The following is a 72,089-nucleotide window of genomic DNA, read 5'->3' as shown; positions in this document are numbered from 1 at the left end:
TCCACACAGTGGGCCTAACCACCTCTAATCCACACTGGGGGCCTTTCCACCTCCAAGCCACACTGGGGGCCTTTCCACCTCCAAACCACACTGGGGGCCTACACACCTCCAATCCACACTGGGGACTATCCACATCACATCCGCACTGAGGGCCTATCCAGCACCAATCCGCACTGGGGCCTATCCACCTCCAAACTGCACTGGGGCCCATCCACCAATCCACACTGGGGGCCTACCCACATCCAATCCACACTGGGGCCTATCAACCTCCAATCCGCACTGGGGGCCTACACACCTCCAATCCACACAGGGGGCCTATCCACCAATCCACACTGGGGCCTACATACCTACAATCCGCACTGGGGGCCTATTCACCATTCCACACTGGGGGCCTATCCACCTACAATCCACACTGGGGCATAACCACCTCCAATCCACACTGGGGGCCTAACCACCTCCAATCCACACTGGGGGCCAACCACCTCCAATCTACACAGTGGGCCTAATCACCTCCATTCCGCACTGGGGGACTTATCACCTCCAATCCGCACTGGGGGCCTACACACATCCAATCCGCACTGGGGCCTACACACATCCAAGCCGCACTGGGGGCCTAGCCACCTCCAATCCGCACTGGGGGACTTTACCACCTCCAATCCGCACTGGGGGCCTATCTACCTCCAATCCACACTGGGGCCTATCCACCAATCCACACTGGGGGCCTACACACCTCCAATCCACACTGGGGCCTATCCACATCCAATCAGCACTGGGGGACAATCCACCAATCCACACAGGGGGCCTAGTCACCTCCAATCCGCACTGGGGGCCTATCAACCTCCAATCCGTACTGGGGGCCTAACCACCTCTAATCCACACTGGGGCCCATCCACCTCTAATTCACTCTGGGGCCTATCCACCAATCCACACTGGAGGCCTATTCACCTCCAATCAACACTGGAGGCCTATCACCTCCAATCCACACTGGGGGCCACAACCACCAATCCACACTGGGGGCCTATCCACCTCCAATCCGCACTGTGCTGTAGTGGCGTTGTTACAAAACCTACCATCGGTGGTTCTGTGCTTGCGTTTCCGGAAGCTTTGGTGGGCGGGATTAAATTGCAGGTGAGGTTTACACCTCGCATCCACCTCACATCCGCACTAGGGCCTACACACCTGGTCGCCGCACCTGACCGACCCACCTCGCCACAGCACTGGGGCCTAACCACATCGCATCCGCACTGGGGCCTATCCACCTCTAATCCACACCGGGGCCTATCCACCAATCCAAACTGGGGCCTATCCACCAATCCACACTGGGGCCTACAAACCTCCAATCCGCACTGGGGACCTATCCACCTTTCCACACTGGGGACCTCTCCACCTCCAATCCACACTGGGGCCTACCCACGTCCAATCCACACTGGGGGCCTATCCCCCTCCATTCCACACAGTTGGCCACAACCACCACCAATCCACACTGGGGGCCTTACCACCTCCAATCCACACTGGGGACTAACCACCTCCAATCCACACTGGGGGCCTACACACCTCCAATCCGCACTGGGGCCTGACCACATCCAATCCGCATGGGGGCCTATCTACCAATCCACACTGGGTGCCTAAACACCTCCAATCCACACTGGGGGCCTACACACCTCCAATCCACACTGGGGCCTATCCACCAATCCGCACTGGGGCCTACACACCTCCAATCCACTCTGGGGCCAACCACCAATCCGCACTGGGGCCTACACACCTCCAATCCGCACTGGGGCCTAACCACTTCCAATCCGCACTGGGGGCCTACACACCTCCAATCCACACATAGGGCCTATCCACCAATCCACACTGGGGCCTCTACACCTCTAATCCACACTGGGGCCTACCCACCTCCAATCCACACTGGGGGCCTATCCACCTCCAATCAGCACAGTGGGCCTATCCACCTCCAATCCACACAGTGGGCCTATCCACTTCCAATATGCACTGGGGGCCTTACCACCTCCAATCCGCACTGGGGGCATAACCACCTCCAATCCACACTGGGAGCCTAACCACCTCCAATCCGCACTGGGGCCTATCCACCAATCCACACTGGGGGCCTAGACACCTCCAATCTACACTGGGGTCTATCAACCTCCAATCCGCACTGGGGGCCTACACACCTCCAATCCACAATGGGGGCCTATCCACCAATCCACACTGGGGCTTACACACCTCCAATCCGCACAGCGGCCTGACCACCTCCTATCCACACAGGGGGCCTAACCACCTCCAATCCGCACTGGGGGCCTATCCACCATTCCACACTGGGGGCCTAACCACCTGCAATCCACACTGGGGCCTAACCACCTCCAATCCACACTGGGGGCCTACCCACCTCCAAACCACACTGGGGGCCTAACCACCTCCAATCCACACCGTGGGCCTAACCACCTCCAATCCGCACTGGGGGACTTGTCACCTCCAGCCGCACTGGGGGCCTAACCACCTCCAATCCGCACTGGGGCCTAACCACCTCCAATCCGCACTGGGGCCTATCCACCAATCCACACTGGGGGCCTACACACCTCCAATCCACACAGGGGGCCTATCCACCAATCCACACTGGGGCCTACACACCTCCAATCCGCACTGCGGCCACCACCTCCAATCCACACAGGGGGCCTCCACCTCCAATCCGCACTGGGGGCCTATCTACCATTCCACACTGGGGGCCTATCCACCTGCAATCCACTCTGGGGCCTAATCACTTCCAATCCACACTGGGGGCCTACACACCTCCAATCTACACAGTGGGCCTAACCACCTCCAATCCACATAGTGGGCCTATCCACCTCCAATATGCACTGTGGGCCTTTCCCACCTCCAATCCGCACTGGGGGCATATCCACCTCCAATCCACACTGGGGGCCTATCCACCTCAGTCCACACAGTGGGCCTAGTCACCTCCAATCCGCGCTGGGGGCCTTACCACATCCAATCCACACTGGGGGCCTTACCACTTCCAATCCACACTGGGGGCCTACACACCTCCAATCCACACTGGGGACTATCCACCTCACATCCGCACTGAGGGCCTATCCACCACCAAACCGCACTGGGGCCTAGCCACCTCCAATCCGCACGGGGGCCTATCCACCAATCCACACTGGGGGCCTACACACCTCCAATCTACACTGGGGTCTAACAACCTCCAATCCGCACTGGGGGCCTACACACCTCCAATCCACACAGGGGGCCTATCCTTCAATCCACACTGGGGCCTACACACCTCCAATCCGCACTGCGGCCTATCCACCTCCAATCCACACAGGGGGCCTAACCACCTCCAATCCGCACTGGAGCCTAACCACCTCCAATCCACACTGGGGGCCTACCCACCTCCAATCCACACTGGGGGCCTATCCTCCTCCAATCCACACAGTGGGCCTATCCACCTCCAATCCGCACTGGGGGACTTTTCAACTCCAATCCGCACTGGGGGCCTGCATACCTCCAATCCGCACTGGGGGCCTAACCACCTCCAATCCGCACTGGGGGACTACCACCTCCATTCCGCACTGGGGGCCTATCCACCTCCAAACCACACTGGGGCCTATCCACCAATCCACACTGGGGGCCTACACACCTCCAATCCACACTGGGGGCCTACACACCTCCAATCCACACTGGGGCCTAACCACATCCAATCAGCACTGGGGGCCTATCCACCAATCCGCACTGGGGCCTATCCACCTCCAATCCGTTCTGGGGCCTACACACCTCCAATCCTCACAGGGGGCCTATCCACCAATCCACACAGGGGGCCTATCCACCTCCAATCCGCACGGGGGGCCTATCAACCTCCAATCCGTACTGGGGGCCTATCCACCTCTAAACTACACTGGGGCCCATCCACCTCTAATTCACTATGGGGCCCATCCACCAATCCACACTGCAGGCCTATTCACCTCCAATCCACACTGGAGACCTATCCACCTCCAATCCACACTGGGGGCCTATCCACCAATCCACACTGGGGGCCTATCCTCCTCCAATCCGCACTGTGAGATAGTGGCGTTGTTACAAAACCTACCATCGGTGGATCTGTGCTTGCGTTTCCGGAAGCTTTGGTGGGCGGGATTATATTGCAGGTGAGGTTTATACCTCGCATCCACCTCACATCCGCACTGGGGCCTACACACCTGGTCGCCACACCTGACCGACCCACCTCGCATCAGCACTGGGGCCTATCCACCTCGTATCCGCACTGGGGCCTAACCACCTCGCATCCGCACTGGGGCCTATCCACCTCGCATCCAGTCTGGGGTCCTATCCACCTCACATCTGCACTGGGGCCTATCCACCTCACATCCACTTAGGCGCCTATCCACCTGGTCGCCACACTGGGGCCTATCCACCTCACATCCAGTCTGGGGGCCTATCCACCTCCAGTCCACACTGGGGCCTAACCGCCTCCAATCCGCACTGGGGCCTACACACCTCCAATCCGCACCGGGGCCTATCCACCTCCAATCCGCACTGGGGCCTATCCACCTCCAATCCACACTAGGGCCTATCCACCTCCAATCCGCACTGGGGCCTAACCACCTCCAATCCACACTAGGGCCTATCCACCTCCAACCCACACTGGGGCCTATCCACCTCCAATCTGCTCTGGGGCCTAACCACCTGGCCGCCTCACATGGCCGACCCACCTGGCACCGGGCCCATCCAATATCACCGCCGGATCGGACCTACCGAACATCGCCATTGGATCGGTGCTCTCCGAACATGGCCGCCGCACCGCGCCCTACACACCTCATCGCCTCACTTGGCTGGCCGATCCGCGCCGCCCCACCGACCATCCACCCACCTGGACCTCCCACGCATCACCCGCCGACCCCGACTCTACTGCCCGCAGACTCCTACCATCGGGTCCGCCGACCCTCGCCACTCCACTGCCCTCCAGCAGCCCGCAGCCATCGCCTTTCCTGGAGACTGGGCCTGAAGCCTTCACGCTGCTAACTCCCACTCCCCTGGGTTTGACTGCACTGCGCCCTAGTGCCAGTCTCCCCAACACTGGTAACCTCAGTGGCTGGTCCATGGGTCCTCCCATCCCCCTCAATCTATGTGACCCCTGCTTTTCCCCACCCACACAACAGTCCTCATAGCTCCCTACCCCTCTGACCACCCCCCCCCCCCCCCCCCCTCAGATATCGCCTCGGCCTCAGTTCACTCACCTGCCTTCCTCCGGCCCCAACCCCCAGCCCTGCCGTGTGTTCACCATCCCCCCTGACCTCCCCCTCTCTGACACCGAACGGTCGGTCCTCAGCAGAGGCATTAACTTTGTCCCCCTCCATCCCCGCCTCAATGAGTTCCGTGCCCACCACGACTTGGAGTTCTTCTACCGTCGCCTCCGCCTCACAGCATTCTTCCATGGGAAAGAGTCCTCGCCCCCTATTGATGATCCCTTTTCCCGTCTCCAACGAACCCACTTCTCGTGGACCCCCCCCCCCCTCATGGCCATCTTCCGGCTTTAGACCTTTTTATCCAAAACTGCCGGCGGGGCATCAACCACCTCAATTCTCCACACCCCTATCTCACTTCAATCTCTCCCCCCCCCCCCCCCACTGAACGTACAGGTATCAACTCACTCCGCAATATCCCAGACTGGGTGATCAAACCCACCGACAAGAGAGGTGCCATGGAAGTCTGGCGCGTCGATCTCTTCAAAGCTGAGGCCACGCGCCAACTCTCGAACACCTCCTCCTACTTACCCCTGGACCATGGGATGGGGGGGGGGGCTCAGAAGTGAAATAGCTTAGGGCCTCTCTTCATCTAAATCCGGACCTGATTATGGGCAATTTTACGAAGGCCAATAAACCATCAAAGCAGCAACTCTTTGGGATATGGGAAGAGAGCAGAGTGCCCGGAGGAAACCTAAGTGGAAATGGGAGAACATGAAAACTCCACACAGACAGTATCTGAGGTCAAGATTGAACTCTGGTCTTTGACACCATGAGACAACTGCACTAATGTGCTGACCACGTTGGCATATTGGGACAGTTCCATTTGGCCCATCCTAAACCCTTCATATTCATATTAGATAAAACTAAACATATTTTTGTTTTGTTTTTCTGAAAGTGCAGGTGATGAATTTATAAGACATGACATTAGGTGACCTTTCCTGGATTTATTTACCTATGTATGTTGCATTTGAAATGTAGTTCCCATATGGTAGTTCGGATTACACAGCGTTTAGTTTATGATTGTCACATGTTCTGAGGTCCAGTTAAATGCAAATGAAATCAGATAATATACATGAATACAATCAAACCAGACACGAGTACAAAAGGTAGAACAAATATTGTCGGTTCTCTTTGAAAGCAAGTCTATCCATTTGCAAATGAAAGATACATATCCTAGAAACATAGAAACATAGAAAATAGGTGCAGGAGGAGGCCATTCGGCCCTTCGAGCCAGTACCGCCATTCATTGTGATCATGGCTGATCATCCCCAATCATTAACCCGTGCCTGCCTTCTCCCCATATCCCGTGACACCACTAGCCCCCAGAGCTCTATCTAACTCTCTCTTAAATCCATCCAGTGCCGTCTGTGGCAGGGAATTCCATAAATTCACAATTCTCTGGGTGAAAACGTTTTTACTCAACTCAGTCTTAAATGACCTTCCCTTTGGGAGTAATATGTGGCCCTTGTGGCTCAAGGGATCAGAGGGTATGGAGAGAAGGCAGGTACGGGATACTGAGTTGGATGATCAGCCATGATCATATTGAATGGTGGTGCAGGCTCGAAGGGCCGAATGGCCTACTCCTGCACCTAATTTCTATGTTTCTATGTTTCTATGTTTATTCCAGCTTGATCAATGAGGTAAATTATGTTAAAGGCGGAGAGACAAGGAATCTATGGTTGGGATTACAGAGATCTGAGTTTAAGTAGTTCAACTGGTCATCAGTGGCGTGGTGGGGGTCACTTGACGTTGAGTTTAGTTTAATTTAGAGATACAGTGCAGAGACAGTCTCTTTGGTCTACCTTGTCCGCACCGACCAGAGCTCCCCGCACACACCAGGGATCATTTTCAAATTGTTTTACCACAGCCAACCTGTACATCTTTGGAATGTGGGAGGAAACCCATGCAGGTCACGGGGAGAAAGTACAAACTCAGTACAGGCTGTGCCGGTACTCTCGGTATCCTCGGATGTGTTGGAGGTTTGCCGGGTCAGCGTAAGAGGCACGTCCATTGGGAGCTACGGAAATAAGTTAGGTCTTTATTCTCTGGAGCGCAGAAGGTTAAGGGGGGACTTGATAGGGGTATTTAAAATGATGAGAGGGGTAGACAGATTTGACGTGTATAAGCTTTTCCCATTGAGAGTAGGGAAGATTCAAACACGAGCACATTACTTCAGAATTAAGGGACAGAAGTTTGGGGGTAACATGAGGGGAACTTCTTTACTCAGAGTGTGGTGGCTGTGTGGAATGAGCTTCCAGTGGAAGTGGTGGAGGCAGGCTTGATTTTATCATTTAAAAATAAATTGGATACGTATATGGATGAGAAAGGAATGGAGGGTTATGGTCTGAGTGCAGGTAGATGGGACTAGGGGAGAATAATTGTTCGGCACGGACTTGTAGGGCCGAGATGGCCTGTTTCCGTGTTGTAATTGTTATATGGTTATATGGTTATAAGGTGAAGAACTCCTAAAACGTAGACATTATTGGTCCAGGGGTCAAAGTTAGTCAGCTGTGTATGAACAGGACTTGGTACACAAAGTGCTGGAATAACTCAACAGGTCAGGCAGCATCAATAGAGGACATAGATAGATGATGTTTCTGGTTAGAACCCACCTTCAGACATGTCCTCCAGAGATGTAGCCAGACCTGTTGTGTTACTCCAGAACTTCATGTTCTACAGAAGATTCTAGCATCGGCAGTTCCTTGTGGTCAACAGGCACCATTGGTTTGGATGAAATCCCTATTTCTTTAGAAGGCTTAGGAAGTTCTGCATGTCCCCTACAACTCACACCAACTTCAACAGATGCACCATAGAAAGCATTTTATCAGGATGCATCACAGCTTGGTTTGGGAACAACTCCATCCAAGAGTGCAAGAAATTGTAGCAAATTGTGGACGCAGCCCAGACCATCACACAAACCAACCTCCCTTCCATCGACTCCATTTATGCCTCGCGCAAGGCCAGCAGCATAATCAAGGATGAGTCACACACTGGCCACTCCCTCTTCTCCCCTCTTCAATCAAACAAATGGTATAGAAGTGGGAAAACGCACACCTCCAGATTCGGGGACAGTTTCTTCCCAGCTGTTATCGGGCAACTGAATCATCCTGCCACAACCAGAGGGCACTGCTGAACTACTATATACCTCTTTGGTGACCCTCAGATTATCCTTGGTTGGAGTTGCTAGCTTTATCTTGCACTAAATGTTATTCTATTTTTTTGTATCTCTACACTGTAAATGGATCGATTGTAATCATGTATTATCTACCTTTCATTCATTACCTTTCCATGTCACTCGGTTCCCTCTCCCCTGGTTCTCAGTCTGAAGAAGGATCTCGACCCAAAATGTCACCGATTCCTTTTCTCCAGAGACGCTGCCTGACCCGCTGAGTTACTCCAACATTTTGTGTCTTATCTTCAAGTTCAAGTTCAAGTTCAAGTGAGTTTATTTCATGTGTCCCTGTATAGGACAATGAAATTCTTGCTTTGCTTAAGCACACAGAAAATAGTAGGCATTTACTACAAAACAGATAAATGTGTCCATATACCCTGATCTAAATATATACACACACGAATAAATAAACTCATAAAGTGCAAATAACAGTAAGTGGTTATTAATAATCAGAGTTTTGTCCGAGCCAGGTTTAATAGCCTAATGGCTGTGGGGAAGTAACTATTCCTGAACCTGGTTGTTGCAGTCTTCAGGCTCCTGTACCTTCTACCTGAAGGTAGCAGGGAGATGAGTGTGTGGCCAGGATGGTGTGGGTCTTTCATGATACTACCAGCCTTTTTGAGGCAGCGACTGCGATAAATCCCCTCGATGGAAGGAAGATCAGAGCCGATGATGGACTGGGCAGTGTTTACTACCATCTTTGGTGTAAACCAGCTTCTGCAGATCCTTCCTGTAGAAATGTAGGATTGTTTTTCCATGGCAAGAATATAGATTTTCGCTGCTCCTAAAGTAGTTGTATCTGAACAACACTTATATTCTACCACTGGTAAGAGGGGTGTTGGGGGTTATGCGGAGAAGGCAGGAGAATGGGGTTGGGAGGGAGATATAAATCAGCCATGATTGAATGGCAGAGTAGACTTGATGGGCCAAATGGTCCTATCACATGACCTTATGAAGTCTTTAATCACAAATGTAAGACTTTTCAATTGCTCTAATAAAATAAATATATATTGTTGCATCCAAATATATAGAAACATATATATATATTGTCACATTAGACTGTCATTGCAATAACTCATTCAAAGTTAGTTCAGACATTTATATGAGGGACTGTTGTATCGCTAATAGACTGAAATTGAAAGAACAATTATTTTGGATCGGTCACTAGAGAGATTCTCTAGAGGAAAATGCAGTGTATTTTAGAAAATTCATTTTTGTATAATTTTAAAATTAATTCTGGGCATTGCTGGCATGGACTATTCCATGTTGCTTGTCCTTGGGCAAGGTGCTGGCAGGGTCAAGGTCTTCAACTGTTGCCATTGTTGCTGTGCAACTGGGTGGCTTCATAGGTCAGTTCAGTTAAGGACAATTCGCATTGATACAAAAAGGAGCGGTATTTGGGTTATTCCATGTACGGATGAAGACCTTCCTTTCAAAATTAACTAGATTTGGTCGCTTTCACCGATTATCAAACCTAAAATGATGAAGTCACAAAGTGCTGGACTAACTCAAAGAGTCAGCAGCATCTCTGGAGGACATGGATTGGTGACATTTTCGATTGGATCCCTTCTGCTGTAGTAACTCTGGAGGACATGTATTGACAAAGTTATGGTCTGAAGAAGTCCTGACCCAAAATGTTACCCATCCATGTTCTCCAGAGATACTACAGAAGAAGGGACCCAACCTGATCTGCTCAGCACATGGTGTCTTATTTTGGGAAACCAGCAACTGCAGTAACTTGTGTCTTAAAATGAAGAAGTGTTTGATTGGTTGGCAACTCAAACAATGCTGGAAAGAAGTTGTCAAAATGGAGGGAGACGTTGAATTATGCGTTGAGTTATAGTTTTAAAACACTTTCAACACCATTCAATGGGGAAAGCTGCTGTAAGGGAACGAGATACTTAGCTGTGGGAAAAGTATGATGTGTAACACTATCTAACGTGTGAGGTGGCACAGTGGGTAGAGCCACTGCCTCACATCGCCAGAGACCCGGGTTCGATCCTGACCTCGGGCACTGTCTGTGTGGAGTTTGCAGGTTTTCCTGGTGTCTGTGTGCGTTTCTTCCAGGTGCTCTGATTCCCTCTCATGTACCAAAGTCTTGTGGGTTTGTAGGTTAATGCATCTCTGTAAAATGTCCACATAAGAGAGAGGAGCAGAATGAGACCATTCAGCCCATCGAGTCTATTCTGTTATTCAAACATGGCTGATCTATTTTAACCTAATCTGAGGAAAGACATTCTTGCCATAGAGGGAGTGCAGAGAAGGTTCACCAGACTGATTCCTGGGATGGCAGGACTTTCATATGAAGAAAGATTGGATAGACTCGGCTTGTACTCGCTAGATTTTAGAAGATTGAGGGGGGATCTTATAGAAACTTACAAAATTCTTAGGGGGTTGGAGAGGCTGGATGCAGGAAGATTGTTCCCGATGTTGGAGAAGTCCAGAACAAGGAGACACACACAGTTTAAGGATAAGAGGGAAGTCTTTTAGGACCGAGATGAGAAAACCATTTTTTACGCAGAGAGTGGTGAATCGGTGGAATTCCCTCCCACAGAAGGTAGTTGAGGCCACAGTTCATTGGCTATATTTAAGAGGGAGTTAGATGTGGCCCTTGTGGCTAAAGGGATCAGGGGGTATGGAGAGAAGGCAGGTACAGGATACATGAGTTGGATGATCAGCCATGTTCATATTGAATGGCGGTGCAGGCTCGAAGGGCCGAATGGCCTACTCCTACACTTATTTTCTATGTTTCTATCTATGTTTCTATCTCTTCCAAAGTGATGATGTAAGTGTGAGTTCTGAACCTTTCAACCACACTCTCCATTAGCATCCAGATCTCAGCATCTGATTCTTGGATTACAAAGACATTTTTGTTATCTCACCTAATTTGTTTTAATTTTGTTAGAGCACATTGCTGTGAAAAAATAAACATTTAAATGAGAGAGATGTTTGCTGCTTGATTTTTGATAAGTTAGCTCAGTGACACAGTGGTAGAGTTGCTGCCGTCCAGCATCAGAGACTCGGGTTCGATCCTGACTGCGTGTACTGGCTGTACAAAGTTTGTACAGTCTCTCTGTAATCACATGGATATTCTCTGGATGCTCTGGTTTCCTTTCACACTGCAAAGAGTGCAGGTTTGGAGGGTAATTGGCTTTGGTAAAATAGTGATTTGTCCCTAGTGTGCAGGATAGTGCTAGTGCACAGGGCGATCGCTGGTCAGTGTCGACTTGGTGGGTCAAAGGGCCTGTCTCTGTGCTCTACCTCAAAATCTAAAGTCTAGTATGAGTCTTCTTAGGCCCCCTTCGGTTCAAGCTGATCATGGCTGTCTACAGGGTTGGAGGATGCCAGTGTGTGACTTTGTGTAACGTGGGGAGACTGGTGCTCCACACACAGCCACCACACGTTCCTTGACCGATCTGGGTCAGGATCCAGTGGCATGGTGTTCAAGACGACTGGAGACCCTTTTCAGCCGCAGCCTTCATCCGCCTTCCCAGCTGTTGTGATGCTGCACTAAGTTCAGCCATCATCCTCCGCCTGTTCCACCGTTGAGGTCTTGGTTGGATTCTCTTTGTCAGAGTCCCCCCCCCCCTCCCCTCGACCTTATCGCCATGGGTGGCCCTACCAGGAGCAAAGCTCCAGACGTCATCGCTCTCAGAATCTCAGGACCACACAAGCTTCTCCACGGCTACAAGGTGACAATCCATGGAGAAGATGAGCAGCATCAAACTAAAGCGTTAAAGGTTTTGAATATCTACTAGCTCAAACAGGAAGTCATGCTTTAAGATCTTGGTTATGCCGCAATTGGAGTATTCTGTTCACCAGAATGCTGCCTGGATTAGAGGGTTTCAGCTGCAAGGAAAGGTTGAATTAACTTGGATTGTTTTCTCTGGAATGTCAGAGGTTGAAGGAAGTATATAAAATTATGAGAGGCATAGATAGGGTAGACAGTCAAAATCTGGTAATTTCCAACACTAGAGGCCATAGGTAAAAGGTGAGAGGAGGAATGTTTAATGGAGAGATGCCGGGCAAGTTATTTTACAGAGAAGTGGGAGCCTGGGGGTGGTGGAGGCTGATGTGATAGTGGAGTTTAAGAGGCTTTTAGATAGGAACATGGAAGTGCAAAGTTTAGAAGGATATAGATCATGTACAGGCAGATGAGGTCAGTTTAACTTGGCTTCACGGACCCATGCTTGTGCTGAATCATTCCATGTGATAAAGTCTAAACCATGACTCTTGGGGGGGGGGCTGCACTGGCAGCGCCTGTCGGCAGCGTGTCCGTCTTTTTTCAACTTTTTTTATTTTTTTAGTATGTTTAAAAGTCTGTTTTTAATGTTTCTTTGTGTGTTATGTGTGGGGGGTGGTAAGGGGGAAACCGTTTCGGCCGCCTCTTCCATGGAGAGGCGACTTTTTCAGGCCGCCTCCCCCGTGGCCTAACAGCATGGATCGGCGCGGACTTTCCCGGAGACGCGCCCGGAGCTTCAGCGGCGGGCACAGCGTGGACTCTCGGCGCGGAGCGGGTGAGACCTCGTTGGAGGGGAGCGCTCCGTTACGCTGGCCCGCGGCAGCCGGCAGCCTGAAGCAGCGGTCTGCAGAACTCCAGCTGGTGCGGCGTCTACAGCTCGGGATCTCACGTTGGGACCCGGGGGGAAGAAGAAGCTTCCACCGCCGGCCCGCGGCCATCTTCTACCGCGGGCGCGGTATGGACTTAACATCTCCCCTGGAGGGGAGCTTCGACCGCCGGCCCTGCAGACTGCGGTGCTTCCGGCTGCGGCACGGCAGGTACTTTAAAACTTTGACCGCCGGCCTGCGGCCTACACCAGCCTGAAGCCGCGGTCTCTGGTTGGGAAGAGCCGATCCTGGACTCACCTTGACTTTGACTTTGTCCCTTACCATCTGGACGCCCGCAGCAACGGCTGTGGAGGGTTGAGGTCCCGACCACGGGGGGAAAATGGAGGAGGACTGGCCAAGCTCTGTGCCTTCCACCACAGTGATGAATGCTGTGGTGGATGTTTGTGTAAAATTTTTATTGTGGTTGTGTTCTTTATTATTGTACCGCTGCTGGCAACCCAAATACCACCGACCTTGGTTGTGTGGCAATTCAATTATTTCAATTTCAATTGAACACCTTTCAACGTATTTTGAATTTCTTTTGCAGCAAGTAAACATGCAACGACTAACGGGAAGAAAGTAAAGTGTGGTTGATTCCTGTTCTGCCTGCCAACCAATCAATTTCTAACAAATTACAGGTTCTACTTAAAACCGCGGGGCTGTACACCGCCCGGTGCGGCTTCATGGCCGTGGGACATTCCAGCGCCCACCGGGGGTTCCAACTTTGTACTTTTGGACCGGGAGCGGGGCCGTAAATCGCCCGGCGCAGCCTAAAATGGCCGTCGGACTTATCATCACCCGCCTGGGGCTTGGACATCGGGAGAGATATGGAGAACAGGGGAGAAAAAAGACTTTGCCTTCCATCACAGTGGGTTCATTGTGATGGATGTTTGTGTGATGTAATTTGTGTGTATGTCTGTAGGACATTGTCTTTGTTTGTATGGCTGTGAAAACAGAATTTCGTTTGAGTCTCACTGAGGCTCAAATGACAATAAATATTGTATTGTATTGTATTGTAAACCTTCCTGTTGTTGACAATCCAGGAAATAACATCTTACAAAACTGTCTGACCCCTGACAAGGGAAGATCTATCACTCAGGGGGACAACTTGAGTGGTTTGTGTGAAGGCAGGTGTGAACACTACTGAGTATGACACTTAGCTAATGTGGGGAATGACAAGACATTTAGTTGATTGACAGGTAATGCCTTACTGGCATGTTTACCTCTACAGCAATGGTGACATCATGTCAGGGTTTTATTTTAATGACACATTTGAAATGTTCATAACCATATAACCATATAACAATTACAGCACGGAAACAGGCCATCTCGACCATTCTAGTCCGTGCCGAACACGTATTATCCCCTAGTCCCATATACCTTCGCTCAGTCTATAACCCTCCATTCTTTTCCCGTCCATATAACTATCCAATTTATTTTTAAATTATAAAATTGAACCTGCCTCCACCACCTTCACTGGAAGCTCACTCCACACAGCTACCCCTCTCTGAGTAAAGAAGTTCCCCCTCATGTTACCCCTAAACTTCTGTCCCTTAATTCTCAAGTCATGTCCCCTTGTTTGAATCTTCCCTACTCTCAGTGGGAAAAGCTTATCCACATCAACTCTGTCTATCCCTCTCATCATTTTAAAGACCTCTATCAAGTCCCCCCTTAACCTTCTGCGCCCCAGAGAATAAAGACCTAACTTGTTCAACCTTTCTCTGTAACTTAGTTGCTGAAACCCAGGCAACATTCTAGTAAATCCCCTCTGTATTCTCTCTATTTTGTTGACATCCTTCCTATAATTGGGCGAACAAAATTGTACCCCATACTCCAGAATTGGCCTCACCAATGCCTTGTACAATTTTAACATTACATCCCAACTTGTATACTCAATGCTCTGATTTATAAAGGCCAGCACAACAAAAGCTTTCTTTACCACCCTATCTACATGAGATTCCACTTTCAGGGAACTGTGCACAGTTATTCCCAGATCCCTCTGTTCACCTTCATTCTTCAATTCCCTACCATTTACCATGTACGTCCTATTTTGATTTGTCCTGCCAAGATGTAGCACCTCACACTTATCAGCATTAAACTCCATCTGCCATCTTTCAGCCCACTCTTCCAACTGGCATAAATCTCTCTGTATACTTTGAAAATCTACTTCATTATCCACAACCTCGCCTATCTTAGTATCATCTGCATACTTACAAATCCAATTTACCACACCATCATCCAGATCATTGATGTACATGACAAACAACAGTGGACCCAACACAGATCCCTGTGGCACCCCACTTGTCACCGGCCTCCAACCTGACAAACAACCATCCACCATTACTCTCTGGCATCTCCCATTCAGCCACTGTTGAATCCATCTGGCTACTCCACCATTAATACCCAACAATTGAACCTTCTTAACCAACCTTCCGTGAGGAACCTTGTCAAAGGCCTTACTGAAGTCCATATATACAACATCCACTGATTTACCCTCATCAATTTCCCGAGTAACATCTTCAAACAATTCAAGAAGATTAGTCAAACATGACCTTCCAGGCACAAATCCATGTTGACTGTTCCTAATCAGAGCCTGTTTATCCAGATGCTTATATATATCATCTCTAAGTATCTTTTCCATTAATTTGCCCACTACTGACGTCAAACTAACAGGTCTATAATTGCTAGGTTTACTCTTAGACCCCTGTTTAAACAATGGAACAACATGCGCAGTACGCCAATCCTCCGGCACTATTTCCGTTTCTAATGACATTTGAAATATTTCTGTCATAGCCCCGGCTATTTCTACACTAACTTCCCTCAATAAGAACATTGCTCTCTTGGAGGTTTCTAAAATCATGGGAGGAATAGATCTTAGATGTACAGAGGCTCTTGCTCAGACTAGTGGAATCAAGAGCCACGGGGCATAGGTTTAAGGGGAAAAGATTTAATGGAAACCTGAGGGGTAACTTTTTCACACAAAACATGGTGGGTGTATGGAACGAGCTGTTAGAGGAAGTAGTTGAGGCTGGAACTATCGCAACGCTCAAGAAACATTTAGACAGGCACATGGATAGGACAGGTTTAGAGAAATATGGGACAAATGCAGGCCAGTGGGACTAGTGTAGATGGGACATCTTGCCTGGTGTGGGCAAGTTAGGCCAAAAGGCATATTTCCATGCCGTATAACTCCATGACTGTTCGGCACAGACTTGTAGGGCCGAGATGGCCTGGTTCCATGCTGTAATTGTTATATGGTTATATGTCTATGACTCTAGGCTTTTCAAAACAGATTCTTTGAACTTGGAATCAAATATAGGTCAGAGCAAATAATGATAAAAAATGTTCTCCTTTTAAGTCAAACATAGAAACCACTTTTCACCTAATAGTACCCTTCAAACATCACAATGACATCAGAGTGATGCTGTTGCTGACTTAAACGAAAGGTTCTTTCAAATACCTTACTTTGTCTTTGATTAGATGTTCTCCATTATACCTGAATATTATCTGCAAACTCTGCTCTACTACAAAGAAAATGCTTGTGGAAAGCATGCATTCCAACAGCACCTGAAGTTTAGTCTGCCAACAGATAGACTTGCAGATTCATTAAAAGCAAATTTAGAATTATGCTTTTTTGAATTCAGACATTGATGTTCAAACAATCTAGGAATTCATCGCATGAAACCAAAAACATTTCATTCAAATGATTGACAATTCCTTTTCAGCAATACCTGTTTAGTATCATTTACTGGAATAGCAATTGTTCAAAGTACTTGAGTTGACAATATTCAATGTACCGATCCTGACATTTGAAGTTAGTCATCCAATTCGACTTGTACACGCTGGAATTCAGAAGATTGAGGGTGGATCTTATAGAAACTTACAAAATTCTTAAGGGGTTGGACAGGCTAGATACAGGAAGATTATTCCCAATGTTGGGGAAGTCCAGAACTAGGGGTCACAGTTTGAGGATAAGAGGGAAGTATTTTAGAACCAAGATGAGAAAATCATTTTTATACACAGAGAGTGGTGAATCTGTGGAATTCTCTGCCACAGAAGGTAGTTGAGGCCACAATTCATTGGCTATATTTAAGAGGGAGTTAGATGTGACCCTTGTGGCTAAAGGGATCAGGGGGTATGGAGAGAAGACAGGTACAGGATACTGAGTTGGATGATCAGCCATGATCATATTGAATGGTGGTGTAGGCTCGAAGGGCCGAATGGCCTACTCCTGCACCTATTATCTACATTTCTATGTTTCTAATTCCAATAAATGCTGCTGAGGGGAATCACCTACAGGTAGATGACATACAGACATAAAGACATACTTAATCCTGCTTCACAGGTCATCCAAGAACCATACAAAGTAATCAAAACTTTTTTCCTTAAAATGGAAGAAGTTTCAATTGAAAATAAACTTATTGTATGGAATCAGTCATACAGCAAAAGTTGGAAGGGCTCTTCCATGGATTGGTTACGCTCCATCCAAGACCACAAGTAATTGCTGAGAATTGTGGTCGCAGCCCAGGCCATCACACAAACCAACCTCTCCTTCCATTGATCATTTACAACTCATGCTGCCTCAGCACAGCCACCTGCATTATAAAGGATGAGTCGCACCCTGGCCCACTCCCTGTTCTTCCCTATCACATCGGGCAAATGATACAGAAGTAAGAAAGCGCACACCTGTAGATTCAAGGACAATTTCCTCCCAGCTGTAATCGTGCTGAGAGAATGAAGCAGCTGGGCTTGAACACTCTGGAGTTTAGAAGGATGAGAGGACACAGCTACCAGCCTTGGAGGGCATCTACCACACACGGTGCCTCGGGAAGGCCGTCAGCATCCATAAATACTCCTCACACCCTTGTAACGGACTGTTCGAACTACTTCCCTCCGGCAGACGTTACAAGGCCTTCTACGCCCGAACCTCCAGACTCAGAAATAACTTTATTCCCAGAGCTGTAGCGGCTCTGAACCGGCCCTGCTGAGTGTCCCCTCCCCCCTGGACTGTCTCCCTTGGATGGCCACGTCAAGTCAAGTGTCAAGTCAAGTTTATTTGTCACATACACATACGAGATGTGCAGTGAAATGAAAAGTGGCAAATGCTCGCGGACTTTTGTACAAAAAGACAAACAACCAAACAAACTATAAACACAATCATAACCACACATATTTTACATAATAAATAATGGAAGGAAGAATGTTCAGTAGTTAGTCCCTGGTGAGATAGGCGTTTACAGTCCGAGTGGCCTCTGGGAAGAAACTCCTTCTCAACCTCTCCGTTCTCACCGAATGGCAACGGAGGCGTTTGCCTGACCGTAGCAGCTGGAACAGTCCGTTGCAGGGGTGGAATGGGTCTCTCATGATATTGTTGGCTCTGGAGTTGCACCTCCTGAGGTATAGTTCCTGCAGGGGGGCAAGTGAAGTTCCCATAGTGCGTTCGGCCGAACGCACTACTCTCTTCAGAGCCTTCTTGTCCTGGGCAGAGCAATTTCCAAACCAGACGGTAATATTCCCGGACAAGATGCTTTCCACCGCCGCTGCGTAGAAACACTGGAGGATCCTCGGAGACACTCTGAATTTCCTCAATTGCCTGAGGTGGTAAAGGCGCTGCCTTGCCTTACTCACGAGTGCTGAGGCGTGTGATGCCCATGTCATATCCTCAGAGATGTGGACTCCCAGGTATTTAAAACAGTTCACCCTATCCACAGGATCCCCATTTATCCTCAATGGAGTGTACGTCCCCGGATGATGTGCCCTCCTAAAGTCCATGATCAGCTCCTTTGATCAGCTCACACAGCTTATTTATTTATTTTACTCTTCTTTTACATCGGTTGGAAGCTGCATACTAAATCTCGTTGCACTGACGTACAATGACAATAAAATATATTATAATTATTATTATTATTATTATTATTATTATTATCTCATTGAAACATATAAGATTGTTATGAGCTTGGACACACGAGGCAGGAAACATGTTCCTCATGTAGGGGGAGTCCAGAACCAGGGGTTTAAGAATAAGGAGTCAGCCATTTAGAACGGAGACGCGGAAACACGTTTTCTCACACTCAGGTGAAGGCAGGTTCTCTGAATTAGATTAGATTAGATAGCCTTTATTGTCATGCTTTCAAGAGAGAGCTAGATAGGGCTGATAAAGATTGCAGAGTTAAGGGATATGGGGAGAAGGCAGGAACGGGGGTACTGATTGGGGATGATCAGCCATGATCATATTGCTGGCTCGGAGGGCCAAATGGCCTGCTCCTGCACCTATTGTCCATTGTCTATTGTCTAACTGAACCATCCTACCAACAAGTGGGCGATCACGGTGGCGCAGCGGTAGAGCTGCTGCCTTACAGCACTTGCAGCACTGGAGACCCGGGTTCAATCCCAACTTCGGGTGCTGTCTGTACGGAGTGTGTACGTTCTCCCCGTGACCGCGTGGGTTTTCTCCGATCTTCGGTTTCCTCCCACACTCCATAGACGTACAGGTATGTAGGTTAATTGGCTTGGTGTAGGTGTATATTGTCTCTCGTGTGTGTAGGATAGTGTAGATGTGTCGGGATCTTGCTTCTTGGTATCTTGGTTCTTGGTTCTCCAAAATATTCCAACTGGAATTTAAACTGGAGGTGGTGAAGGGAGGGATTAAGCCAGAAAGGGTTATTGGGAAGAAAGTGCTACTTTAAATGTAGTTGCATCTGGTTGGGTAACTATAGTAGGGTGGAGATTATTCCATGCTTTAGTTGTGCGGGGGAAGAACGAATTGCTGTACACATCTGTCTTTGTAGCTGGGACCACAAATTGGATCGAATGCCCTCGTCTGCTCCTAATTGGTTTGGGGTTGGTGTAGGTATTGTAATCTATGTCTAGCTGACCATTTAACATTTTGTAAAAACTGGTCAAATGGTGAGCTTCACTTCTGTCTTGGAGAGGGTTCCACCCCAGAGAATTCAGAAGATCGTTGTGGGTGTGGACACGGTGAGCCGAAGAGCTTGTTTCCCCGCTGTATCTCGAACCTAAACTAAACTAAACTGGAGAGCAATCCAGAGCTGCCTCTTTGGAGACCCTCTGGCTATCTTTGAGCAGACTTTATTGGACTTGATCTTGCACTAAGGGTTATTCATGTTATTCCCTTTATCATGCATCTGTGCATAGTGGATGGTTCGATTGTAATCATGCATTGTCTTTCCGCTGACTGGTTGGCACGCAACAAAAGCCTTTCATTGTACCTTAGTAAAGGTGAGAAGAAACTAAACTCCAACTCAAACGGATAAGCTTTTCCCATTGAGAGTAGGGAAGATTCAAACAAGAGGACATGACTTCAGAATTAAGGGACAGAAGATTAGGGGTAACATGAGGGGAACTTCTCTACTCAGAGAGTGGTCGCGATGTGGAATGAGCTTCCAGTGGAAGTGTTGGAGGCAGGTTCGATTGTATCATTTAAATATAAATTGGATGGGTATATGGATGAGAAAGGAATGGAGGGTTATATTCTGAGTGCAGGTAGATGGGACTAGGGGAAAATAATTGTACGGCACGGACTTGTAGGGCCGAGATGTTCTCCCTGTTGCAGTATGGGTTTCCTCCGACTGCGCTGGTTTCCAAACATCTGCGGGTTGGTAGGTTATTTTGCCTCTGTAAATTGCCACTAGTGTGCAGAGAGTGGATGTGAAAGTGGAATAACTTAGAACTGTGTGTGTGTGTGTGTGTGTGTGTGTGTGTGTGTGTGTGTGTGTGTGTGTGTGTGTGTGTGTGTGTGTGTGTGTGTGTGTGTGTGTGTGTGTGTGTGTGTGTGTGTGTGTGTGTGTGTGTGTGTGTGTGTGTGTGTGTGTGTGTGTGTGTGTGTGATCAATAGTCTGCGTGGACTTGGTGGGCTGTATCTGTCAATGAATCAAACCCTCTATCTCTGCTCCTCTAAGATGACCCTCAAAAAGCAGTAGTAATCATCTCTACCATTTGCTGTCATATCTCCTTAACAAGACTCGGTGTTAAATCATGTTTGCCGGGTTCCTGTGAAATGCCTTTGGATGCTGATGTAAGTCGGGGCCGTGAAAATGCCATGTCAGCAGTGGTGCAGTGCACATTCATCTCTGTGATACACCTTTGGCATGCTGCCAGCTTCGACAACGTCATCGAAAATGTAGACGGGCCCAAAAGACATAAAAATGCTCTTCAACGTTACTTTGACCACCTCCGATCATCTATTGTGGTATTCAGCAAAAAAACCTTCACAGATAAACAGTGTGATTTGGAAACTTTTTGTTGTTGAATTAGTGTAGAATAAAAAGAAGTCAATACTGGAAGATCAGTGCTTCAGGTTCTACAGTAGGCTCAATCGAGGATGCTACAAAGTGAAACCTAATTCATTACATATGTTATTCAATGGGTTAGACACAGAGTGCTGGAGTAACTCAGCAGGTCAGGCAGCATCTCTGGAGAAAAGGAATAGGTGACGTTTTGGTCGCTAGGTACAGCAGTTGTTCAAGGGCTGTGCATTCTTGCCCTTCATCAATTGTACACACAATTTCAAGGGTTCTGGAGCATATTGGATGTATAATCTCCCATAACCATATAACCATATAACCATATAACAATTACAGCACGGAAACAGGCCATCTCGACCCTTCTAGTCCGTGCCGAACACATAATAGTAAGATTAAACGAGAACTTACCAGTTTGAAGTTTGATCCTTATTTTATGAGGAGGAACGTTGAGGGACTACGTGAAGAACCCGCTTACGACGCATGCGTGTCATTCTTCAAAGCAGCGGTGTGGAATCACAGATAACTATAATGACTAAACATAGTAAGATTAGACAACAGATACCAGTTCAGACTATGATCAAGGGTGGGAGCGGAGGGCACGTGGTCCCTCAACGTTCCTCCTCATAAAATAAGGATCAAACTTCAAACTGGTAAGTTCTCGTTTAATCTTACTATTTTACTTCGGAGTCACGTGAGTGACTACGTGAAGATTTTAAAGCTCTGTGATTTCATGCTGTGGAACGAGTCCATGCATCACATCTGCCTTGATTTTTGGGGAGAGTAGAGTTAACAACATTAGACATCAATACGATATTGAAATCCAACAGTAAAATTATGAACACCAATTATTGCCCCTATTTATGGGTCTATTATATTACAGAACTTAAATTTGTTTCTGTAAATGTTTCAGGTTCAATTACTGGTTTGTTATAAAGTCGTTGGAAAATTCCTCCGTTGGCCATCCTGCTGTCTTGAGGATTTGGTCCATTGGTACGTCCAACTTCATAGCTGCTAATGTAGCTGCAGCCCTGGTGGAGTGAGATTTGAAATGCTAGTTCCCACTCCAGCCTATTTAGGACTTCTTTTAGCCATCCAGAGATGGTCTGGACTGTCACTGTTTTAAATGGCTGTTAGTAGCTGATTAAAGTGACATTCCTCCCCTCTGATGATCTTAGTATACTTCAATTATGATAGTAAGTGTGTTATAATACAGAGACGACCATCTGTAGGGTAGACCCTGAATTCTGTTTTTTAGGCCTGCTGACCCCTGTCTGTTCTGTATGACTATTACACTGATGTAAACCATAAATTCCAGATGAATTAATCATGTTGTCCAACCTTGTTTTCTGTGGTGACTGGACCCTTGTGGCGTGACCTGGACCATCAGCATGACTGTTTTCATAGTCAGTTCCCGTAGGAACAGAGCTGTAGCTGGAGACCAGTTTCTTAACATGGTCAGTATAATGCTCACATCCCATATTTGGGAGTACCTGTTTCTTGGGGCTAATTTTAAAATGCCCCTCATGAGTTTGTTTACCAGGGTTTGTCCCAACAGAATGCTGCTCTGTACCTTCATTCCAGCATCTGCAGTTCCCTTTTGAACACCTTCAATAGGTATATTGACAGAGCACCTCTGGCGCAGTTGATGGCACTTTGACTGAGCCTCTCATCGTAATGGAGGCTTGCCAGGAATTCCAGAACAGACGGGATGTTCATAGATCTGTGGGTGATGATTGTTGTTGTGACAGTACTTCCCATTACTAGATGATACCAAGTACTGATGTTTAGGTGGACTATCTGTGACCCGCTGAAATAATTCCGCATTCGGTCCGTCAGTCCCAGGTGTAGAAGACGTGCTTCCAACTCTAAATAAATAGGTTAATATATAATAGTGACGGGTAACTCCCCTTGTTGCGGGAAGACCCAGTAAGTTAGGTCTATGATGGATGGTGATGTGTGGTTTTGACCCATGTTGATATCACCAGTACCTCTGGTTGCGTAGGGCAATCAGGTATTATCAACATTCGAGACGTGAAGTCTATAGTTTCTTCCTAAATAACCGACTGATGAGGCAAAAGGGAGGGATGCATAAATGATCCCCCAATCAGCGAAGATACATCTGAACCACTGCCCCAGGTTCTGGCTCCCAAGAACATAATTTGATAACTGGTAAGAGCATGGATGTGAATAGGTCGTTATCTGGTGTTCCATACCAGCTGTTCCAGCAATACTTATTTTATCCAACATCCATACAGAGTTTTTAGACTTAGCGTGACCTGTTGTCTGCCACTAAATTCAGTTTTCCTGGTAGTTGGAAGCTGATATCCAATCTCTATCTGGATACGCTATTAATCCAGATTAATAGAGACAGTGACTCTAAGACTATTGCCTGCATCACAGTGTGGAGGTACCCGGTGAACTCACCGCGGCGGATGCCAGCCCGTGTCCATTGTGTGCTGCTAGTATTACATGTATGGCTGCAGGCAACAACATCTCGTTCAGACCGAAAGGTCTGATTGACAAGAAGGATTCAATTCAATTCAATTCACAAATATTGTTGGCCAGATAGTCACATGGTGTCGATATGTTTCTACCCATATGGTTGACATATGCTACCCCGGTGGTGTTGTCAATTTGTAGATTAACATACTGGTGATATAACCCAAAACAATTTGACTTAAAGCCATGACTAGCTCTCACTACCCCAGGTATATATGCCCAACGTTAGTAGTGATGCCTCCTGAGCATTCCATCTCCCCCACAGCTGGAGATGGAATTAGTAGCATCCCAATCCAAGGCCCATCAGTATGTGGTTCCATAGACGGATAACTGAGTTTGGTTGTTTCATAAGTCGGTCAGAATGACCCCCTGATAATTTCTTGAGTGACGCGTGTAGCGCTCTGTACTATGATTATGTAAAGGTCCGATATCATGTGGCTATCACACAGCCCTAATGCCAATTATTCTACTACCAGTCTGATGGCTGGTTTAGTTCCCTGGAAGCCTCCATTAAGGCTGTACCCTTTCTTACGGCAAAGTTACTGCCATGTGAAGTGTGTTAACGGTGGATCGCAGACGATCTGTTGTGTTAAATACATCTGTGGGCACCTTCAATGAGTCCTATATAGCAAGCGTATTTTAATACCATGCTTGCCATGTAGTACCCTAGGATCAATCCCTTAGTTGCACCAAAGGTTCCCATTTGTAATGAATATAAATTACGAAGTATTCAAATTAGTCAATCTAAGATGAAGTGGCAACCACCTCTAAATTATGAGAAGGATATTTAGGACACGAATCCCTGTGATTCGTGTGGATGTCCTCCATAAGTCCTATAATATATGGGCACTGTAGTTCAGTATGCGCTTTAGTTGTTTCTTTCCCTGTAAGCATGAACATTCAGTTCGGTACATGCTGAACTGGAGGGTAATGGAATGAAGAATTCTAAGGTATACCCCTGTACTTCTGAATTTTAAGTGTCGGTAGAATAATTCTATGCATACAGATAGATCTGTTATCCACTACCAACCTCCCTGGTTCCTATTAGTAGGTTAGTTACTATTTCGGCATCCTCCGTGGTCGTTGAGGTGCCGGTGTCTGATGAGGGTAGCACATTTCTCAGGAAGTAGTTTTTAAGACGTTCCTTAATGTGTCCCAGAGTTCCCTCGATGTGAAGATCTTTCCCTGTTAAGATAAGATGCCTCCAAATTTTAATATTGGAGGTTGGGAGGTTCCAGGTTTTCATCTGTTAGGACTTAGAACATTCTTTCGTTTCAATTCCCAGCCCTACCATGTTTAGGTTGATACTGGGAACATTCAGGTTTTGCAGTTCCCTGATGGTAAGTGTTTTCCCATAGGGTTTCCGCACCCTAAGTGTACTAGGGGTATGTTCTGCTCCCCTGTTCAAGTGGAGCCCAAACTTGACCCCCTATACTCCCCTCTGACGAGGGAGAACATTGTGCAGCCTTACAAGAGGTACTGCTGTAGGACTTACTAGCTGCCCCTCTGTGAATAGTCTCCATCTCATGGAGCTGCCACTTACATGCTCCAACAGCCGCTCCAGCTGGTCCCGATGCTCTCGGGCACCCTACCGGCTCCAATGCACATGATCACTGGCCATCGCGGCTGCTCCTGAAGCCGTTACTCCTGAGGCTGCTCCTGCTGCAGTTCCTGCAGCCACTCCATCCGGCTCCAATGCTCACGGGCAATGGCCGTCACGGCTGCTCCTGAAGCTGCTCCTGTTCCAGCTCCTGCAGCCAGCCCAGGATTGAATCTCGGTGTTCCCCTCTGATGAGTGAGAAACTCTGTGCCGCCCCACAAGGAGTACTGCTGTGGGGCTTATTAGTTGCCCACTGTGGCTTTGCCACTTTGGAGTATTTCCACTCTGCAGCCCCACAAGGGGTACTGCTCCTGCAGCCGGTCCAACCGGCTCTAATGCTCTCGGGCACTGGCCGCTCCCGGCTGCTCTTTATCCTGCATGCTGCAGCCGCTACAACCGACCTCGGTGCTCACGGGCACCGGCCGTCACGGCTGCTGGTCATGCTGCAGCCGCTCCAACCGACCCCGGTGCTCACGGGCACTGGTCGCTCGCGGCTGCTTGCCGTCTCCTCCAGCCGCTCAAACCGACCCCCATGCACACGGGCACTGGTCGCTCGCAGCTGCTCCTCTCCCGACCGGCCGGGGCCGGCGCGGGAGCGAAGTCGGGAGCGAAATCGGGCACAGCTGTTCCCATTACGGGAGATCAGCGTGCCGTTTGCTGTTGCTGCTGCTGCCAGCTGCCCGCAATTTTGCAGGTTCTCTCCCGCCAGCTTTCTCGCTCCTTCCAGCGCCTCGGACCCATGTATAGGTCCGTGGGCTGTAGTCCGAGTCGTCGGAAATGACTGCTCCAGACATGCTCCACCGCTGTCGGCGTGCTCCTGGAGCTGAAGTCGGCTCCGGCTCCGGCTCCCGTTTTAAGGGAGATAGCAGTGCCCCGGCCGTGTCTGGCTTCCTGCAGTTCTGCAGACTCTCCCCAGCCAGTTCTCATCAGCCTTCTGTAGAAAGAAAAAAGGTAAGTAAAAGAAACGACGTTCCCTCACCTTACTGTTGCAGGTTCAACCCCTGCCGTTTGGGAGGAACGTCCTTCCTCCAGCAATGACGAGTTCGAATGCGTGTAGCGTAATGACACGCATGCGTCGTAAGCGGGTTCTTCACGTAGTCACTCACGTGACTCCGAAGTAAAATCTCCCCTAGTCCCATATTCCTGCGCTCAGACCATAACCCTCCATTCCTTTCCCATCCATATAACTATCCAATTTATTTTTAAATGATAAAAACGAACCTGCCTCCACCACCTTCACTGGAAGCTCATTCCACACAGCTACCACTCTCTGAGTAAAGAAGTTCCCCCTCATGTTACCCCTAAACTTCAGTCCCTTAATTCTCAAGTCATGTCCCCTTGTTTGAATCTTCCCTACTCTCAGTGGGAAAAGCTTTTCCACGTCAACTCTGTCTATCCCTCTCATCATTTTAAAAACCTCTATCAAGTCCCCCCTTAACCTTCTGCGCTCCAAAGAATAAAGCCCTAACTTGTTCAACCTTTCTCTGTAACTTAGTTGCTGAAACCCAGGCAACATTCTAGTAAATCGCCTCTGTACTCTCTCTATTTTGTTGACATCCTTCCTATAATTAGGCGACCAAAATTGTACACCATACTCCAGAATTGGCCTCACCAATGCCTTGTACAATTTTAACATTACATCCCAACTTCTATACTCAATGCTCTGATTTATAAAGGCCAGCACACCAAAAGCTTTCTTTACCACCCTATCTACATGAGATTCCATTTTCAGGGAACTGTGCACAGTTATTCCCAGATCCCTCTGTTCACCTACATTATTCAATTCCCAGCCATTTACACTAAGGGGCAGAAAACGCTGGTGGGTGTTGTGTACAGGCCACCTAACAGTAGTAGTGAAGTTGGAGATGGTATCAAACAGGAAATTAGAAATGCGTGCGACAAAGGCAAAACCGTTATAATGGGTGACTTCAATCTACATATAGATTGGGTGAATCAAATTGGCAGGGGTGCTGAGGAAGAGGATTTTTTGGAATGTATGCGGGATAGTTATCTAAATCAACATGTAGAGGAACCAACGAGAGAGCAGGCTATTTTAGACTGGGTATTGAGTAATGAGGAAGGGTTAGTTAGCAGTCTTGTTGTACGTGCCCCCTTGGGCAAGAGTGACCATAATATGGTTGAGTTCTTCATTAGGATGGAGAGTGACATTGTTAATTTAGAAACAATGGTTCTGAACTTAAAGAAAGGTAACTTTGAGGGTATGAGACGTGAATTGGCCAAGATTGACTGGCAATTAATTTTAAAAGGGTTGACGGTGGATATGCAATGGAAGACATTTAAAGACTGCATGGATGAACTACAAAAATTGTTCATCCCAGTTTGGCAAAAGAATAAATCAGGGAAGGTAGTGCATCCGTGGATAACAAGGGAAATCAGGGATAGTATCAAAGCGAAGGATGATGCGTACAAATTAGCCAGAAAAAGCAGCATACCGGAGGACTGGGAGAAATTCAGAGACCAGCAGAGGAGGACAAAGGGCTTAATTAGGAAAGGAAAAATAGATTATGAAAGAAAACTGGCAGGGAACATAAAAACTGACTGCAAAAGTTTTTATAGATATGTGAAAAGAAAGAGATTAGTTAAAACAAATGTAGGTCCCTTGCAGTCAGAAACGGGTGAGTTGATCATGGGGAACAAGGATATGGCGGACCAATTGAATAACTACTTTGGTTCCGTCTTCACTAAGGAAGACATAAATAATCTGCCGGAAATAGCAGGGGACCGCGGGTCAAAGGAGTTGGAGGAATTGAGTGAAATCCAGGTTAGCCGGGAAGTGGTGTTGGGTAAATTAAATGGATTAAAGGCCGATAAATCCCCAGGGCCAGATAGGCTGCATCCCAGAGTACTTAAGGAAGTAGCTCCAGAAATAGTGGATGCATTAGTAATAATCTTTCAAAACTCTTTAGATTCTGGAGTAGTGTGTTAGCTTTCATAGCAAAAGGATTTGAGTATAGGAGCAGGGAGGTTCTACTGCAGTTGTACAGGGTCTTGGTGAGACCACACCTGGAGTATTGCGTACAGTTTTGGTCTCCAAATCTGAGGAAGGACATTATTCCCATAGAGGCAGTGCAGAGAAGGTTCACCAGACTGATTCCTGGGATGTCAGGACTGTCTTATGAAGAAAGACTGGATAGACTTGGTTTATACTCTCTAGAATTTAGGAGATTGAGAGGGGATCTTATAGAAACTTACAAAATTCTTAAGTGGTTGGACAGGCTAGATGCAGGAAGATTGCTCCCGATGTTGGGGAAGTCCAGGACAAGGGGTCACAGCTTAAGGATAAGGGGGAAATTCTTTAAAACCGAGATGAGAAGAACTTTTTTCACACAGAGAGTGGTGAATCTCTGGAACTCCCTGCCACAGAGGGTAGTCGAGGCCAGTTCATTGGCTATATTTAAGAGGGAGTTAGATGTGGCCCTTGTGGCTAAGGGGATCAGAGGGTATGGAGAGAAGGCAGGTACGGGATACTGAGTTGGATGATCAGCCATGATCATATTGAATGGCGGTGCAGGCTCGAAGGGCCGAATGGCCTACTCCTGCACCTAATTTCTATGTTTCTATGTTTCTATTTACCATGTACGTCCTATTTTGATTTGTCCTGCCAAGATGTAGCACCTCACACTTATCAGCATTAAACTCCATCTGCTATCTTTCAGCCCACTCTTCCAACTGGCATAAATCTCTCTGTAGACTTTGAAACTCTACTTCATTACCCGCAACCCCACCTATCTTAGTATCATCTGCATACTTACTAATACAATTTACCACGCCATCGTCCAGATCATTGATGTACATGACAAACAACAGTGGACCCAACACAGATCCCTGTGGCACCCCACTCGTCACTGGCCTCCAACCTGACAAACAACCATCCACCATTACTCTCTGGCATCTCCCATTCAGCCACTGTTGAATCCATCTTGCTACTCCACCATTAATATCCAACCATTGAACCTTCTTAACCAACCTTCCATGAGGAACCTTGTCAAAGGCCTTACTGAAGTCCATATACACAACATCCACTGCTTTACCCTCATCAATTTCCCGAGTAACATCTTCAAAAAATTCAAGAAGATTAGTTAAACATGACCTTCCAGGCACAAATCCATGTTGACTGTTCCTAATCAGACCCTGTTTATCCAGGTGCTTATATATATTATCTCTAAGTATTCTTTCCATTAATTTGCCCACCACTGACGTCAAACTAACAGGTCTATAATTGCTAGGTTTACTCTTAGACCCCTTTTTAAACAATGGAACAAAATGCGCAGTACGCCAATCCTCCGGCACTATTCCCGTTTCTAATGACATTTGAAATATTTCTGCCATAGCCCCTGCTATTTCTACACTAACTTCCCTCAATGTCCTAGGGAATATCCTGTCCGGACCTGGAGACTTATCCACTTTTATATTTCTCAAAAGTGTCAGTACTTCCTCTTCTTTGATCCTCATAGTTTCCATAGCTACTCTACTTGTTTCCCTTACCTCACATAATTCAATATCCTTCTCCTTGGTGAATACCGAAGAAAAGAAACTGTTCAATATCTCCCCCATCTCTTTTGGCTCTGCAGATAGTTGGCCACTCTGACTCTCTAATGGACCAATTTTTCCCTCGTTATCCTTTTGCTATTAATATAGCGGTAGAAACCCTTCGGATTTACTTTTACCTTACTTGCCAAAGCAACCTCATATCTTCTTTTAGCTTTTCTAATTTCTTTCTTAAGATTCGTTTTACATTCTTTATTCTCCTCAAGCACCTCATTTACTCCATGCTGCCTATAACTATTGTAGATCTCCCTCTTTTTCCGAACCAAGTGTCGAATTTCCCTTGAAAACCATGGCTCTTTACAATTTTTACGATTTCCTTTCAACCGAACAGGGACATAAAGATTCTGTACTCTTAAAATTTCACCTTTAAATGTACTCCATTTCTCTTCCACATCTTTCCCATAAAACAAACTGTCCCAATTTACTCCTTTTAAATCCTTTCGCATCTCCTCAAAGTTAGCTTTTCTCCAATCAAAAATCGCAAACCTAGGTCCAGTTTTGTCCCTCTCCATAATTATATTGAAACTAATGGTATTGTGATCACTGGACCCGAACTGTTCCCCAACGCATACCTCTGCCACCTGACCCATCTCATTTCCTAACAGGAGGTCCAGTACCGCCCCTTCTCTAGTAGGTACTTCTATGTATTGTTGCAAAAAACTATCCTGCACACATTTTACAAACTCCAACCCATCCAGCCCATTTACAGAATGTGTTTCCCAGTCTATGTGTGGAAAATTGAAATCTCCCACAATCAATACCTTGTGCTTACTACTAATATCTGCAATCTCCTTACATATTTGCTCTTCCAATTCTCGCTCCCCATTTGGCGGTCTATAATACACCCCTATAAGTGTTGCTACCCCTTTCCCATTTCTCAGTTCCACCCAAATAGCCTCCCTAGACGAGCCCTCTAATCTATCCTGCCAAAGCACTACTGTAATATCTTCCCTGATAAGCAATGCAACACCTCCACCTCTTGCCCCTCCAATTCTATGACACCTGAAGCAATGAAATCCTGGAATATTTAGTTTCCAATCACAGCCCTCCTGCAACCATGTTTCACTGATCGCCACAACATCATACTTCCAGGTGTCAATCCAGGCTCTAAGTTCATCCACTTTTCTTACAATGCTCCTAGCATTAAAATATACACATTTAAGAAACCCACCCTCTCTTATTCTCTGATTATTTTCTTTTTCTTATCTCTCCCCAACATTTTGGGTCAGAGTGCTACCATTCTCTGCCCCCTGCTTCACACACTGACTGCTAGCTTTCCCAATTTGAGTCCCTCCCCCCCAACCATACTAGTTTAAAGTCTCCCCAGTAGCCTTTGCAAATCTCCCCGCCAGGATATTGGTCCCCCTTGAGTTCAAGTGCAACCCGTCCTTTCTGAACAGGTCGCACCTTCCCCAAAAGAGGTCCCAATGATCCAGAAACTTGAATCCATACCCACTGCACCAGTCTCTCATCCACGCATTTATCCTCCACCTCGCTCCATTCCTACTCTCACTGTCGCGTGGCACAGGCAGTAATCCTGAGATTGTTACCTTTCCAGTCCTTCTCCTTAACTCTCTACCTAACTCCCTAAATTCTTCTTTCAGGACCTCTTCTCTTTTTTTACCTATGTCGTTGGTACCTATATGTACCACAACCTCAGGCTCCTCTCCCTCCCATTTCAGGATTTCTTGGACACGTTCAGACACATCCCTGACCCTGGCACCAGGGAGGCAAACTACCATTCGGGACTCCTGTCTGCGTCCACAGAATCGCCTATCCGACCCCCTGACTATAGAGTCCCTATTAAAATTGCCCTCCTCTTCTTTTCCTTACCCTTCTGAGCAACAGGACCGGTCTCTGTGCCAGAGGCCCGGCCGCTGTCGCTGCCCCCAGGTAGGCTGTCTCCCCCACACTTACTCAAACACGAGTACTTATTTTCAAGGTGTACAGCCACCGGGGTACTCACCAGTCCCTGCCTCTGCCCATTGCCCTTCCTAACTGTGACCCAGTTGTCTGTCTCCCGTGGTCTTGGAGTGACCACCTCCCTGTAACTCCTTTCTATGACCTCCTCGCTCTCCCTGAGCAGACAGAGGTCATCGAGTTGCTGCTCCAGGTTCCTAACGCGGTCCCTTAGGAGCCCCATCTCGACGCACCTGGCGCAGATGTGGACGTCTGGAGAGCACTCAGACTCCATGACCTCCCACATCTGACACCCAGAACAGTAAACTGCCCTGGCCCTCATTCTCCCCCTTATCCGAATACAATAAAGCCTTACCCGGGATACAAGCCAATCAGCTGCTTCCTCTGATCCTCTTCCACCAATCAGAGGCTTCCACCAGAATCCTTCTCTGGAAGTGAGATGGAACGTTACAGATTTGGTTACACTTACAGCTCCAGGCAACTCCTCCTCTCACCAACGGCTCCCCGGGCCTCTGTAAACGCAAGCCCATGTTGATGGAATCCTTCAATAGGATTGATTTACACAGCATGTTTCCAATATATAATTAACATAGAAACATAGACAATAGGTGCAGGAGTAGAGGCCATTCGGCCCTCGAGCCTGCACCGCCATTCAATATGATCATGGCTGATCATTCAACTCAGTATCCTGTACCTGCCTTCTCTCCATACCCCCTGATCCCTTTAGCCACAAGGGCCACATCTAACTCCCTCTTAAATATAGCCAATTAACTGGCCTCAACTACCTTCTGTGGCAGGGAGTTCCAGAGATTCACCACTCTCTGTGTGAAGAATGTTTTCCTCATCTCGGTCCTAAAAGATTTCCCCCTTATGCTTAAACTGTGACCCCTTGTTCTGGACTTCCCCAACATCGGAAACAATCTTCCTGCATATAGCCTGTCCAACCCCTTAAGAATTGTGTACGTTTCTATAAGATCCTCCATCAATCTTCTAAATTCTAGCGAGTACAAGCCAAGTCTATCCAGTCTTTCCTCATATGAAAGTCCTGACATCCCAGGAATCAGTCTGGTGAACCTTCTCTGTACTCCCACTATGGCAAGAAGGTCTTTCCTCAGATTAGGAGACCAAAACTGTACGCAATACTCCAGGTGTGGTCTCACCAAGACCCTGTACAACTGCAGTAGAACCTCCCTGCTCTTATACTCACATCCTTTTGCTATGAATGCTAACATACCATTCGCTTTCTTCACTGCCTGTTGCACCTGCATGCCTACTTTTAACGTCCTTGTTCAATACGTACCCGGGCCCCATCCCCGACCTCTACCTCCGTTACATTGACGACTGCTTTGGTGCCACCTCCTGCACCCACACACAACTGACTGACTTCATCCACTTCACCACCAACTTCCATCCGGCACTCAAATACACCTGGACCATTTCCGACACTTCCCTACCATTCCTTGACCTCACCATCTCCATCACAGGGGACAGACTTCTGACCGACATACACTACAAACCCACTGATTCCCATGGCTATCTGGACTACACGTCTTCCCACTTTGCCTCCTGTAAGGACTCCATCCCCTACTCCCAATTCCTCCGCCTACGCCGCATCTATTCCCAGGATGAGACTTCCACACCAGGGCATCGGAAATGTCCTCGCGCTTCAGGGAACGGGGATTCCCCTCCTCCACCATAGCTGAGGCCCGCACCAGGGTCTCATCCATACCCCACAACACTGCTCTCTCCCCCCATCCCCGCACTCGCCACAAGGGTAGAGTTCCCCTAGTCCTCACCTTTCACCCCACCAGCCGGCAAATACAACACATAATCCTCCGCCATTTCCGCCACCTCCAACGTGACCCCAACACTCGCCACATCTTCCCATCTCCCCCCATCTTCTCTGCCTTCCGCAAAGACCGCTCCCTCCGCAACTCCCTAGCCAACTCTCCCCCTTTACTCCTGTACCACACATACCCCGGGCACTTTCCGGTGCAACCGCAGGAAATGCAACACCTGTCCCTTCACCTCCCCCCTCGACTCCATTCAAGGACCCAAGCAGTCGTTCCAAGTGCGACAAAGGTTCATCCGTATCTCCTCCAACCTCATCTACTGCATCCGCTGCTCTAGATGTCAGCTGATTTACATCGGGGAGACCAAGCGGAGGTTGGCCGATCGTTTAGCCGAACACCTCCACTTAGTCCGCAATAATCTACCTGATCACCCGGTGGCTCAGCACTTCAACTCCCCCTCCCATTCCCAATCCGACCTCTCTGTCCTGGGTCTCCTCCATTGCCAGAGTGAGCAACACCGGAAATTGGAGGAACAGCACCTCATATTCCGTCTGGGGAGCCTGCGTCCGAATGGCATGAACATTGAATTCTCCCAATTTTGCTAGCCCTTGCTGTCTTCTCCCCTTCCTTAACCCTCGAGCTGTCTCCTCCCATCCCCCAGCCCTCGAGCTCCCCCTCCTCCCTCTTTCCTTCCTTCTTCCCTCCATCCCCTATCAGTCTGAAGAATGGTTTTGGCCCGAAACGTCGCCTATTTCCTTCGCTCCATAGATGCTGCTGCACCCGCTGAGTTTATCTAGCATTTTTGTGTGCCTACTTTTAATGACTGGTGTACCATGACACCCAGGTCTCGTTGCATCTCCCCCTTTCCTAATTCAGATAATAGTGTACTTTCCTGTTTTTGCCATTTTTCCTGTATTTGAATTTAGTGATGTGGGAGGAAACCTGGAGGAAACCCACACGGTCACTGGGAGAACATTGATCACCCATTCACACTAACGTTATGTTATACCACTCCCGTCCATTCTTACACATTTGGGGCAATTTACGGAGTTCAATTAATCTACAAACCCGCAAGTCTTTGGGATGTGGGAGGAAAAGGGAGTTCCCGGCCAAAACTCGTGCAGTCACGGGAAGAACATGCGAACTCCTCGCGGACAGCAGCTGCGATGTGGGTCTCTGGAGCTGTGAGGCAGAAGCTCTACCAGCTGTCCCATTGTGCGATCCTGGAGCATGATGCAGCAACTGAGAATCATTGGGAACATTGGTGAGGCTTGGGACTCTTTACCACCCACCTTACCCTCCATCGAAATAAGTCCTTACTTTTGTGCATGGGTATACTGCTTCAGAATGGTTCGTAGTGTGAAAGGACAAAATGAAAAGACACAGCTGGAGTAACTCTGTGGGTCAGGCAACATCCCTGGGGAATGTGGCTAGATCTGTGGAATTCTCTGCCTCAGAGGACGGTGGAGGCCGGTTCTCTGGATGCTTTCAAGAGAGAGCTGGATAGGGCTCTTAAAAATAGCGGAGTCAGGGGATATGGGGAGAAGGCAGGAACGGGGTACTGATTGGGGATGATCAGCCATGATCATATTGAATGGCGGTGCTGGCTCGATGGGACGAATGGCCTCCTCCTGCACATATTGTCTATTGTGTATTGTGATGTTTTAGGTTGGGACAAACTTCTTCAGACTTCTGATGTGTCTACGTTGATGATCCAGTGGTGCATTCCCCAATAGCAGTTCAGGTAAGGTTGCATCTTTAATCTTACACCACTGTGAATAAATATCATTTCATTCAGGCTGGTTCTTGGCTCGAGGCTATTAAATGTTGTTATAGATGATTTGATTCTGATTCTGAGTTGGATGGGTACATGGATAATTCAGTTGAAAGATACAGTGCAGAAATGGGCCCTTCGGACCAGTGATCCCAGTACACTACATGTGTAGGAAGTTGCTGGTTTAAACTGCTGGATAAATGCTGGAATAACTCAGCACGACAGGCAGCATCTCCGAAGAGAAGGAATAGGAAACATTTTGGGTCGAGACCCTTCTTCAGATTGGCTACTCAACCCAAAATGTCACCCATTCCATCTCTCCAGAGATGCTGCCTTTCATCACAGTGGGTGTTTATGTTGATGTTATGTAGTGTGTCTTGTTGCTTTTCTGGTATGACTATATGGCAAATCAAATTCCTTGTTTGTTTTTACATACTTGGCTAATAAATTAATTACAATTACAATGTGAGGGCCTCATCTACGAGAGAAGAGGAGAACTCTGTTCATTAAAGAATGAGGATATCTCGGGTGTCTGGGTGTGGAACACCTCATCTTGGGATAAATGTTAAAAGCTGGAGTAACTCAGTGGGAGAGGCATCATCTCTGAAGAGAAGGAATGGGTGACATTTCAGGGTCAGCCCCTTCTATCTTCGGTTTAAACTAGCATCAGCAGCTCTTTCCTGCACACCTCATCTCGTGAGCAGATGCGGCATGGACTGAGGTATTGGGAGTAGGGGATAGAGTCTTTGCGGGAGGCAGAGTGGGAAGAAGTGTGGTCCAGGTGAAGCAGGGTCCCGACCTGAAACATAACCCAGCCCTTTTTCTCCAGAGATGCTGCCTGACTTGCTGAGTTACTCCAGCACTTTGTGTCTCATCTCTGGTATTTACAGTAGCAGCATCTGCTGTTCCGTTGTACACCACTCCAATATTGGTTCAGCAATTATACACGACTATTTTGACAATGCGAGGTTGAGTAATTGAAAGCTATTTCTGGACAGCACATTAGAGGCATTGCCTGTCCTTGGACCTGCTGATGGAAACTCAGTGATGATGTTTCTCATTTGTCAATTTAGAGACGCCTTGTGTTTGCCACCTGCACCTTCCATTACAAATTATGCTTTGGAAGAACATTGTGACATGTCTTGTTAGTTCGCTATCTGGGCATCAGCTATTAAACTGAGTGTAAATGTTGAAGCCTATTCTTTTGCTCATTGAAACGGAGACCGCAGCATTAGTAAGGTTAATTAACTAGCATTTCTTGTTTTATTTTCTGGCACCTTAGACTGAACTTCAAAGAAATCAAACAAATTCTTCGTAAGTTAAATATTTTGGATCTTTTCTCTGATCAGAACAAATGATGTATAAATACCAATTTTTTTTTGAGAAGGTCAGCTGAGGACTGTCAATTTAAAATTGCCATCTAATAATAATAATAATAAATTGAATTTTTATAGTGCTTTTCAGAGACTCAAAGTTGCTTTACAAGGCAAGGCAAAAAAAACAAAACTAAAACTAAAACAAAAACAAAAACCAAAACAAAACAAAAACAGAGCAACAATTCAAGCACAGATGAAAATGGAGGGGGATGTGGGGCTAAGGATAGGCAGAGGTGAAGAGATGGGTCTTGAGGCGGGACTGGAAGATGGTGAGGGACTCAGAATTGCGGATCAGTTGTGCAAAGATATGTCCAATAGATAGAAGCTTTAGGGCAAATTGTGGGTGACACAATGAAAGGGGGACAATGGTTGGTTGAGCTGCTGCCTCTCAACTCCAGAGACTCTGGTTCGATCCTGCCCTCGGGTGCTGTTTGTGTGGAGTTTGCACGTTCTACCTGTGACCCCGTGGGTTTCCTCCGGGTGCCCCGGTTGCATCCTACATCCCAAAGACGTGCAGGTTTGTAGGTTAATTGTCCTTTTGTAAATTGTCCCTAGTGTGTCGGGTGGATAATAATGTGGGATCGCACAGAACTGGTATGTGAACAAGCGTTGCAAATATGCAAATGTTTAACATACTATTAATTGTCTGTTTTAACATACACTGATTTTTCTGTTGTTGTTTATCATGAGTCTACAGAGTACTATGTTTACATATCTGTTGTGCTGCTGCAAGTAAGAACTTGCTTGTCCCATTATGGAACATGGGACAATAAAACATTCGTGACTCTTGACTGATCTATATTACTAAATCTCTGATCTTCACCGCTTTTGGCCGACTGTGCTGCGATTTCCGAAGGAACGCCGCAACCTATGGCCGTCATTTTTGGCCACCTCGCTCAGAGCCGTATGAGTGCAGAGGATTGTTCCCTTCGATGAGAAATGAGAGAGATATCGATGTTTTTACAAAAAAATACCCATTCTCTCTGCTGCCCCCGCTGGCGGCAGGGGGAGGGACTATAAAACCAGGAAGTGTCGTGCCTCACTTAGTCTCTGCCAGACCCAGGAAGCGAGAGGGCCACGGCTCTCTAAGCTGCGAACAACACTGAACGCACGTCTACTCCATGGTGAGTCCCCTCGATGCGGCTGTAAAGTGGTTGCAGCCCTTTTTAACAAGTTTTTGTTCACAAAATAAATTTTGTTTGTCGGGTGTCTGTAGTCCAATTGTTTGCCATGGCTTGGCTTTTAAAATCATTGTAACAGTTGGATGCCAGCCGAAGCATCCATACGGCCAACAATATCTATACTAGCCCTCTGGAAACCAGTACCTTCAGCCCGCAACCCCCATACTAGCGCAACAGACAGCCCCACTTGCGAGCAGTATTGGAATTGGTGGAGAGGTGGAATATTGCATTGGTGACCAGCCCTCCCTTGTGATGCTGGGACCCAACGGGTCCCACTTAGTTTAGTGACTATTAAAAACAGGATAACATAACATTTGTGAGTACGGATGATCGATGGTCGGCTTGGGCCAAAGGACCTGTTTCTATGCTGTATCATTCTACTAATCAATCATTAAGAAAGCTGGTGGAAGCTGAGATGGAAGATGCTGACATGTTGAAAGAATGAGTTAGCGGCAACATTATAATAAAGGACCGCTGATAGCTCAGAGGGCAAACACCAAAGATCAGTGGAAGCAACATAGCATTCTGTAAGCAAAAGGCAGTGAGTAACAAATTGACACAAAATAATTGATAAAGTCATGAGCTCATGATCAATAATAGTTCAACTGAACTTTATTTGTCACATATGCAACTGCACAGTGAAGTTCTGATTGCATATTTTATACATGCTGGTGCCGCCATTTTTGGCGCCAATGCGACTTCGATGTTCCCGCGAACAGATGTCCCTCTCCTCTCCTGGTCATCTTTGTGTCCCTACAATGCCGTCTGCAGCCTACCTTTAAGGCAATTTGGGATGCTGGCCTTTATAAATCAGAGCATTGAGTATAGAAGTTGGGATGTAATGTTAAAATTGTACAAGGCATTGGTGAGACCAATTCTGGAGTATGGTGTACAATTATGGTCGCCTAATTATAGGAAGGATGTCAACAAAATAGAGAGAGTACAGAGGAGATTTACAAGAATGTTGCCTGGGTTTCAACAACTAAGTTACAGAGACAGGTTGAACAAGTTAGGTCTTTATTCTTTGGAGCGCAGAAGGTTAAGGGGGGACTTGATAGGGGTATTTAAAATGATGAGAGGGATAGACAGAGTTGAAGTGGACAAGCTTTTCCCACTGAGAGTAGGGAAGATTCAAACAAGCAGACATGACTTGAGAATTAAGGGACAGAAGTTTAGGGGTAACATGAGGGGGGACTTATTTACTCAGAGAGTGGTAGCTGTGTGGAATGAGCTTCCAGTGAAGGTGGTGGAGGCAGGTTCGATTTTATCATTTAAAAATAAATTGAATAGTTATATGGGCGGGAAAGGAATGGAGGGTTATGGTCTGAGTGCAGGTAGATGGGACTAGGGGTGAATACGTGTTCGGTACAGACTAGAAGGGTTGAGATGGCCTGTTTTTGTTGATGTAATTGTTATATGGTTATATGGTTATTTGAGGCATTATACTGGTTTGCCCTTCTGCCCTCCTCACAACCAACATCTTCAGCTCTGTGCCGACTGATGAGCCATTGGGCAAGTTACCATTCCAACATCCCTCTCGCTCGCCGATTGCGTCAACTCTTTGTAGAAACTAATGTGAACAAAGTATGTTTCAGAAGAAAGATTAGTATAACATTGAAACTAGTAATGAGGCTTAATGTGGAAAAAAATCAAGAGCTACTTAATCTTTATGGGCTGAGACCTGAGATTTTACTTCGGAGTCACGTGAGTGACTACGTGAAGAACCCGCTCAGCGCGCATGCGTGCATTACGCCAGCAGTGCAACAAGCGGCGGCAGCTGGAGTTAGGCTCTCATGCTGCAGTTTAAAAAACGGACCGTTAGGTAAGTACACTGAGGTGTGGAAAGGAGCTAACGGAGAAGGAGAGTTGTGTGTGTGTTTTCTGCTTATAGAAATGAGTGCACTTAAGAAAAAACTCTCGAAGAGAACTGCACCCCGCTCAACTCCACCAGAGGAATGTTCAATCTCAGGGGGGCAGCAACAGGCGGCAGGACTGCTCATAGAGCGCTCCACTATCCCCGACGCCGAGCCAAGCCCAGTCCCGCTAACGCCTGAACAGCGGACTGGGAAAAAATCCACCAGGAAAACCAACCGGCTGGTGATTTCCGATTCGTCGGACGGGGACATGTCTCCACCTAAACGGAGGAGAGACAGCCGCCTGAGCTGCATACAACAGCTCTTGGAGCAGATGCCCCAGCGGGATGCGCAGAAAGAGCGCTCTCACGGAGGGAGGTCAGGCACCTCCTCCACAGTGTCTTGTACAATGTCCTCTGCTCCCTCATCACTGGAGGCTAGCATTGGTGACCAGGGCTGGGCTGGTCTGGAACAGGGGCTGGCGGACGAGATCGGGTGTATGCAAGGGGTGCAGGAGCAGGAAGAGCTGCTGGGTGTGGTGGACCGCTAGGTAGCAACCCCACGTGCTGGAAGACCGCTGGAACCGAAATTGGCGGCCAGCATAAATCATCTTTCGAATAAGCCCTTGCAGGAGAAGGTGCTCTCTGAGGCGCTAGATCTTTACACAGCACCAGAGAACTGTGAGGCCCTCGGAGTGCTGACTGTAAACAGCCAAATCTGGGGGCACGTGGGGTCACACATTCGTAACCATGAACTCAAGCTACAGCGGATCCTAAGGCTCCTGATGTCGGCTATCACTGCCTTTGATCGTTCTGTGGACAGCACGGAGACGGATACCTGCCAGCAGGATGTACTGCCATTGATGTGCAACACTCAATTTGAAATCAATAACCTCCGGCGGGAAATCATAAGACCTGCCCTCAATCCCAAATTTGCTGGGTTGTGTGAAACCCCAGCTGCAGAGACGGACGCTCTGTTATTTGGGAAGGACCTCACCAAAAATGCGAGGGACATGGAAGAGGCTTCGAAAACTTTCTGCCTCATGAGGGCAGGCCCCGGGACGAGCAAACCAAGACCTACAATACCCAAGCGGCAGCACCCCACGGCATCCACCAGTCGACGTCCTCAATATGGGACTGGTGAAAGCTCGGGGACCGCATTTTATCCCCAAAGATCTTTTTTAGATCAGGGCCCAGAGCGGACCCCATGGAACATGCGCCACTCCCCAAAATCGGCAGCACGTCAGACAAGCAAAGCCTTCAAGAACATGAGAAAACAGAAGAAACGCCAATAACCATGGAGGTAGGTGGGTCTGGTTCCTGCCAGCATATAGAGAAAAGAGTTATTTACTAACAGGGGGGAGATTACACTTGTTCAAAGAAGCATGGGATAATGTCACGAGTGACAAGTATATACTCAACAGCATTAGTGGATATAAAATACAATTCATATCAGAAAAATCGCCGCCAGTTCAACATTGGCCCCAAAGGGTATTTGCTCCCTCCATCAAAGAGAAACGTGAGGAACAAGCTGAACTGGTGAGACTTATCACAAATGGGGTCATCGAAAAGACCAAACCTGAACCTTTGGAATTTGTATCGAATATATTCACTAAAACCAAAAAGGATGGTGGATGTCGCATCATCATTGACTTAACATCACTAAATAAATGTGTTAAGTATATACATTTCAAAATGGAGACATTGTTACAGCCAAACAACTGATTTCCAAAGGATACTTCATGGCAAGCATTGATCTTAAAGATGCTTACTATCTAGTACCCATACACAAGGATTATCGCAGATACCTAACATTTATCTTGATGGGGCAACAATGGCAGTACAAAGCATTGCCCAATATGTTAACTTCCGCCCCAAGATTATTCACCAAAATATTGAAACCAGCCATGGCAATACTAAGAAAACAAAAACATATTGTCATGGCATATCTGGATGATATTCTGATAGTAGGAAAAACGATGGAATTGGCTGTGGCAGCAGTATCAGCCACAAAACAGCTCCTCGAAACTCTGGGGTTCGTCCTACATCCAGATAAATCTAAGTTGAAGCCATCCACTATCATGGACTACCTGGGCTTCACAATTAACTCAGTCCATATGGCTGTTACCTTGCCAAAGGCAAAAATGGTTTGCATTAGCACAATCATGCAAAAATTTAATGGTCAACAAGCGACCAACTATTCGACAAGTAGCAAGAGTAATTGGGAAAATGGTAGCAGCATTTCCGGCTACACAATTCGGACATTTGCACTATCAAAATTTACAAAGAGCAAAGGTACAGGCACTAAAACGACATACAGGTCATTATGATCGTGTCATGGAATTACCCACTGAAGCAATATCAGAGCTACAGTGGTGGGCAGAAAATGTTTGACATAGTTTCAGCCCTATTATCATCACTAACCCTACTTTAGTTATTCAAACAGATGCCAGTGCTCAAGGCTGGGGAGCGACTAACTCCATATCCAGCACAGGTGGTAGATGGACTAAACTAGAGTCATCATTACTACTTACACTGGGCATTAACTATCTAGAGATGTTGGGCGCCTTTTATGGTTTAAAAGCATATGTATCTAATATGCAGCACTTGCATCTTCGGTTACAAATTGATAATACTACGGTGGTGGCTTATATTAACCATATGGGCGGCATAAAATCATTATCATGCGACAAATTGGTCAACATGATTTGGCAATGGTGTGTCGAAAGACATATTTGGCTATCAGCTACTTACCTACCAGGTAAGCTAAACACAGTGGCAGACACCAGGTCACGCAAATTCAATGACACCATCGAATGGATGTTAAACCCTAAAGTATTTGCTAAAGTTATGAAGCAATATGGAACGCCAGATATCGATGTATTTGCATCAAGGCTAAATCACCAGGCACCGATGTATGTCGCTTGGGAACCAGACCCAGAGGCAGCAGCGGTAGATGCCTTCACGCTGGATTGGGGACATTTCTTCTTCTATGCTTTCCCTCCCTTCTGCCTCATCAGTCGGGTACTTCGCAAAATACAGATGGACTCTGCTTCTGGTATTTTGATGGTGCCCGACTGGCCTACACAGCCATGGTTCCCAGTTCTGCATGACATGGTGGTTGAATCACCAATGGTCGTTCCCAGTGATCCAGGATTATTAACTCACCCAGTATCAGGCATAAGCCACCCATGCCATGAGAAAATTAAACTCCTGGGTTGCAGGTTTTGAACAGACCTTACCTGGATCTGGGATTGTCCGAACGAACCATCACCACCATGTCGGCATCCCTTCGAACATCCACCAAGAGGCAGTACTTAACCAGCATCAAAAATGGGAGAAGTACTGCCAGGAAACAGGGACAACGTACGCAACAGCCACAGCCACCAACGTACTGGAGTTCCTGGCCCATCTACACCACAAAGAGGAATCAGCTACAGTGCCATCAATACAGCGCGGAGTGCTCTTTCTGCTTATCTCAAACCAGCGCCAGGGCAACAGGCGATGGGATCCCATCCACTGGTGGTAAAACTGATGAATGGCATTTACAATATCAAGCCCTTAGCCCAGGTATACCCATATTTGGGATGTCAGTGTGGTCCTGACATACCTCAGGGAATGGCCACCAGCCAGATCCCCCGGCCTCGAGCAATGTACACTAAAGACGCTCATGTTGATGGCACTTGTATCCGCTCAGATGGTCCAGTCACTACACAAGTTGAGGCTGGACAACATGGTGACCACGCCAGATCAGATCACATTCATCATACAGTGTCTGGTGAAACAAAGCAGGCCAGGAACAGCTAATCCAGTAGTGGTATTCCGGGCCTACCCAACAGAGCCACGGTTGTGTGTCGTGAACCATCTATAACATTACATAGACACAACCCACAATATCAGAGGGAGTGAAAAAGCCTTATGGGTCAGCCACAAGAAACATCATGGCCGGGTAACGAGCCAAACCATTTCAAGATGGCTCAAACATGTACTGAAGGCTGCCGGAAGAGATACTAATACATTTGAATTTCAATCCACTAGGGCAGCATCTACATCAACGGCCGAGAGAATGGACGTACCGGTTGACCATATTCTGAATACGGCAGGATGCTCGAGGGAAACGACATTCAGAACTTTTTTAAAAAGCCGTTGACGAAACCTGATTTATTTGCAGAGAAAATATTACAAGCTGCAAATATTTAATTTAAGCCCGGGGGAGCAATTTATTTTTGTTATTGTTAATAAATACCTTTTTTGTTTCTTGAAAAACACATTCATTGGTTGATTACGATAGCACTTCCTCCCTCAAGAACTTCGGCAGTGAGTGAAATAAAACTGTTACACGGTTTGAAATCACAGAGCTTTGAAGTCTTCACGTAGTCACTCACGTGACTCCGAAGTAAAATAGTAAGATTAAACGAGAACTTACCAGTTTGAAGATTGATCTGTATTTTATGAGGAGTTACGATGAGGGATTACGTGAAGAACCCGCTCAGTGCGCAGGCGCGGCATACTTCCAAGCAGCGGTGTGGAATCACAGATAGACACAGTTATTTTGAAGTAAACATAGTAAAGATAAGGAGACATCAATTTATTAGTTTGATCCATATAATGAGAGTGGGAGCGGAGGGCACGTAATCCCTCATCGTAACTCCTCATAAAATACAGATCAAACTTCAAACTGGTAAGTTCTCGTTTAATCTTACTATTTTACTTCGGAGTTACGTGAGTGACTACGTGAAGATTTCAAAGCTCTGTGATTTCAAACCGTGTAACAGTTTCATTTCACTCACTGCCGAAGTTCTTGAGGGAGGAAGTGTTATCGTAATGAACCAATGAGTCTATTTGTAGAAAAACACAATGGTATTTTTTAAACAATAACAACAAAGAATTAAGTTGCTCCCCTGGGCTTAAATTAAATATTTGCAGTTCGTAAATCTTTACTGCAAATAAACCAGGTTTTGCCAACGGCTTATTATAACATTTCTGAACGGTCTTTTCCCTTCCCACCATCCTGCTGTAGCCAGGATGTGGTCTATAGGCATGTCCATTCTTTAGCCGTCGACATGGATGCTGCCCTGGTGGAATAAAATGTGTACATGTTAGTGTTTATCCCAGCAGTTTCTAGCACCTGCTTGAGCCATCTCGCAATGGTTTGGCTCGTACCCCACCATAAGGTTTTTGTGACTGACCCACAAGGCTTTTCATCTCCCTCGAATATTCTGGTTGTGTCTATATAGGATAGTAGGTGGGTCATGGCACATAACCGTGGTTCTGGTGGGTAAACCACGACTGGATTAGGTGTTCCTGGTCTGCTCTGTTTGACCAGTCGCTGGATAACGACAGATCTGGTCTGGAGCTGTGATCATGTTGTCCAGTCGCAATAGGTGTAGTGACTGGACCCTCTGAGCGGATACAAGTGCCATCAACATGAGCGTCTTTAGTGTAGCTTGCTCGAGGCCGGGGGATCTGGCTGGTGGCCATTCCCTGAGATATGTCAGGACCACACTGATATCCCAAATATGGGTATACCTGGGCTTAGGGCTTGATATTGTAAATGCCCTTCATCAGTTCTACCACCAGTGGATGGGATCCCATCGCCTGTTGTCCTGCCGCTGGTTTGAGATAAGCAGAAAGAGCACTCTGCGCTGTGTTGATGGCACTGTAGCTGATCCCTACATCGTGGTGTGGATGGCCAGGAACTCCAGTATGTTGGTGGCTGTAGCTGTTGCGTATGTTGTCCATGTTTCCTGGCAGTACTTCTCCCTTTTTTGATGCTGGTTAAGTACTGCCTCTTGGTGGATGTTCGAAGGGATGCCGACATGGTGGTGATGGTTTGTTTGGACAATCTCAGTTCCAGGTAAGGTCTGTTCAAACTTGCAACCCAGGCGTTTTATTTTCTCATGGCATGGGTGTTTAGCTTACCTGGTAGGTAAGTAGCTGATAGCCAAATATGTCTTTCGACATACCATTGCCAAATCATGTTGACCAATTTGTCGCATGATAATGATTTTATGCCACCCATACGGTTAATATAAGCCATCACCGTAGTATTTATCAATTTGTAACCGAACATGCAAGTGCTGCATATTAGATAAATATGATTTTAAACCATAAAAGGCGCCCAACATCTCTAGATAGTTAATGCCCAGTGTAAGTAGTAATGATGACTCTAATTTAGTCCATCTACCACTTGTGCTGGATATGGAGTTAGTCGCTCCCCAGCCTTGAGCACTGGCATCTGTTTGAATAACTAAAGTAGGGTTAGTGATAAAGATAGGGCTGAAACTATGCCAAATGTTTCTGCCCACCACTGTAGCTCTGATATTGCTTCAGTGGGTAAGTTCATGACACGATCATAGTGACCTGTATGTCGTTTTATTGCCCGTACCTTTGCTCTCTGTAAATGTTTTGATAGTGCAAAGGTCCGAATTGTGTAGCCGGAAATGCTGCTACCATTTCCCCAATTACTCTTGCTACTTGTAGAATAGTTGGTCGCTCGTTGACCATTAATTTGTTGCATGATTGTGCTAATTCAACCATTTTTGCCTTTGGCAAGGTAACAGTCATATGGACTGAGTTAATTGTGAAGCCCAGGTAGTCCATGATAGTGGATGGCTTCAACTTAGATTTATCTGGATGTAGGACGAACCCTAGAGTTTCGAGGAGCTGTTTTGTAGCTGATGCTGCTGCCACAGCCAATTCCATCGTTTTCCCTACTATGAGAATATCCTCCAGATATGCCATGACAATATGTTTTTGTTTTCATAGTATTGCCATGGCTGGGTTCAATATTTTGGTGAATAATCTTGGGCTGAAGTTCGCCCATAGGGCAATGCTTTGTACCATCCAGATAAATTTTAGGTATCTGCGATGATCCTTGTATATGGGTACTAGATAGTAAGCATCTTTAAGATACATGCTTGCTATGAAGTGTCCTTTGGAATTCAGTTGTTTGGCAGTAACATATGTCTCCATTTTGAAATGTATATACTTAACAAATTTGTTTAGTGATGTTAAGTCAATGATGATGCGACAGACACCATCTTTTTTGGTTTTAGGGAATATATTCGATACAAATTCCAAAGGTTCATGTTTGGTCTTTTCGATGACCCCCTTTGTGATAAGTCTCACCAGTTCAGCTTGTCCCTCACGTTTCTTTTTGACGGAGGGAGAAATACCCTTTGGGGCCATTGTTGAATTGGCGGCGTTTTTTCTGACATGAATTGTATTTTATATCCTGTAATGTTGTTGAGTATATACTTGTCACTCGTGAACATACCCCATGCTTCTTTAAACAAGTGTAATCTCCCCCCTGTTAATAAAGCACCCTTATTCTCTATATGCTGGTAGGGACCAGACCCACCTACCTCCATGGTTATTGGCGATTCTGTTTCTTCATTTTCCTGAAGATTTTGTTCTGACGTGCTGGCGATGTTGGGGGGAGGCGCATTTTCCAGGGGGTCCGCTGCGGGCCCTGATCTGAAAGATCTTTGGGGATAATGTGCGGACCCCAAGCGTTCACCAGTCCCATATTGCGGACGTCGACTGGTGGATGCCGTGGGGTGCTGCCGCTTGGGTATCGGAAGTCTTGGTTTGCTCGTCCCGGGGCCTGCCCTCATTAGGCCGAAGGTTTTTGATGCTTCCTGCATCTCCTTCAGTTTTTTATTGAAATCTTTCCCAAATAGCAGCGCGTCCGTCTCCGCAGCTGGGGCTTTACACAAGCCAGCAAATTTGGGATTGAGGGCAGGTCTTATGTTTCCCTCCGGAGATTGTTGATCTCAAATTGTGTGGTACACATTAATGCCAGCACATCCTGCTGGCAGGTATCCATCTCCGTGCTCTCCACGGAACGAGCAAAGGCTGTGATGGCTGACGTCAGGAGCCTTAGGATCCGCTGTAGCTTGAGTTCTTGGGTCTGGATGTGTGACCCACATGCCCCCCAGATTTGGCTGTTGACACTTTTTACTTTGAGGGCCTCACCGTTTTCTGGTGCTGTGTTGTTTCAGCACCTCAGCGAGCACCTTTTCCAGTAATGGTTGATACTGGCCGCCATTCTTGGTTCCAGCGGTGCTCCAGCCCGTGGGGTTGCTACAAGCGGTCCATCACACCCAACAGCTCTTCATGTTCCTGCACCCCTGGCATACTCCCGAATTCGTCCGCCTGCCCCTGTTCCAGACCAGCCCAGCCCTGGTCACCAATGCTAGCCTCCAGTAATGAGGGAGCAAAGGGCAGTGCATGAAGCACTGTGGAGGGGGTGCCTGACCTCCCTCCGCGAGAGCGCTCTTTCTGCGCATCTCGCTGGAGCTGCTCCAATTGCTGTTGGATGCAGCTCAGGCGGCTGTCTCTCCTCCATTTAGGTGGGGACATGTCCCCGTCCGACGAATCGGACGCCACCGGCCGGATGCCTGTTCGGATGGCTAGACATCCAGCCCGCAGTTCAGGCACTAGCGGGACTGGGCTCGGCGCGGTGATGGGGATAGCGGGCCGACCGGTAATTGTTCCTACCGCCTGTTGCTGCCCCCCCTGCAATGGAACGCTCCTCCGCTGGAGTCGAGCGGGGGACAGGTTCTTTTGGAGCTTTTGCCTTGTAGTAGCGAGAGCGCCCCTCAAGCAGCGCGTCTCGCAGGCACTGCTCCGTGAGCCGATCCAGCGGCTCAGGCGGCTCTCTCTCCCCCCGTGCGGGTGGAGAGACGTCCCGTCCGACATCGGGAAACACCTGCCGGATGCCTCTCGAGTGGCTATTCGTCCAGCCCGCTGCTTCAGGTACTAGCGGGCTGGCCTCGGCACGGTGTCGGGGAATTACGGAACACCGGGTAACGCTCCTACCGCCTGTTGCTGCCCCCCTCCCCGACGGGAAAACGGGGGACAGTTTTGTTCCAGAGCCTTTTTCTCTGCCTGTAAAAAACACAAGCAGTAAAAGGCTCACCTGTAAAAGAAAACCCGACCTCAGGGTACTCACCTGACGGTCCGGTTCATCCTGTAACGGGACAGCCTAACTCCCGTGACAGGCCGCTGTTGCACTGCTGGCGTAATGCCGCACTGAGCGGGTTCTTCACGTAGTCACTCACGTGACTCCGAAGTAAAATAGTATGATTAAAAGAGAACTTACCAGTTTGAAGTTTGATCTGTATTTTATGAGGAGTTACGATGAGGGATTACGTGCCCTCCGCTCCCACCCTCATTGTATGGATCAAATTAATAACTGATGTCTCCTTTTCTTTACTATGTTTACTTCAAATAACTGTGTCTATCTGTGATTCCACACCGCTGCTTGGAAGTATGACGCGCATGCGCGCTGAGCGGGTTCTTCACGTAATCCCTCATCGTAACTCCTCATAAAATACAGATCAAACTTCAAACTGGTAAGTTCTCGTTTAATCTTTCTATTTTAACTCCTGAGAGGATATTAATGCTGGTTGGAGCCATGCCTCTGCTGGAAGTTAATGAGAGCTCAGTCAACATCCATGTGCATTTGCTGCCAAACCAATGTTTAACAGTTATATAAAGTTTGTGCAAAGTTATAAACTACTGCGATGCTGCTAATCTATTTTAACTCTGAACAACAAAAATAATCATTAATAATGGTGCAAGAATAAATCAGTGTGTCTTGTTTAAAATGTTATACCTGAGAACTCCTTGGATTATTTATGGTATTATGTTTTTAAAATTGCCAGTATATTTATCAAGGATATGGCAGCCTGATCTCCTCATGAACTAAGGGATTTGTTCCAATCTTCCAACCTACCTCACTGCAACTGCTGTACACTTTTTTTATCTGCACTTTCTCCAGCAGCAACACTGCACCACTATTTAGACTTTGGAGATACAGAATGGGAATGGGCTCTTCGTCCAACGATCAAATCCGTATACTAGTTCTGTCGTACACACTAGGGACAACTTCCAATTTTTGTCAAAGCTAATTGGCCTACAAACCTGTACATCTTTGGAATGTGGGAGGAATATTCTATGCTTTGGTTATTTTATTCTTTGCACTCACTATTGTGCTTGTGTATAGCTTGATTGTATTTATGTCTGGTTTGATTTGACTGGATGCAAACACAACCAATATTTTTCACTAAATTCTCCATATTACTATTACAAGCATGAGGTGCAATAGTAATTTTAAAAATAAATAAATAAATAAATGGTACCAGGACCTGGCAATGGGAGGTAAAACAACAAAAACAGACTTGGTTGGTAGTCTTTCTGCGGAGTTTAATGTTATAATAGAGCGATTGTCCTTACTTTCTTTTACTTTCTTTTCTAGGGTCTACTTTCTTACTTTACTTCCTTCTCTAACTTCTTTTCTAAGGGGCTTTCTTTTCCCAACACTCTCTTGCATTTCACGACTCTTGCGCACCTTCTTTACTTTCCTTACTTCTATCTTTTTCTTAAAGCTTAAAAAAAAAATGAAGCGGTACAAAAAATGTATTAAGATATATGTGTTGTGTGTTATTGTAATTTACCGTACTTCTAATAAAAATTATTTTAAAAAAAATAAAATAATTCTCCATACACATGACACTAATAAACCAATATTAATATGAATGTTTTCACTGTAAATTGTTGCAAAAGTGTTAACAGTTGAATCCGAGATTAAACACTAATGTGTAGCTGATTGGTTTATGGTAATTATATTGAAAAAGGAAGTACAGGGCCATGTCAGAAGCTGGGAAGATTAAGTGATATCTGGGAGAAAGTATAAAGCTGAGGAGACAAACAGTCATGAACTCAAAAGAGAATAAATAGGGTGACTGGACATTTTTCATGGCTAAAGGAATCAAGAACTAGAGTGCTTGGGTTCAATCTGAAAGAGGAAAGATTTAATACGAACCCTGTGGGCAACTTTTTATACACTGAGGTTTTCGTATATGAAACGAGCTGCCAGAGGAAGTAGATGAGGCTGGTACAATTACAACATTTATAAGATATTTGAATCGGGAAATGTTTAGAGGGAATGTGTAGGAAGGAACTGCAGATACTGGTTTATACCGAGGAGAGACTCAACATACTGGAGTAACTCAGCGTGTCAGGCAGCATCTTTGGAAAAAAGGAATAGGTGATGTTTTGGGTTAGAACACTTCCCGAAATGTCACCTATTCCCTTTTCCCCCAGAGATGCTGCCTGACCCGACCTGCTGGGTTTCCCCTGCAGTTTAGGGTGATTTGGGCCAAATAGGACCAGTTTTGAAGGGGCATCTTGTTTGGCATGGACAAGTTGGGCTAAAGGGCTTGTTTTCATGCTGTTTGACTCTGTGTCTGCAGGTTTAAATGCTTTTTAGACTAATAAAATAAAGAATCTGCAATTGCCAGAATCCTATAATAAAAACAAGAATTTAAAAATCTATATATATATTATTTTTTTAAATTGGAAGACCATTGATCCATTTCTCTTTTGCACAGGGCTTCGTCATGGTTTTCTGGCCATTTTATAGTAAGGGGAATACTGTTGAAATTACTCGTGGGTGTGGGGATTGGGATCTCAGTTTGCGTCCCTTGATTTTACTTCGGAGTCACGTGAGTGACTACGTGAAGAACCCGCTCAGTGCGCAGGCGCGGTATTACGCCAACAGTGCAACAGCAATTGGAGCAGCTCCAGCGAGATGCGCACAAAGAGCGCTCTCGCGGAGGGAGGTCAGGCACCCCCTCCACAGTGCTTCATGCACTGCCCTTTGCTCCCTCATTACTGGAGGCTAGCATTGGTGACCAGGGCTGGGCTGGTCTGGAACAGGGGCAGGCGGACGAATTCGGGAGTATGCCAGGGGTGCAGGAACATGAAGAGCTGTTGGGTGTGATGGACCGCTTGTAGCAACCCCACGGGCTGGAGCACCGCTGGAACCAAGAATGGCGGCCAGCATCAACCATTACTGGAAAAGGTGCTCGCTGAGGTGCTGAAACAACACAGCACCAGAAAACGGTGAGGCCCTCAAAGTAAAAAGTGTCAACAGCCAAATCTGGGGGCATGTGGGTCACACATCCAGACCCAAGAACTCAAGCTACAGCGGATCCTAAGGCTCCTGACGTCAGCCATCACAGCCTTTGCTCGTTCCGTGGAGAGCACGGAGATGGATACCTGCCAGCAGGATGTGCTGGCATTAATGTGTACCACACAATTTGAGATCAACAATCTCCGGAGGGAAACATAAGACCTGCCCTCAATCCCAAATTTGCTGGCTATTGTAAAGCCCCAGCTGCGGAGACGGACGCGCTGCTATTTGGGAAAGATTTCAATAAAAAACTGAAGGAGATGCAGGAAGCATCAAAAACCTTCGGCCTAATGAGGGCAGGCCCCGGGACGAGCAAACCAAGACCTCCGATACCCAAGCGGCAGCACCCCACGGCATCCACCAGTCGACGTCCGCAATATGGGACTGGTGAACGCTTGGGGTCCGCACATTATCCCCAAAGATCTTTCAGATCAGGGCCCGCAGCGGACCCTATGGAAAATGCGCCTCCCCCCAACATCGCCAGCACGTCAGAACAAAATCTTCAGGAAAATTAAGAAACAGAATCGCCAATAACCATGGAGGTAGGTGGGTCTGGTCCCTACCAGCATATAGAGAATAAGGGTGCTTTATTAACAGGGGGGTGATTACACTTGTTTAAAGAAGCATGGGGTATGGTCACGAGTGACAAGTATATACTCAACAACATTACAGGATATAAAATACAATTCATGTCAGAAAAAAACGCCGCCAGTTCAACAATGGCCCCAAAGGGTATTTCTCCCTCCGTCAAAAAGAAACGTGAGGGACAAGCTGAACTGGTGAGACTTATCACAAAGGGGGTCATCGAAAAGACCAAACATGAACCTTTGGAATTTGTATCGAATATATTCACTAAAACCAAAAAATATGGTGTCTGTCGCATCATCATTGACTTAACATCACTAAACAAATTTGATAAGTATATACATTTCAAAATGGAGACATATGTTACTGCCAAACAACTGAATTCCAAAGGACACTTCATGGCAAGCATTTATCTTAAAGATGCTTACTATCTAGTACCCATATACAAGGAGCATCGCAGATACCTAAAATTTATCTGGATGGTACAAAGCATTGCCCTATGGTCGAACTTCAGCCCAAGATTATTCACCAAAATATTGAACCCAGCCATAGCAATACTAAGAAAATAAAACATATTGTCATGGCATATCTGGAGGATATTCTCATAGTAGGGAAAACGAAGGAATTGGCTGTGGCAGCAGTATCAGCTACAAAACAGCTCCTCGAAACTCTGGGGTTCGTCCTACATCCAGATAAATCTAGGTTGAAGCCATCCACTATCATGGACTACCTGGGTTTCACTCAGTCCATATGACTGTTACCTTGCCAAAGGCAAAAATGGTTGAATTAGCACAATCATGCAACAAATTAATGGTCAACGAGCGACCAACTATTCGACAAGTAGCAAGAGTAATTGGGGAAATGGTAGCAGCATTTCCGGCTACACAATTCGGACCTTTGCACTATCAAAAAATTTACAGAGAGCAAAGGTACGGGCAATAAAACGACATACAGGTCACTATGATCGTGTCATGAACTTACCCACTGAAGCAATATCAGAGCTACAGTGGTGGGCAGAAAACGTTTGGCATAGTTTCAGCCCTATCTTTATCACTGACCCTATTTTAGTTATTCAAACAGATGCCAGTGCTCAAGGCTGGGGAGCGACTAACTCCATATCCAGCACAAGTGGTAGATGGACTAAACTAGAGTCATCATTACTACTTACACTGGGCATTAACTATCTAGAGATGTTGGGCGCCTTTTATTGTTAAAAGCATATTTATCTAATATGCAGCACTTGCATTTTCGGTTACAAATTGATAAATACTACGGTGATGGCTTATATTAACCATATGTGTGTCATAAAATCATTATCATGCGACAAATTGGTCAACATGATTTGGCAATGGTATGTCGAAAGACATATTTGGCTATCAGCTACTTACCTACCATGTAAGCTAAACACCCATGCCATGAGAAAATTAAACGCCTGGGTTGCAAGTTTGAACAGACCTTACCTGGAACTGGGATTGTCCAAACAAACCATCACCACCATGTCGGCATCCCTTCGAACATCCACCAAGAGGCAGTACTTAACCAGCATCAAAAAGGGAGAAGTACTGCCAGGAAACATGGACAACATACGAAACAGCTACAGCCACCAACATACTGGAGTTCCTGGCCATCTACACCACGATGTAGGGATCAGCTACAGTGCCATCAACACAGCGCAGAGTACTCTTTCTGCTTATCTCAAACCAGCGGCAGGACAACAGGCGATGGGATCCCATCCTCTGGTGGTAAAACTGATGAAGGGCATTTACAATATCAAGCCCTAAGCCCAGGTATACCCATATTTGGGATATCAGTGTGGTCCTGACATATCTCAGGGAATGGCCACCAGCCAGATCCCCGGCCTCGAGCAAGCTACACTAAAGACGCTCATGTTGATGGCACTTGTATCCGCTCAGAGGGTCCAGTCACTACACCTATTGCGACTGGACAACGTGATCACAGCTCCAGACCAGATCTGTCGTTATCCAGCGACTGGTCAAACAGAGCAGACCAGGAACACCTTATCCAGTCGTGGCTTACCCACCAGAACCACGGTTATGTGCCATGACCCACCTACTATCCTATATAGACACAACCAGAATATTCGAGGGAGATGAAAAGCCTTGTGGGTCAGTCACAAAAACCTTATGGTGGGGTACGAGCCAAACCATTGCGAGATGGCTCAAGCAGGTGCTAGAAACTGCTGGGATAAACACTGACATGTACAAATTTTATTCCACCAGGGCAGCATCCATGTCGACGGCTAAAGAATGGACATGCCTATAGACCACATCCTGGCTACAGCAGGATGGTGGGAAGGGAAAAGACCGTTCAGAAATTTTATAATAAGCCGTTGGCAAAACCTGGTTTATTTGCAGTAAAGATTTACGAACTGCAAATATTTAATTTAAGCCCAGGGGAGCAACTTAATTCTTTGTTGTTATTGTTTAAAAAATACCATTGTGTTTTACTACAAATAGACTCATTGGTTCATTACGATAACACTTCCTCCCTCAAGAACTTCGGCAGTGAGTGAAATGAAACTGTTACACGGTTTGAAATCACAGAGCTTTGAAATCTTCACGTAGTTACTCACGTGACTCCGAAGTAAAATAGTAAGATTAAACGAGAACTTACCAGTTTGAAGTTTGATCTGTATTTTATGAGGAGTTACGATGAGGGATTACGTGCCCTCCGCTCCCACCCTCATTATATGGATCAAACTAATAAATTGATGTCTCCTTATCTTTACTATGTTTACTTCAAAATAACTGTGTCTATCTGTGATTCCACACCGCTGCTTGGAAGTATGCCGCGCCTGCGCACTGAGCGGGTTCTTCACGTAATCCCTCATCGTAACTCCTCATAAAATACAGATCAAACTTCAAACTGGTAAGTTCTCGTTTAATCTTACTATGTTACTTCGGAGTCACGTGAGTGACTACGTGAAGAACCCGCTCAGTGCGCAGGCGCGGCATTACGCCAGCAGTGCAACAGCGGCTTGAAACGGGAATTAGGCTCTCCCGTTACAGATTGAACCGGACCGTCAGGTGAGTACCCTGAGGTCGGGTTTTCTTTTACATGTGAGCCTTTTTTCTGCTTGTGTTTTTTACTGGCAGAGAAAAAGGCTCTGGAACAAAACTGTCCCCCGTTCAAGGAGGACCGTATTCCCGTCGGGGGGAAGGGGGGCAGCAACAGGCGGTAGGAGCGTTACCCGGTGTTCCGTAATTCCCCGACACCGTGCCGAGGCCAGCCCGCTAGTACCTGAGCAGCGGGCTGGATGCATAGCCACTCGAGAGGCATCCGGCAGGTGTTTCCCGATGTCGGACGGGACGTCTCTCCACCCGCACGGGGGAGAGAGAGCCGCATGAGCCGCTGGAGCGGCTCGCGGAGCAGGTGCCTGCGAGACGCGTTGCTTGAGGGGCGCTCTCGCTACTACAAGGCACAAAAGCTCCAGAAGAAGGCGGTAGGAACAATTACCGGGCGCACCGCTATCCCCACACCGCGCCGGGGCCAGTCCCGCTAGTGCCTGAGCTGCGGGCTGGATGTTCAGCCATCCGAAGAGGCATCCGGCCGGTGGCTTCCGATTTATCGGAGGGGACGTCTCTCCACCCGCATGGGAGAGAGACAGCCGCCTGAGCCGCTGGAGCGGCTCCTGGAGCAGGAGCTCCTGCGTGACACGCTACGTGAGGGGCAGTCTCGCTGGAGGGTTCAGGCGTTCCCTCCACAGTGCCTAGGCACTGCCCATCGCTTCCTCCTTAGTGTGGTTAGCTTTGGGGTGACCAGTGGCTGGGCTGGTCATGAAGAGGGGTCACTGGCTGAACAATATCGGGAGTATGCTTGAGGTACAGGATCAGGAAGAGCTACTGGGTGTGGCCGCTATGTGGCTCCACCATTAGCGAGATGGCTTTTCAGTCTCAACTGATGGCCAGCTTACTATCTGTCTTTTCCAAAAAACCTCTCCAAGACAGGTAGCCATGAGGCGTTGGTTTTATCACGCCTCCCCTAAATTGCATTTACTCAAAGTGCCCGCCATTATTGGGGGATACATTGAGCAGCGCATTTAACCTAAATATTTTAAAAATGCATTTGGTACCCTGACGTCGGCTATCATGTCCACCTGCTCATTCCAGAAGGGCAGGGTAGTATGGCAAAACCCCTGACTCTACTGTTCAACGGCATACCTCATAACTTCTGAAATGAACTCACAAACCTGCCCTCAATCTATGAAATTAACAGGTCTATGAGAACGCCGACCTCACAAGCTCAGATCCTGCTACCTGGCACTTACCAAACCAGTCCTAAAAAAACTGGACGAAGTGTTCAAACTATTCGGCACAAGAGGGCAGAGTCTGGAATAAGCACCACACTAAACCAGACAGCAGTACCTCAACGTGTCCACCAGGGGCGCCTTCCTCATGGTACTGGTGAAAGCTCGGGGCCTGCATGCCAAACCCGTAGCATTTTAGGCCACGGCCCAGAGCAGGCCCCAGGGGAAAATGCGCCACCCCCCAATAAACATCGTCCCTACAAGAACAAGGAACCAGAAACCGAAGAAAACAACAATGAAGACAGATAAGTATGGTTCCTACCATCACATAAAGGTTAAGGGTTGTACTAACTAGGGGTGGATGAATCACGCCTGGTTAGGAAGCTATCACTCTTGGTAGTTATATACCAAAAAATAAATACAAGGGGAATAGAATTAATATCTTGCCACCAATTCAGCAAGCACCCCAAGTGGTCTACCCTCCCACGATGGTGAATTTCGCACCATCGTTGAAAAACCACTTGAGTATTTCACCAGGTATACCTATTCATGGGATTTGTAACTACTACCATGGATCCAAGGATACTTTATGGTAGACATCGACCTTGAAGATGCACACTATTCAGTACCTTCTCATATAAGTTTCGGATATACCGCAATTACCTGGATGGAGTAACCATGATGAGCGTTGCGGCATTTAAGTCAAAGTTATCCAGAATCAACTAGCCCTGACACTTAGAAACATTCCGTCATGGCATGTCTATATATTAACGACAAACTATCCTTGGATACAGCTTTAGCTGCATCGCTTCTCGGCCTTTTGGCTAAGATTAAGTGTAGTATCTGTTCTTATCAGTTTAATAATCTGATACGTCCCTTATCTAGGGACCATATATTAAATTGAATATTGGAACAGGGAGATGGAATAGGGGCTTGCTCCGTCCACTCCACGCATCGACCCAGCATTGCAGTGCCTCTGGGAACGGTGCACAAAATATATATCCAGATATTTACGTTGACCATCCACAACGTTGTTATCTGGTATTCATTAAGACTATCAGTCATGGTACATTAACCACCAATCATCTACGTTGCAAAGTAATTGGGATATAGCAGCATTACCAGCTACTGAACTTTGTACCTGTAAAGGAGTGATGGACTACACTCACTACGTCAATATCCCGGTGTTCCATAATTCCCCGACACCGTGCCGAGGCCAGCCCGCTAGTACCTGAGCAGCGGGCTGGATGCATAGCCACTCGAGAGGCATCCGGCATGTGTTTCCCGATGTCGGACGGGACGTCTCTCCACCCGCACGGGGGAGAGAGAGCTGCATGAGCCGCTGGAGCGGCTACTGGAGCAGGAGCTCATGCGAGACACGCTACGTGATGGGCAGTCTCGCTGGAGGGTTCAGGCATACCTTCCACAGTGCCTAGGCACTGCCCATCGCTTCCTCCTTAGTGTGGTTAGCTTTGAGGTGACCAGTGGCTGGGCTGGTCATGAAGAGGGGTCACTGGCTGAACAATATCGGGAGTATGCTTGAGGTACAGGATCAGGAAGAGCTGCTGGGTGTGGCCGCCATGTGGCTCCACCACTAGCGAGATGGCTTTTCAGTCTCATCTTCAGTAACATCTTATGTGTCCTGATGTGTTACTGAGCTTGTAATACTTAATGCCAATATGAATTGACTTAAACATGTTATATATTAACTTACTTAATTCTAGTGAAGCATTTGCTCAGTAATCCACCAAATTTGCATGTTCGTTTATAAGATAACAACATCACAGTGGTGGCATATACCAAACCACTTGGGCGGAGAACATCGATATTGGGTGACAATTTATTAACAATTGGAAACCGTATGTCCTCAAACATGTTTGACCATCAGTAACTCACCTATCAGGTGAGCTAAATACTGTAAACATACATTTAAACCAAAAATACTTGCAGAAATCACTAAGCAATATGGACACCAGATATCGATTCCTTATATCCAATTAAATCACCACGTACTAACTTACGTCACATGAAACCAATCTCAAGGCAGCGGCAATGGAGACATTCCCGCGTATTGAGGGGTGGGGGGAACCTAATCTCTATGTTTTCCTTTCCTTCTACCTCTTCAATAGGTACGACACTCACTACGTCAATATCCCGGTGTTCCGTCACAATATCCCGAGTGTAGTCCATCACAAAAGTCGACCATCGCTCCGCAATGTCAGCGTCGAAGACAAGGGGAGATGGCTTTCGGCTTGAGGATGCCATGTCAAGGGAAACCCAACACTGGGCACTAACGGGGACAAAATAAATGAAAACCGTAAACGGGAAACGCGAGTTTTAAACTTCTGACACCATGTAAAGGATTGATAGCTGACACACTGTAACCTTTACTGGTACATTATTATAGCACATGGCACACACGTCCCAGCACTGACTGCATCCAGCCTTCAGGCGTACTGGGACCTAATGGGAGGAACAAAGGGAGGATACTTAGGTTATACTAATATGATGAGGCGTGGTTAGTGGTGATGAGGTAGCTACATTATAGGTTGCATGCATAACCCATCTACAGTAGCTTTCCTATGAGCTGAGATACTAGTGTTCAAAACTATCTCCATACCTGTAATATGGGGGCAAATGGATTAATCTGTAGTGTTATCATGGAATTTATCGGCAGGAAGGATTATGGTTGTACACTTCCACCTGTTTTGAGTAACATCTTATGTGTCCTGATGTGTTACTGAGCTTGTAATACTTAATGCCAATATGAATTGACTTAAACATGTTATATATTAACTTACTTAATTCTAGTGAAGCATTTGCTCAGTAATCCACCAAATTTGCATGTTCGTTTATAAGATAACAACATCACAGTGGTGGCATATACCAAACCACTTGGGCGGAGAACATCGATATTAGGTGACAATTTATTAACAATTGGAAACCGTATGTCGTCAAACATGTTTGACCATCAGTAACTCACCTATCAGGTGAGCTAAATACTGTAAACATACATTTAAACCAAAAATACTTGCAGAAATCACTAAGCAATATGGACACCAGATATCGATTCCTTATATCCAATTAAATCACCACGTACTAACTTACGTCACATGAAACCAATCTCAAGGCAGCGGCAATGGAGACATTCCCGCGTATTGAGGGGCGGGGGGAACCTAATATCTATGTTTTCCTTTCCTTCTACCTCTTCAATAGGTACTACGGCTTCATCAGTCGGGTACTACGCAAATTACAGTGGACCAAGTCCACAAGCATGGTTCCCAGTGATCCTCAACATGGTCATTAAAAGAATTGCAGAATTGGGAAGACCATTGCTGTGCTTGGATCAGCAGCACTATCAACCTGATGACAGCATTCCGTCGCATATCCTAGGGAACATACCTGAGGAGCATCAAGAAATGGTACACTGTTTTCCAAAACAGGAATTATACATTCAACTATAACACAAAATTGTACTGGAGCTCCTGGCAGGTCTTCACCACAATGAAGGACATGTTCTGTTAGCCTACTCAACTTGGGTACCGCTCACTGGTGATCAGATACAGGAGAGGTATATCAATCCATTCCCCAGAAATAGGTACACCCAAATTGGGATGTCAGTGAAATCCTGACATACCTTAGGGGATGATCACCAGCCAGGTCACTCACCCTGGAACAGCCTACCCTGAAGATGGACATGCTGGTGGCCTTACATCAACACAAAGAGCCAGCTCTCCCATCTACTGCGATGGGACAACATGGTTATAACACCAGAAAGTGTCACATGGCCATTCAAGGGTTGGCCAAACAGAACAGACCAGGAACATCAGGTCCAGTCATGAAATTCGGAGCATACCCACCTGAACCACGTTTTATGTGTCATGACCCACTTAGAGATCGACAGAATAAGGAATACCGAGGGAGAGGAAAAAGCCTTATGGGTCAGCCACAGGAAACCTCATGGTCGGGTGACGAGCTAAACTATCTCTAGTGGCTCAAGCAGGTACTTGGAGTTGCTGGAGTAAATACTGACGTGTATAAAATCTTATTCCACCAGGACAGCTTCCACGTCAGTAACTAAGAGGATGGAAGAGCCTATGGACCACATCCTGGCTACTGCAGGGTGGTCTAGGGAGTATACGTCCCAAACTTTTATAACAAACCACTGACAGAACCTGTATCGTTTGCAGAAAAAGAATCTGCAAAAAATATATAATTTAAGCCCGGGGGAGCAATTGGTCTTGTTGTTGTTAATAACACCATTATTGTTTTTACAAACAGATTCATGGTTGATTACGATAACATACTTCCTCCCTCGAATGACTTCGGCAGCGAGTGAAGTATGAACTGTTACACGGTTTGAAATCACAGAAGGTACACAAAATTGCTGGAGGAACTCAGCGGGTGCAGCAGCATCTATGGAGCGAAGGAAATAGGCGACGTTTCGGGCCGAAACCCTTCTTCAGACTCCAGAAATCACAGAGCTTTGAAGTCTTCACGTAGTCACTCACGTGACTCCGAAGTAAAATAGTAAGATTAAAAAACGAGAACTTACCAGTTTGAAGTTTGATCTGTATTTTATGAGGAGTTACGATGAGGGATTACGTGCCCTCCGCTCCCACCCTCATTATATGGATCAAACTAATAAATTGATGTCTCATTATCTTTACTATGTTTACTTCAAATAACTGTGTCTATCTGTGATTCCACACCGCTGCTTGGAAGTATGCCGCGCCTGCGCACTGAGCGGGTTCTTCACGTAATCCCTCATCGTAACTCCTCATAAAATACAGATCAAACTTCAAACTGATAAGTTCTCGTTTAATCTTACTATTTGAAGTTTATTTGGCGGGCAATTATGCAGAGAGTGCTGCATTCTTCAAATTTTGCTCTGTTGGGATATTCAACCTTATTAAAGGATTTTTTTTCTGTTGCTAAACTGCGGCAGTTGCTTTTCAGACGGATGAACGTTTTGACAATTGACCTATGGCACGTTATTGAGCAATGGGACTAGCGTAGATGAGGCATCTTGGTCAACAAATATGTCAGCAACATTTCACATGTCTCGTCTCCAAACATCAGCAGTAATAACATTGTCTGCATCGCGTGTCAAGAATCACGAGATTCAAGAGTGTTTCGACCACACTTTAAAGATACAGCTTGAAAACAGGCCCTTCAGCCTACCGAGTTTGCACTGACCATCTTGGTTCTTGGTTTCTGTGTCCTCCAAAATATTCCAACTGGTATTTAAACTGGAGGTGGTGAAGGGAGGGATTAAGCCAGAAAGGGTTATTGTGAAGAAAGTGCTACTTTAAATTTAGTTGCATCTGGTTAGGTAACTATAGTTGGGTGGAGATTATTCCATGCTTTAATTGTGCGTGGGAAGAACGAATTGCTGTACACATCTGTCTTTGTAGCTGGGATCACAAATTGGATCGAATGCCCTCGTCTACTCCTAATTGGTTTGGGTTTGGTGTAGGTCTTGTAATCTATGTCTAGCTGACCATTTAACATTTTGTAAAAACAGGTCAAACAGTGAGCTTCACGTCTGTCTTGGAGAGGGTTCCACCCCAGAGAATACAGACGTTTGGTGACACTCGCTTCTCTCTCATAGGTGTTAGTAACAAATCGAGCTGCCTGTCTTTGGACACGTTCGATGGATGAATGTTTTTATTTGTGTATGGGTCCCATGCTGCAACTGCGTAGTCCAAATGAGGACTAACGAGGGTGAAGTATAGCTTCTCCTTGACAGAAGTTGAACAATCATGAAAGTTGCGCCTCAGGAACTTTAGGACACCTGCCTATTTCCTTCGCTCCATAGATGCTGCTGCACCCGCTGAGTTTCCCCAGCAATTTTGTGTACCTTTAGGACACCTGTTGCTTTCACCGTTGCATGATGAGTCTGACCATTCCAATGCAGATCATTCTGCAATTTGATGCCAAGATACTTGGTTTGTTTGGATTCTTCAAGGGTGACACCAAGTATGTTGTGAGATGTTTGGCCTGGATTCCTCTTTCTGGTGACACACAGGAAGAATATCGACACTCTAAAGATAGCACCCGTGGTCAGGATTGAACCCGGGTGTCTGGCGCTGTAAGGTAGCAAATCTACTGTGCCATTCCGAGTTATCTATTATATATTAAAACTCTCGTTAGTCTATAAAAGTCTCGCCCCATCCGTCCGACATCCGTCCGGCTGCCTTTCTGCCTTTCGATTCGTTCCCGCCGTGCGATGTCACAATGCCCGATGCTCGCAGACGTCCAATCGCGATGCCCGACGCTCGCAGACGTCCAATCGGAATGGATCCATTTACATGTACGGCTTCCGGCCGCATTTCTTCCATTGATTCCCTGCAACTCCGAAACCGGACGCAGAATCGCCGACGTCTTTTCCATTTCGGTAGAGATTTCACTTTTCTTTCTAAGTATCCGCTCCTCATTACATTTCGTCGTGTTTAAGTACACGTTTTTAATCAAATCCTTCACCCCCCCCCCCAATATTTCAAAACTAAACTGGCTTCTCACCCACAGAAGCTTCACCAGCCCCAGCCCCTGCTGAACGTTCCATCGTGTGATGTCACAATGCCCAATGTTCACATGTGTCCAATCGGAATGGATTCATTTACATATGCCTATGCAGGAGCCCCAGCCAATGGTGAACGTTCCATCGTGTGATGTCACAATGCCCCATGCTCAAAGACATCGTTGCCATAGTGACAGTACAGAGAAGGTTCACCAGACTGATTCCTGGAATGTCAGAACTTTCAAATGTAGAAATACTGGGTAGACTTGCCTTGTACTCGCTAGATTTTAGAAGATTGAGGGGGTATCTTATAGAAACGTATAACATTCTTAAGGGGTTGGACGGACTAGATGCAGAAAGATTATTCCGGATGTTGGGGAAGACCAGAACAAGGGGTCAAAGTTTAAGGATAAGGGGGAAAGCTGAATCGCCGACATCTTTTCCATTTCGGTAGAGATTTCACTTTCTTTCTAAGTATCCGCTCCTCATTACATTTCGTCGTGTTTAAGTGCACGTTTTTAATAAATACAATATCCCCCCCCCCCCCCCCCCCCCCAGTTTTTCAAAAATAAACTGGCTTCTCACCCATACAAGCAGCCATTTCGGTAGACATTTCACTTTCCCTTCCAGCTATCCACTCCTCATTACATTTCGTTATGTTTATGTCCATTTTTTTCATTAAAACCTTCTCCGCCCCCCCTCACTCATTTTGTCGCCTCCTGCTGGCCAGCGACCATAACGGCTGCTGGCGCCCGCAGCACAACCTCAAGCGACGCCATTTAAAAACGGCCTTTCGGGAACGGCTCTACTTCGATAACCACGTCTCCCGTGGGGGCTACCACTGAGGTGCAGTGAAAAGCTTTTGATCTCTGCAAAGTTATCAAGGATGCTAAGAGCCAACATCAGTACAAACATTAGTCCCCTATAATCATTTGGACACACGCAGAATGTGGCAAGGCTGAATCCTATAAACTGGCTGCAAAGCAAAGTCAGGCAACATCACTAGTGATAGTGCGGCCCTACCTCATCAACTTGATGTCTTCCATGCTTGTTTTGTGCAGAAGGCCAATGGGGCAATGACATCTGTCCCTTCAGACTCGTGTGCCTTTTCCCAAGGTGACTGTTGCAGGGGTTAGATCGGCTTTGTGAAGTGATCTCTTTGGGATCTGTGAGGAAACCGGAGCACCCAAAGGACACTTGCACGGTGACAGGTAGATTTATTCAACTCCACCCACAGCATCCGAGGTCAGGATCGAACCCGAGTCTCTGGTGCTGTGAGGCAGCAGCTCTATCAACTGTGCCATTGAAACCCGAAACGTCACCCATTCCTTCTCTCCAGAGATGATGCCTGTCCCGCTAAGTTACTCCAGATCCTTGTGTCTATTGTCGTGCCATCTATAATGTTCTTGCATGCAATTCCATTATGGATTGATTGAAATTCATTGTAGGACACAGCATGGAAACAGGCCTTTTCTCGCAGCGAGTCCGCACTGACTATCATCGTCTGTTCGCACTTGGTCTATGTTATCCCACTTTTGCATCCACTCCCTACACATGAGGGGCAATTTAAAGAGGGCAATTGACTACAAACCCACACGTCTTTGGGACGTGGGAGGAATTCGGAGCACTTGAAGGAAATCCTTGCAGTCATAGGGAGTGTGTGAAAATTCCACACAGACACGTGAGATTAGGATCAAGCTCTGGAGCCATGAGGGAGCAGCTTTGCCAACTGGGTCATAGAAACATGGAAACATAGAAAATAGGTGCAGGAGTAGGCCATTCGGCCCTTCCGAGCCAGCACCGCCATTCAATATGATCATGGCTGATCATCCAACTCAGTATCCTGTACCTGCCTTCTCTCCATACCCCCTGATCCCTTTAGCCACAAGGGCCACATCTAACTTCCTCTTTAATATAGCCAACGAACTGGCCTCAACTACATTCTGTGGCAGAGAGTTCCAGAGATTCACCACTCTCTGTGTGAAACATGTTTCCCTCATCTCGGTCCTAAAAGATTTCCCCCTTATCCTTAAACTGTGACCCCTTGTTCTGGACTTCCCCAACATCGGAAACAATCTTCCTGCATCTAGCCTGTCCAACCCCTTAAGAATTTTGTACGTGTCTATAAGATCCCCCCTCAATCCTCTAAATTCTAGCGAGTACAAGCCGAGTCTATCCAGTCTCTCTCATATGAAAGTCCTGACATCCCAGGGATCAGCCTGGTGCACCTTCTCTGCACTCCCTCTATGGCAAGAATGTCTTTCCTCAGATTAGGAGACCAGAACTGTACGCAATACTCCAGGTGTGGTCTCACCAAGACCCTGTACAACTGCAGTAGAACCTCCCTGCTCCTATACTCAAATCCTTTTGTTATGAATAAGTTATTTGTTAAGGTGTCGTTCCCTCTGTAGTTATAATTCCAAATTCTTAGCTCTCTATCGCTGTGCACAATACTGGAATTTTGGCTACAGGGAAAATATAATTAATATATTATTAGTTGCCAAGACTAGAGGGCCTGAGCTACAAGGAGAGGTTGAGCAGGCTGGGATTCTATCCCTTGAAGATCAGGGTGATCTTTTAAAGGCGTATAAATTGTGAGGAATAGATTGTGTAGATGTACATAGTCTCTCGCCCAGAGTAAGTGAATCAAAACCAGAGGCCATAGGTTTGAGGTCAGTGGGGAAATATTTGATGAGGTAACACGAGGGGTAACACAAAGCATGAGGTGCTGGAGGAAGTAGTTGAGGCAGGTACTATCAGAACATTTAAGAAATATTTAGAGAGGTACATGGATAGGGCAGGTTTAGAGAGAGATGGGCCAAACACAGGCAGGTGGGACCAGTGTAGATGGTAAATGTGGACGGTATGGGCAGGTTAGTCTGAAGGGTCATGTTTCCACACTCTATGATGTTATGACTGCAAAATGCTATCTTAAACAAATAGGCAGAATCCAGCTCATAATGGAGTCAGACTTACACCTGCATATCCTGTTTGATTTGCTTGCTTTCCAGTCCATGCAGAAGATTACACTTGGTCACGCATTGGAAATATTAATGTCGGCAATTTTGTTCAGCAGCTAGCTCAATTTAGTTCTTTGAAATAGCACTGTCTACATAATGAAGCGCAGTTAAATATAGCATTATAACAACTTGAATTTTTAATATATAGCTTAATAGTGGAACAAAATGAGGCATTCCTCATAATTAAAACCCATGGGGAAATTGCTTTCTCCAATCTAATTTTGAATAAGGCAGTTAAATTGAATTTTAAATTTGACTATTCATATTTTTTTACGTTTGAGGAACATGCATGTTAATCATTTAAGGTTTATTATTGATCATTGAAGGATATTGGCTGCAACCTTTCCCCCCAACAATGAACTGTACACTGCAAGGGACAGGAAGTGAGCAGGTAAGATCATCTCTGACCGCTCTCACCCTGGCCACAAATTATTTGAATCACTTCCCTCTGGAAGGCGACTCCGGACTGTCAAAGCCGCCACAGCCACAGACATAAAACAGCTTTTTTCCACAAGCAGTAGCTCTACTCAACAGCCAAACGTCTGTAGCCTCCTTTAGCTCTGGTATTTTATTTCATTCTTCACATAGAAACATAGAAACATTGAAAATAGGTGCAGGAGTAGAGGCCATTCGGCCCTTCGATCCTGCACCGCCATTCAATATGATCATGGCTGATCATCCAACTCAGTATCCTGTACCTGCCTTCTCTCCATACCCCCTGATCCCTTTAGCCACAAGGGCCACATCTAAATCCCTCTTCAATATAGTTTAAATTATAACGTTTTATTTTTGATTGTCTACTGTATATCGTGTTGTGACTTGCGAGCAAAGCACCAAGGCAAATTCCTTCTATGTATGGATACTTGGCTATAAACAATAGTTTGACTGGCATTTCATTAGAAACTGATAAAATCATATTTTTGCCGCACACAGCAGCAGTTATATGAAGGATAGATTTCACATAGCTTTGGCCGGAGGAGAAACTTTTATCTTTCAATGTCAACCTGACAGTATCCTGGACAGGAGGCAAGCATGACCACTGGAAGATGTTGACAAAGACTCATGTTACAGTTTGATTAATCGTTGATGTTGGGATAGTTTACCTGGAGTCCAGTGACTTAGTTGTGAAAGATTGTAACAGGATCTGCATTGATTGGCCAGGTGGGCTGAGGAATGGTTGATGGAATTTAATGCAGAAAAGTGTGTTGCATTTTGCGATGTCTAACATGGGCTGGACCTACACAGTGAATGGTTGTCCTCTGGGGAGTGTTGTAGAGCAGAAGGATCTAGGAGTGCAGGTGTATGATTCCTTGATGTTCGAGTCACATGTATATAAGGTAGTCAAAAAGGCATTTGGTACATTGGCCTTCATCAGTCAGAGTATAGAAGTTGGGAGGTCATGTTGCAGTCGTATAAGATGTCGGTGAGTGCTTTTAGAGTATTGTGTTCAGTGCCAGGCACCATGTTATAGGAAAGATATTGTTAAGCTTGAAAGGGTTCAGAGAAGATTTACGATGATGTTGCCAGGACTAGAGGGTGTGAGCTATAAGGAGAGGTTGAGTAGGCTGCTTGGAGCACAGGAGGATGAGGGGTGATCTTGTAGAGGTGTACAAAATCATGAGAGGTATAGACCCGGTATTTGCACAGAGTCTCTTGCCCAGAGCTGGGGAATCTAGGGCCAGAGGACATAAGTTCAAGGTGAAGGGTGAAAGATTTAATAGGGGTAACGTTTTCACACAATGGGTGGTGAGTGTATGGAACAAGTTGCCAGAGGAGGTAGTTGAGGCTGGGACTATACCATTGTTTAAGGAACAGGTAGACAGGTACATGGAAGGGACAGGTTTGGAGGGATATGGACCAAGCACAGGCGGGTGGGACTACTGTGTAGCTGGGACATGTTGGCCAGTGTGGGCAAGTTGGGCCAAAGGGCCTGTTTCCACACTGTATCACTCTATGACAACTATAGACTACATCAAACCTGCAGGTTTAACGATCAAAAAATCCAATGCTGCAATGTTGTTCATCCACTCAAACTCCCTTGGACAGAACCATAGAGCATGGAACTGGGTCCTTTGGCCCAACTCATCAAAGCGGACCAAAATGCCTTATCTAAGCTTGTTCCATTTGCCCACGTTTGTCTTGTATAACCATACCATATAACCATATAACAATTACAGCACGGAAACAGGCCATCTCGACCCTTCTAGTCCGTGCCGAACACATAATCTCCCCTAGTCCCATATACCTGCGCTCAGACCATAACCCTCCATTTCTTTCCCATCCATATAACTATCCAATTTATTTTTAAATGATAAAAACGAACCTGCCTCCACCACCTTCACTGGAAGCTCATTCCACACAGCTACCACTCTCTGAGTAAAGAAGTACCCCCTCATGTTACCCCTAAACTTCAGTCCCTTAATTCTCAAGTCATGTCCCCTTGTTTGAATCTTCCCTACTCTCAGTGGGAAAAGCTTTTCCACGTCAACTCTGTCTATCAAACTCTGTATACCTGTAAATCTTTCACATCCAGATAGAGTCATTAAAATTGGGATGCATGTTTCATTGTCCTTGTTTAGGAAGGAACTGCAGATTTAGTTAGATAATAATTGGTTTATACCGATGACGGACACAAAATGCTAAATTTGCTCAGCGGGTCAGGCAGCATCTCTGGAGAAGTGGAATAGATGACGTTTCGGGTCGAGACTAGGACGTAAGCTGGGTCCTGACCCGAAACGTCACCTATTCCTTCTCTCCAGAGATACTGCCTGACCCGCTGAGTTACTCCAGGGGAAAGGGAAGCAAGAGATATAGACGGTGATATAGAGAGATAGAGAATAAATGGATGAAAGGTACGCAAACAAGTAACGAATGATCAAGGGAATGGTCCATTGTTGGCTGTGGGCTATGTGATGACGAGTTATACCAACAATGAATCTCACTGAGACGGTAGTGCAACAAGTACAATGAGTATGGTGGAAGAGGGATGGAGAGAGTAGATGCAAGGATTACTTGAAGTTAGAGAAATCAATATTCATGCCGCTGGAATGTAAGCAAAATATCAGGTGCTGTTCCTCCAATTTGCATTTGGCCTCACTCTGGCAATGACTCTCACTGTTTCCTTCATCATCCTTAACTTTTTTACATATCTTTCATTCATTTGTTCTCTGTCTCTCTATAATCCCCGTCTAGTTGGAGGGATAGTTGGTGAGAACGGAGAGGTTGGCGGCGTGACCGACGTTGCAGCGGCCCCTGCAGGCTGTCTGTCTGTCTTGTTTAGTTTTTTTGTCCAGTTGAATGTAGTTTGTTGTATTCTTTTTATATCTAAACGAAGGAGCTGATCGTGGACTTTAGGAGGGCACATCATCCGAGGACGTACACTCCATTCAGGATAAATGGGGATACTGTGGATAGGGTGAACTGTTTTAAATATCTGGGAGTCCACATCTCCGAGGATATGACATGGGCATCACACGCCTCAGCACTCGTGAGTAAGGCAAGGCAGCGCCTTTACCACCTCAGGCAATTGAGGAAATTCAGAGTGTCTCCGAGGATCCTCCAGTGCTTCTACTCAGCGGCTGTGGAAAGCATCTTGTCCGGGAATATTACCGTCTGGTTTGGGAATTACTCTGCCCAGGACAAGAAGGCTCTGCAGAGAGTAGTGCGTTCGGCCGAACGCACTATGGGAACTTCACTTGCCCCCCTGCAGGAACTATACATCAGGAGGTGCAACTCCAGAGCCAACAATATCATGAGAGACCCCTTCCACCCATGCAACGGACTGTTCCAGCTGCTACGGTCAGGTAAACGCCTCCGTTGCCATGCGGTGAGAATGGAGAGGTTGAGAACGAGTTTCTTCCCAGAAGCCATTCGGACTGTAAACGCCTATCTCACCAGGGACCAACTCTACTGAATGTTTTTCCTACCATTATTTATTATGTAAAAGAATATGTGTGTTTATGATTGTGTTTATAGTTTGTTTGGTTGTTTGGTTGTTTGTCTTTTTGCACAAAGTCCGCGAGCATTGCCACTTTTCATTTCACTGCACATCTCGTATGTGTATGTAAGAAATAAACTTGACTTGACTTGACTTGATATTGTTTTTATCTGTGTATATGTGGGGGGCGGGAACTTTTAAATCTCTTCCCTGCACGGGCCCAATCTTTTTCCTGTCGGGTCTCCGTTGTCGTTGGGGCCTAGTACCGTGGAGCGGCCTCCAGCCGGGACATCCTGGGGGCTCCAGTCGCAAAGCCTGTGGACCACTCACATCATGGAGCTGGCCGGCGTCGGAGCGTGGGGAGCGTTGGTGGCTCGCTGCTGCGGCCCGACTCCGGTGCTTGAGGCTCCAGCCGCAGGTCCGGTGGACGGTAACATCTGGAGCTGGCAGGTCCCTGGTGGGAGACCGCTTTTCGGCACTCCCGCAACGCAACTTCTCCCGCCCGTGTCATAGGGTTGGAACGACCCGGAGCGGGGCTGTACATCGCCCGGCGTGGCTTTAACGGTCACGTGACATGCCGACGCCCTCCCGGGGCTCCCGCATTGAGACATTAAGACCTGGAGCGGCGCCGTACATTGCCCCACGCGTCCTTAACGGCCGTGGGCCTTACCATCGCCCGCCTGGGGGCTTTAACATTGGGAGAAAAATGGAACACAGGGGAGAGAAAAGACTTTGCCTTCCATCACAGTGAGGAGGAGATTCACTGTGAAGGATGTTTGTGTGAATTGAATTGTTCTGTGTCTTGTAGGAATTGTTTCTTTTTTTATGGCTGTAGAATCAGAGTTTCGTTTGAGCCTCATTTGAGGTTCAAATGACAATGAATAAATATTGTATATTGTATTGTAACTTTAGTCTCCTGATTCTCAGTCTGAAGAATGTCTCGACCCAAAACATCATCTTTTCATTCCCTCCAGAGATGCTGCCTGACCCGCTGACTTACTCCATCTTTTATGTCTTTCTTTAGTTTAAACCAGTGCTTGCAGTTCCTTCCTACGCAATGGATTTCATCAAAATAAAACCAACACGGGAAACTCATGACTAAGTGCAAAGCAAATGCTTTAATAAAAATGTAGTAAAGAATGTTTGAAAAAAAATTGTTTTAAAGGCAGGGTGTCATGTCAGATTTATAATGTTTATAATGTTTTTCTGTCTGTGGTATGCTGCTTGCAATTACATGTTATTGAGACTATCAAGTAATTCTGTTGAACTACTTGGAGAAAATGAATAGGTTATCAGGGAAACAATTTCTGGATTTTTTGCACATTACTTTATTTGATGTTCCAAAGCAGTAAATTAATTTTGTTTCTTCTCATGAATCCACAACTGCTGTTAAATTGCATTAATCTTTGAAACCATATCTTACGAGATATATACTTTGTTTCAGCAACTTCTTGAGATTTAGATTAGTTTATTATAATATATGGTCGGGTACAATGTTTACATAAAGGTCGTAGAGTAAACTTCAGAGATTGGTCATGATAGATTCATCAATAAATAATAAACACAAAACAGCTGAAAGGACCAAAAATTGTAGTGCTAATTGGCGTTGTGCATAAAATCCCGAATGATGTGCTGTAACTGAATGGGGAAGAGTTAAAGATTTGACAGCACCTCTGGGTGTGAGGGAGGTAATTTGTTCAGGAGTCCAATACCAGTGGAGAAGAAGCAGTTCTTAAATTTAGATATCTAGGCTTTCAAGCCCCTGTGTCTTCAGCCAGAGGGCAGAAGAGAGAAAAGAGAATGGCCAGGGTGGCAGGCATCCTTGATGATACTTTGAGTATAGGAGCAGGGAGGTTCTACTGTAGTTGTACAGGGTCTTGGTGAGACCACACCTGGAGTATTGCGTACAGTTTTGGTCTCCTA

The 72,089-nt window shown here is 46.5% G+C and overlaps 1 long non-coding RNA gene and 1 other non-coding gene across 2 annotated transcripts; both read left to right on the top strand.

Annotated features, from left to right (window-relative positions):
• Positions 1 to 50,820: 50,820 nt before the first annotated feature.
• On the top strand, positions 50,821 to 67,469 carry LOC116969305. Its single transcript, XR_004410719.1, has 3 exons — positions 50,821 to 50,832; positions 64,966 to 64,972; positions 67,352 to 67,469. It is a non-coding gene; the product is annotated as an uncharacterized LOC116969305 (long non-coding RNA).
• Positions 57,491 to 57,682, top strand: LOC116969306. Its single transcript, XR_004410720.1, has one exon. It is a non-coding gene; the product is annotated as a U2 spliceosomal RNA (small nuclear RNA).
• Positions 67,470 to 72,089: the final 4,620 nt, after the last annotated feature.

The sequence above is a fragment of the Amblyraja radiata genome, unplaced genomic scaffold (genome assembly GCF_010909765.2).
Source record: "Amblyraja radiata isolate CabotCenter1 unplaced genomic scaffold, sAmbRad1.1.pri S150, whole genome shotgun sequence".
NCBI lineage: Eukaryota > Metazoa > Chordata > Chondrichthyes > Rajiformes > Rajidae > Amblyraja > Amblyraja radiata.
This window is presented reverse-complemented; position numbering and strand designations above follow the sequence as displayed.